A 70,353-nucleotide genomic window follows, 5' to 3' on the forward strand; every position below is an offset into this window, starting at 1 on the left:
GTAAATATCTCTTCGGTCTTTTGATGGCTGGTCTCAGAAGCATTTCTGGTTTTAATCTTTTGCCATGTAAGCGTGCACCAGATGTGAAGCCGGCTTTCATCATTTAGGACCTGATGAATTATTTTGTACTCCAGGACCACTGGGAGATGGGACATGAAAACAGTTTTCTACCCCACCCCCGTGTCATACAACAGAGAATGGCTTGTTCTCCTTTTGACACATCAAGCCATTGGTAACTGTGATGCGGTTTGGGTCAGAAGTTTTCATCCAACTATCCAATTCTGAAATGATCAGACTTGAAGGCTGCAAAGACTCAGGGCCAAAGTCCTCCTGAAGTGAGTTATTCTTTATGATACTCTGACTAAGTCAGGAGACAGGAGCAGGTGGGAGCCTACGAGTGACCCCTGGGCTGGATGAAGAGGACACTGCTTGCCTTCCGTGAGTGAGGGGGCCTGAGCATCAGGACATCACGAGATAGTCCTGGTAAATCCCAGCCACCCTCGGCCCAGCTCCGGGCCATGGCTTGTGAGTGGCTGCAGGAGTTAGAGGCAGTGGCTGCCCTGGGGAGGAGAAGTAGAGAAGACAATGCCCAGAGCTGGCACCCCACACCCTTGCTGCCACCAAGAATCCAACCCTAGAGATAACACTGTAGAACAAAGCACAACCCTCGCTTTGCTTGGCACTGAGCCCCTTCCTCATATACCTTGTTTTCTTGTTTTTCTTCCATCCATTCCTCTCACTTCCACTTTTTCATTAGTTAAAGCACGTAAGCCCCAATAACAGGTAGGCCCTGAATTGTTGGGGCTCAAATACATTGACCACCCAGAAGAGCACTGCTGGCACATCTCTTCTATTTGGTGGCTCCATCATCCCCAAGGGCTTTGTTGTCATAATCATCCAGTTGGCAGAAGGGGAAAGAGAACATGAAGGACAGAAACCCACCCTCTTCAAAGCCCCAGGGCAGAAGCAGCCCACAGCCCCTCCACTCCTATTCCCTCCCTCTGAACTGGGTCACCTGGTCACATGTAACTGCACAGCTGTGCGGGGACCCACGTGGTCAGTCACTGCTACAGAAAGTGGGGATAGATTTTGTTGCTGTCTTAGTCCATTTGGGCTGCCATCACTGAACACCACCGACTAGGTGGCTTATAAACAACAGGCTGGAAGTCCTAGACCACGGTGCCACAGATCCCGTGTCTTGTGAGAACCCACTTCCTGGTTCACAGATACGAACCTCACATAGTGCTGGGTCCTCACAACACAGAAGGGGCAAAGGGGCTCTCTGGGGTCTCTTCTGTGAGGGCCCTTATCCCATTAATGGGGGATCCCCCCTCATGACCTAATCACCTCCCCAAAGCCCCACCTCACATGAGGGGTTAGGTTTCAACCTATGAATTTGATGGGGAGGGACACAAGCATTCAGTCTATAGCAACTGGGTGCTCATAGTCTGACACATCTTTGATTGTGATTAGTCCTTACATCAAAGTTATATATGCAGATACCTTAAAGGTGCAAGGTTTGTTATGAAACAGCAGTCCCTCAACTTCCCTTCCTTCCTTCCCCCTCCCCAGAGACAAATCCCTCTTTCCTCTTTTCCCCGATTATTTCTGTAACTCAAACAGTGCTGGCTAGAGTTTTCTATTGTGTAACAAATTACCACACGTTTAGCAGCTTTAAACATCCATTTATGATCTGGCTGTTCTGTAGGTCAGAAGTCCAGGCATGGTGCAGCTGGCTTCTCTGCTCAGGTTCTGACAAGGCCAAAATCAAGGCATCACCCAGGCCTTATTATTCTCTGGAGCCCAGGGACCTCGTCCAAGCTCACAGGATTGTAGTTGAAGTCTCTCCTTTGCGGTTGTAGGGCTGACGTCCCCAGTTCCAGCGGGCTGTCATCTGGAGGCCCGTCTCAGCCACCCATGGTCCTTGCCATAGAGCCTCTCCTCCATCTTCAAAGCCGGCAGCATAAAATCTCCCCCACCTCAAATCCCTCTCAGGCTTCCAATCTCTCTGACCTCCCTATCTGACCCCTAGACCCAGATAAACAGGCTCATGTGATTGGGTCAGGCCTACCAGATAACCTCCCCATCTTAAGGTCAACTGATTTGGGCCTTAATCACATCTGTAAAATGCCTTCACAGAAACACCTGCATTAGTGTTTGACTACGTGGGAGGAGGTATGTGTAGTTCGGGGACTGGAATGTTGGGGGCGTCTTGAACTCTGTCCACCGCGGCATGATTGCATTGCTACCTCTTGGGCTTTCAGTTTGGGGTGCTGTCGGTTACCTCCCCATATGTAGATGTGGACCTAGCTTCCTTCCCTCTTGCCTCCTCTGCCCATGTGCACTCCGCAAAAGACCCCATTAGAGTGACACAGAACAGTTCATTAGATCAATGCTTCATGTTTGTTATTCTCATGAAAATACCCTCTGTAACTGAGCCAAGTGGTCAACTACAATGGACTCCTTTTGTTTTCTTTGGAGCTCGATTGCCTTCTTTTCTGTTCACTTAGTTTTCTATGCACTTACCATGAATTCAACCCCAAACTCTTTGCCAGTTTCCTCAATATCCTCAGAAGTCACATTTTGTGGAAGTCACAGATTTGGGGGGAACTATTAATGCTTCACTGAATAGCTCAGCTCCTTGTCTTCTGGGGACCTCATGGGTCTGCCCCTGGCTCCCTGTGGGTAGGGCAGTCCTTGGGACTGTTATGAACAGAAGTGAATGTCATTGTTCCAGAGCATGGCTGCCCCGTTGATCTGGATGCTGGGGTGAGGGTGATCATGCCCCAGAGTCATCCCCAGCCAACCATCGATGTATTAGAATTAAACTTTTGGTATTTGAAGCCACAGATCTTTTGGAATCATTTGTTACTATTTGTTACTGTAACATAACTTAGCAGCTCCTGATGGGTAGAGAGTAGTAACCAGGTGTGGGGTGCTGCTGCAACAGAAAATAAGATTCATAGCATTGGCTGAAGGGTTGATGAGTAGGCAGAGAGAAAACTGATGGTGAGGGCTGGAAGGAGAGCCATCATGTATCCAGTGGTAGAATGTTTGTTAATTGTCACCTGGGATAACTTGGAAGAATCAGAGAAAAGAGACTTAATGGTGTTACTTTACCTCAAAGGTCAAGAGGCTCAAAGAACCTGCAATTAAGTTCAGAGAGAAAAGCATGTATCAAAAAGTGGGAAAGTGGCTACTGACAATGTAGCTAAGTGGAATCAAACAGATTAGGTAAGAAGTTAACTACATTTTAATTTAATTAGTTAGTAATATTTAAAATGAGAATACTTTATCTTAAAAAAAAGTCAATGAAGTTCAGCCCTTTGATGTGGGTCAGAATGCTACACCCTCAGCTGTGGGGCTCCAGCTGCCAGGCCCCTAGATGTATCCAAGTGTTGACTACGGATGTCTAAATAGCAGAGGAAAGCTACCACAAAGGACTGTCCAGAACAGTCATGAGACACACCACAAATAAGGAGGACAAGAAGGAAGAAATACAAATTAAAATATGTGCACACATTAGTGAAGCCATGGAGAAATGGCATTTCCAGACCTGTGACTTTGCAATTGATACTGTCCCTCTGTTATCTTTGGTGTTCTCAAGTTCGAAGGCATTTAAAAAACCCTTAAATATGTATCTTATGCTGTATAAATACACCATCAATAGTTACTTTTTTATTGTCATTGTAAAATATTTTACAATTCTTCCCTGGTTATAATATTTTCACCAAAGAGTCATGTAGCCGTGAACATTGAAATTTGAATTTCGTTGTGTTCTTATATGGATTGAAATGGGAAAAACTTACTGTTTCCTCTAGAGCCTATGTATCTTAACAAATCATATCTAAAATGCTTCTCATAGCTGTCCTGTTTTTAAATGAGAGGCATAGACTATATTTATTGTTGTCCCCATGTTTACGTCAATGTCCTATTGAAAATATTCTGAAAGTATAATTATTTAAGAATAAAAAGAGACGTTAACTAAATTTTTGAGAAAAACTAGCAGTGCCAAAGAAACTACATACAAGGACTAATAGAGATTGTGGCTGGGGTTTACGAGTACCCTTAATCTCCACCCTTCTACAGATGGAAATGGGCTGGGAATTGCCAAGCTTCCAAGGAGGGTGTATTCCCAATGCCCACCCCCATCCGTGCAGATAAGGAAGATGATGGTGAAGAAAGAACCCCCAAGGGTGAAGCAAGACTCCAAAGAACAATGCATTGGCCAGGCCTTCCCAGGCAGCAGGATTGGGATGATTCCAGGAATATCCTCACTCCTGGGTGGGGGAAAATTCCTGCCAAGCAGGATTTTAGGTTTGATGTGGACACTGTTTACTGGAACTCTCCCCCTCCTCTGCTTTCGGAATCAGGGTGTTTGTTGTGTTGTTCTGTCCCTTTCTACCACTGTGCATTGGGATTGTGCCTTGGAGCTAGGAGTGGGGTGGGGGTGGGGGGCACAGACAACTTATCTTTAGGTCATAGGTTTCTAGACGAAAAAGAACCGTATGAGCCAGCCACACATGAAGAGACCACCGAGCCTCCTACAGAGGTCCTGGAGCTGGAACTGGACACTGCAGAGTCTCTCTTGCCTCAAATCCCTGTCATCCTTCAGTCTCGGATCTCTCTGTTCCTGGCCTGTAGATCCAGGTTTAAAAGGCTCATGAAAGTAGGGCAGGCCCACTTGGGGAGGGGGAAAGTAGATTTTAGGTGTGGGAAAGAAGGCATGAGTGACAACTCTGGGTCAGTGCTCTCACTGTCCCTCTGCCACCATGACCAGCACGTTCTAAACGAGCTGCTCCATCAAACTGCTTGTCCCCGGGTGCCTTCCTATGGACTCGGGGCATGGCCAAAAATGAACCTTTGAGATCTGCAGGTTGCTTGTTCTGCAGGGTGGCCCAGCCTCTCTTGACTGATACAGGGATTCTATCTATCTTACCTTGTGAAGAGGTGTCCCCAGAGCCTCTGACCTGCTCCATCTTCATCTGGTCACCCTCTGTGCCTCTGCCCTCCCTCCCATGTAGAGTGCTTCCTGGACTACATGCCTCCCTCTTTGTTGATAGAACTCCTCATTTTGGAAGCATTATCTCTGGTAACTTCCTACCATGAGAAAGGATGCATGGAAGGTAAATTTTGTGAGACCCTGTGCATCTAAAACTTTGGTTTGTACTCAGGGTGAAGATGGGAAAATAGTTTTAGATTTCCCAAGGCTTTGCTTCTTGCTTTCTAGATTCTACTTGTGGCTGTGGAGAAGCCCACAGCCATTCTGACTCTTGACAATCCCGATGTGACCTGCTTCTATTGTCAGGACACTTTTTGTCCCCATTATTCTTAACTCCAACAGCAATCTGCTTTAGGGTAGGGCTATTTTTTCCCCAATGTACTGGGCTCCCTGTGGGCCCTTTCAACACACATTCTTCAGTAGTGGAGACTTTTCTTGGATTAATTCATTGATGACTCCACCCACCCCCGTGTTTTTTCTGATCATTCATTCGGGGTTCCTATTATTTGATCAATGGACTTTCTGGGTGGTTCTCTATTTTTTTTCTCTATTTCCCATTTTGGCGTTCTTTTTTATTCTACTTTTTAAAAATTTTTTTATTTATTTTAGAGGGAGAAAGAAAGAACACAAGCGGGGAAGGAGCAGAGGGAGAGGGACAAGCAGATTTCATGCTGAGTGCAGAGCCTGACCCAAGGCCTATCCCAGGACCCTGAGATCATGACCTGGGTGGAAATCAAGAGTCAGATGCTCAATGAACTGCGCCACCCAGGCACCCCTTATTCTCTTTCATAGGGATTCCCTCAACTTTATCTTCCATTTTTCCTTTTGAGGGTTTTTTCCTTTCTGCTATCTTATTTTAAACTTCCAAGAGCTATGTTTGTTCTCTGAATGTTTCTTTATATGTGTCCTGCTTTCATGGGTTGCAATATCTTAATTTCTCTGATGACATTGTTAGTAGTTATGTTGGTGTGGACTTCTCTCTGTATAGTCTGTTTCTTCCAAGTTGCTTTAAAAAAAATCCACTGGGGCTTTAGATTTCATGACACAAGGCTTTCCTGAGATGCCAGGTCATCTTTGGCTGCTTGTGAAGGACTGATCAGAAGCCCTGTACACATGCATGGGGCTCATTAACAGCGACCTTTCCTTTGGGTGATCTGGCTTAGTTGGGCAACCACAGAAGTCAAAAAGTTTAGGTATTTCCCTTGGCCTGGTCTGATGCCCCAGAAAAGACCTTTTGTCTCCTGGCTCCTGCAATCTGAAATGCCAAAAAGGGGACAGGGGTTGGTCTCAGCATCCCGTATCTATAGGTTCATTTAATCTCTGTGTTCCACTATGACACCTCTGCTGTCAATTGGGCTTGGTGTCTCCCAACCCAAGATGCTCCCTTATACCTTCTTTAGATAATAACCATCCAGTCTTTCGTCAGGATGCAGAAGGCTGTGCAGAATTAGGGAGGGGATCTGGGCAACTCATTGCTTCTTAGCCAGGCTTTCCAGCTTATTCTTAGGTTAGCCTCTCATTCACACTCATGTCCAGAGATACCTAGGGCTACCCATTCATGAACCCTCTGGAGATACCAAGCTTTGTTCCTGCCTATCATTTCAGAATTTCATTTTCTCCAGTCTGCTAAGTATTGTAGTCTCAATTGTGTTGTTACTTCCTCCCTTGCTCTCCCCATCCTTGGCAATTTCTGTCTTACAACAAACAAGCTTACTGCTGTTTCAGGAGGCTCCAGAAATTAGAATCAGCCCACCACCTTTACCAGAAACCCCAGCCACCTTTTCAGTCTTGGACCTCTTTACTCTCCCCAGATACATCTCCATCTACTTGTTCTCATATGATCTTCCCTACTCTGCTTTTGCATATTCTGTTCCTTCCATATGACATTTGATCTCCACTCACCCTCGTATATACAATGAGCTACCTCTGTCAGAACCCTATTTAGCAAGAAAAGCATCGACTCACAGCTCTGGGGAAGAAAAATGAACTCTGGATACTGGAACATACTTCTACATGGTAAAGGCTGCGGGGTCTGAGGCTTTCAGTGAACAATCATCAAACGGGTAAGAAATCAGCCAAGAGGCTGAATTTTGCATCTGGAATGACACAGGGCACAGATGAAACCCTTAGGGAGACTGCACTCAGCACTCACGGAGAGGCCTAGTGCTGTGGATGGAGGTGGGGTGTGTGGCAATGCAGAGGACCCTTGACCCAGGCTGGCCTCCCCTCACCCAGGGCAGGTGTCTTGTCCATGGCTGTGGCCCAATGCCTAGAATACTGCATACTTGTAGGAGGATGGCCAGTGTGAGTGCACGTGGTGTGTGTGTGGGGGGGGGGTATCACAGCAGGGGTCATGGAGAAAGCCAAGAGATGTGGTATCTCAAAGACTGGGGCAGAAACCCCCACCCCGGCTGGAGGGGAATAGAGAGGGGATGGGTGCTGGCAAGTAGGTGTAGGGCCAGCTCCATCTTAATGAAGTGACTGATTGTGGCATGTGGTGGGACTACAAGAACATTCTGAATCATTATTTGGTCAGAACACAAATCTCTTAAATGTCATCAACACAATCTGCCCTACAGAATGATTTCTTCCTGCCAGGAGACCCTCTTAGAGGGACCTGACCCAGATGGCCCTTACAGGGCCCACCCAGGGAAGCATTCTTGTAGTCTTCCCAGAGGGCTCCAACTTGATCAGTGAGAAGGAAGTTTAGGATTTCAGTTACAGACACCCAGGGCAGCCAATCATCCATGCCACTTTACTGTTTAGCGTGCAAAGGAGAACGTCTCTCTCAGTTCCTTCTTTGTTACCTAGAAAGACGTTTTTTCTAACCAGGCCTCAAATTAATTTGGTGAGAAATGGCCACTCTTAATCTTGTGTGCAGGATGACCTCCCTCACCCAGCCCTCTTCTCAGATCTGCAGGGTTGGAGCGCCTGGGCTGCCTTCACCGAGCAGGCTCCCTTCGCGGTTGGCAGACACGTGCAAACCATCCATTAAGGCAAACCACCCAGGGGCTGCAGTCCCAGGCCTCAGTCTTCCTGTTCAGGGGCTGGAGGCTAGGGTCCGGAAAGGGGCTTGCGGTGCTTGATTCTGAGGCAGTGGGAAGTTATGTAGTGGCCTCCCCAGCGATGGCCTAGGACTGTAGAAGGATGGTGGAGTCAAGGCGATGATGGTGAGGGCGCCGGTGAGAGTCAGGGGCAAGTTGGCAGGGCCAGGGCAAGGAGTACGCGGACTGGGCGCAGCGGAGTATTTCCTTCGGGAGGCCCAGACAGTGGGTGGGTGAGTGGGTGGGGCGCGGTGGGCGGGGTCCTCGCAGCTGGTGGCGTTTGAAGCCTTCCCCACCGCGGTGGGAGAGGGGCAGCCTAGAGAAGTTGGCAGCAGGCCTCGGGCGGGGAGGAGGAAGGGGCCCCGCGTTCCCTGAACAGCAGCGCAGGCTGCACCAGCACGTAGTTTACTCCGGCAAGCACAGGACGCGGTGGGCACGTCACCCATGTTGCCAGGTTAACCACCAGCCCGGGGCCAGTCCGACTCCCGCTGACAGGCTCACCGGCAGCGCGATCCCCGCCGGGTCCCCGGCTTCCCGGGGCCAGTCGGGGAAGCAGCGGTCCTTCCTGCGGGAGCGGCCCCGCCCCACCCGTGACCTCGCTCCCAGCCGGGCCGCACCGAGGCCCGGAGCTCAGCAGAGGGAGCATGGAGGGGGCGAGTGGCCTGCGCCTCGAGGCGCTGCCACCTAGGAACCCTGCTGCGGCGGGGTGCACGGGGGGTTGTTCCGCCCCTAGGCCAGGCCGGCAGCCCCGCGCCCAGCCGGAGCGGACACTCCTCCTCGCCGTGCAAACGTTGCTCTGGAAGGAAAGAGAGAAGCGGAGGCGAGCCCCGCCGAGGCGCACCCATCCCTGGCGCCCCTCGCAGGCGGAGATGGAGGCACAAAGGGGCGCCCTCCCGAGCGCTCCCTTCCACTCCGGGGTTCGAGGCTGTCACCGTACTGAAGCCCTAGCAGGAAAATGCCCCGCGGGCTCCCCGCTGCTACGGGGGTGGGGTGGGGTGGGGAGCGGTCCCGGCGCAGCCACGCCCCGGCCCGCCGCCCTCGGACGTCCTGCGTCAGCGTGCCCGGCTCCCGGCTCAAATTTCCGCTCCTCCTCCCGCCGGCCAAGAGGGCACGCCCATTGGCGCGCGCAGGCCCCAAGGCCGGGTCGGCCCCCCTGGCCGTCTGGATTGGTCCGACCGCCTACCTACGAACCAACGGCGCCCGCCCCTGTCCTAGGCCACGCCCCCTCCTCAGACGCGGGCGCGCGACCGCTCTATCCTGACGATGCGCGCTCTGGGATCCCCGCCCCCTCCGCGCGCGCAGTTCCCCGTGGCCGCCGCCGCCTGTAACCTGTGCCGCCAGGATGTGGCTGGGGGCTGACGTCGGGGCCAGATGTGGCCCCGGCCCCGCCCACCCCCGGGGCCGGGCCGCCCACACCGAACCGCGGCGCGCACGGCGGCTGTCCCGCCTGCCACAATGCGCGGCGAGGCTGCGGCCGCGACTTGGCGAGGTAGTCCCTAACGTCGCTGCTCGGCATCCTTAGGACAGGCCGCCCCTGACGCTGCGCGGGGACCCCACTGGCCCGCGCCCCCCCATGCGCTCACTTTTTGGTGCCCGGCCGGGCGGGCGCCTCGCGGACGCGGAGCCGCGCGGGTGACGGCAGAGGCGGCTGCGCGCCCAGCCCAGCCCGCGGAGAGGGCGCGCCGCGCCCCCGCCCCCCGCCCGCTCTCGGGAGGCCGTGGGTGCGGATGCGCCGCTGACGACTCGCAGCGACTAGCAGTGCCGCCGGCCCGCCGGCCGGAGCCCGCAGCATGGCAGCCGCCGCCTATGTGGACCACTTCGCCGCCGAGTGCCTCGTGTCCATGTCTAGCCGCGCGGTCGTGCACGGGCCGCGGGAGGGGCCGGAGCCCGGACCCGAGGGCGCGGCCGCCGCTGTCTCCGCCACGCTGCCCCGCGTCGAGGAGCGCCGCGACGGCAAGGACAGTGCCTCGCTCTTCGTGGTGGCGCGGATCTTAGCGGACCTCAACCAGCAAGCGCCGGCACCCGCCCCGGCGGAGCGCAGAGAGGGCGCCGCGGCCCGGAAGGCGAGGACCCCCTGCCGCCTGCCGCCTGCGCCGCCACCCGCCCCCGAGCCCGCCTGCCCCAGCGGCGAAGGTGCGGCGGCCGCGCCCCTCAGCCCCGCGTGGAGCGAGCCCGAGGCCGAGCTCGAGGCAGGGCTGGAGCCGGAGCGGGAGCCAGGGCCCGCGGGGAGCGGCGAACCCGGCCTCAGACAAAGGGGCCGGCGGGGCCGAAGTCGCGCCGACCTCGAGTCCCCGCAGAGAAAGCACAAGTGCCACTACGCGGGCTGCGAGAAAGTTTACGGGAAATCCTCGCACCTCAAGGCGCACCTGAGAACTCACACAGGTCAGTAGGGCCGCCCGGGCGCCCCGAGCGCGCGGACGGGGACAGCGCAAGCCACCGGGCCACGCCCCCGGAGCTGCCGGCGGGGCGCGAGGGGCGGTCGGGCCGGGAACTGTCGGGGCCTCGTCCCTTCCCCCGCCACACGGTCCTGTGGTCGGCCCCGCGCGCAGAGCGAGGCGGGTCCGGGATCTGGGAGCCGGCGCCCGCTGGGCGACCGCGCCCCCGCCGGGCACGCCCCCTCCCTGGGCACTCTCGGGCGGGGCCGCGGGGGCGGATGTCGTCATCTGGGCTGCGGGCGTAGACCCCGCGGGGGCCGGGGGGCGGCGCGGGCAGGTGCGGGCGAGTCGGGTGGGGGCCTCGCGTGCTGCTCCTGGAGATGGGCGGCGGGGGCGCCTGGGGGCCGCGGGGGAGGGGGGGTGTCCTCGTCCTGGCCCCTCCCCTGCCGGCCCCTCCCCCGCCGGCCAAGCGCGCGCTCGGGAGGGGAGGGACCCGCCCGGCCCGGCCCGGGCGAGCGGCGGGCGAAGTTCACGCGGGGACAGGGCTCCCTCCAGCCACTCGGCACATTCTTCGCTCTCCTCTTCCTGTAATTTTTCCAGCGCCCTAAGGTTTAATTTGTCGAAACCGGAGCCAGCAGCGGCCGACGCGGGGGGCGGTCCGGGGCCTCGGCCCGAGGCTCTTTGTGGGAGCCCCGCCCATCCGGCCAGCGGGGGCGCGCCCGACCCGAGGGGGCTCCTCGGCCTGGGGGCGCTTTCTCCAGAAAGGAGCTCGCAGTCCACAGCCCATTCCTCCGCGCCGCCCTGTCCTCGGCCCTGCTCTCACCTGCCGGGTGCCGGATGCGTGCGGGCGGCACCTGCACGGGGGTGTCGGTTTCAGAAGACCATCGCCTGACCCGCGACCCGGGCTGCCCTCGCCTTCCCACGGGCCCGGGACCTCGTCTTTGATTGTTTTTCGTTTTTTTAAACACAAAGGTGGGATGCAACCTTTCTGTCCCAGTTTGGTTTAAAGAACTGTGTATTTTTCCTGGGCTCACGCTAATTCTTCTGTTACACTTAATTCTTCCGCATTTGGAGCAGGTTAAAAACCCGTATAAATACAGTTAGCTTGTTACCAGCGATTTAGACTTCACATTTATAAAACAGTACAGAAACTGGTTAAAAGACTGGCTTAAAAACTGCAGTCCTCAAGACCCTGGAGTGAAAGACCCCCTTCTCCTGGTAAATTTGGAACTGAAATGTCCCGAGGTCTGCAGGTGTCAAGGCGGGCGGATTTCAGACAGACCTTTACCTCGGAGGCTGCCCCCGCGGTTTTGGTCCCTTGCTGTGGGCGCCCCAGATCACGTGGCTGGTGGTGGGGTCGAGGGTGAAGGCGGAGCCATTTCTACTCATTCTGAGTCAGAATTAAGGGTGTGTGGACCGAGATAGAGGGTGGGGTTAGTGTAGGGCTGTTGGTTCAGCTTGGGAACGTTACAGCAAGGGTGGGCGTGGCCATGGAGGAGGGGCCAAACTAAGGTGGGATCCTGGAGCACCCAGATTACGGGGGCGGGGGCATTGCGTGGGGCGTGGCTCGAGGACCGCGTTGGGGGGCGAGGCCCGTACCCGGTAATTTAAGGATTGGAAACTTCGCAGCCTCTTTCACTTTGGCCTTCCAGCGGGCTAGTGGGGTTCCAGAATTGCGGAGGGGCTGGCTGAGGGGTGGGGCTCTGTCCTGGGCGGGGCAGGTTTGGATGGGGGCCTGCGCTGGAGGATAGCTTGTGAGTTAGCTGGGTCCCTCATTCAGGCTCTAGTGTCCCTGAGCAGATCCCTTGGCTAGAGGATGAGCAGAGGCGATGGCAACCCGGGCCTCCCCCAGTGGGGTGGAACCCAGTCTCTCTGGGGTGCTTTGAAACCCTAAGCAGGCAGAAGAAGATGAAACCCACACTGGCTGCAGTGTGCTGGGTCTAAGAGCAGGGAGCGGGCCTTGCTCTCCAGGTGTGCCCTACCTCCAGAGCAGATGTAGACCTCCGAGTCCTCAGGAGTGTACGGGGTTCCTTTGGGGCCCTTGGAAATGTAGATTTCCGGGTCCCAGATACTGACCTTCCACGGAACACACAGTTTTAAGTGGTGCCCCAGGTGAATCTGATTATGAACCAGGAACCTGCCTCTGGAGGGTGTCTGGTTTAGCCTCTGGGGAGCCCATTTCCAGCCTGTGCCCAGGTGTGCAGAACATAATTATCTGGTGTTCATAGAGGAGACAGGGGTAGCCCACAGGCCACAGCGGTGACTGAGAGGCCAGGCTACCCTGGGAAGACCTGAGCAGCAGACCTTGGTTCTGAGATAGCTGTGGTTTGGTTTGTGGGCTTCCAGCAGCTTTCTGGGGGGTCCCTTACAGCAGTGGTTCAGGTCATGCCATGCCTTTTACTTCACTGTGAGCGGCCACCACCACCACCCCACTCACCCATAGCGATTTCATGGTAGGGGGTGAATATCAAAAACACTCTAGCCAAGAGGGCAGTTCATGGCTTGCTCTGTTTAGCCCTGTGGCCAAGGACGGGTTCCCAGACCTCCCTGCAGCTTGGTGATGTCTCCCCTGACCACGTGGAAAATCTGTGGGAAACGAGGCTGTGAGTTTGAGAGCCCTTTGGGAAGTATAAGGCTCAGCCTTGACTCTGTGGAAACCTGGCCTTCCCTGACTCTGCTGTGATCTCTCACCCCCACTCCCTGTCGGACTGAATGCAAAAGAGCTTGCCTGTCCTGGTTAGTTGTGTGCCAGTCTCCTGGGGACTGATTACCCTGTCACATTTAGGTAATTGTTGATGTTATAGCAAACACGTGATGAAACAAAGACGCTAACGTTTTTGCAACTCAACCCACTTTTTTTTTTTTTCTTTTTTTTAAGCCACTTATTTGGCTAGTCAGACCTTCCCAGTCCAGATCTGGGAATTTGCTGTCTTGCCTTGGGGAGTAGCAAGACCAGGAACATATTTTCTTGGAGGCTGAAGGGCTTTGATGTGAACATTCAGGACTTTCAGAAGGAAATGCCTAGGGTCCTCTGAGGGCAGATCTTCCCCCTGAACTGGCCAGGGACTTCACCTGGAGATTCCTACTTGTTGTCTGGAGTGGTGGGGCTTGGCAGGCCCCCAGCAGAATGGTCACTCAGCCTTTCTTGGCAGAGACGCCTTGAATACATTCCTCCCTATTTGTTCCCACAAAGAATTGTTTTCAGAATGCCTCTGTGCCCTGTTTTCCCTGCAGCACCGGGAGCTAAAACATCCAGTTGCTAGCTGCCTGGGCTGGGTCCATTTCAGCAACTCTGGGGGCCTGGCTGGAAAGGGAGGGCACTGTGGTGTGCACAGCTCTTCCCTCCTGCCGACCTCAAGATAGACACATCCCTGGTCATCTGGCCCTCTTTGGGGTGGAGGGTGGAAGTAGAGTAAGATTGCATTCTCTCAGCCATTTCCTGTAATAATTTGGGTGGGGTTAGTTTGAAGTTTATCTTGAGCCACCGAATAAGGGATTTGATCATGAATGAGATTATTGGGGCAGGGTATTTAGGCTCCTTCCTCCAACACAAACTCTGGCTGCAGACCCTGGTTTCCAGCCACACTGCTCTTCTGGAGCCCTCTCAGGTGCCCTCCTGCGCAGTTTCCTCAGACCGGCAGCCTGTTGAGTGCAGAGTGGGCAGCTGGGATTGCCTTCACCAAGGGCAAAGCCAGGCTGGCAGCAAGCCAGCACTTTGTTCAGGATACATCCAGGCTGGCAGTTCCCGTCCCTGCTCCCTTATGGTCCCAGGCTGCCAGTGGGCCTGGTTGTGAAATTCTTCAAACAGTGCAGAAGCGTGTAGACAGAATGTGCTAGCCTTCCCCTCCTCTGGCTAACCACCATCAGCTCATGTTGGTGTGTCCCTTTCCAGACCCTTTTAATGGATTTGCATCATGCATGTGTGTGCATCCACACTGACATTTGAAAAATAAACATGCAGGATCGTAGCCAGTACGTTCTCCCCCCAGCTTCTCTTATGTGCTTGTTTAACGAGGCACCTTCGTTCTTTGTCCTGGCTGTGTGGTACTCCAATGTGTGGCCGTGTAGCTGTGCTATACGTTAATTTGTTGGTCCTTTCACCTGTTGGAAAGATAGCTACGTTGCCTTTCCCGTTTTTTATTGTTTCATGCCTGCAGCAGTGGACCCTGGTGTCGGTCTTGGAGCAGAGAAGCTGGCGTTTCTGTAAGATCGAGCTCTGGCCGTGTTACTGACTGTAGTGTAGACAGCATTTCAATGCACTGTGGAGCTACTATGTTGACTGAAAAGACACATTATGTTTTTAAAGGAAATAGCACATTATGTTTTTAAAGGAAATAGATGGAGGTCTTGGTCTCCCCAGTACTGAGGTTCCTGCAGTGTTTGCTGCCCTTTAAAAAAAAAAAACAAAAACAAAACAAACAAACAAAAAAAACTTCTCCTAGTTCTCCTTTTGCACGTGTGAGATCATCATATTGAGAACATTTAAAACAACACTAAGAAACCACCATTACTCTCTCATGCCTCATGACCTCCCATCATCTTTACTTGGCTTACCCTGTGGCCCAGCCCTGGGTGAGGGCTCAGCCCCTCCAGCAGTTAGGTGTGTGCACCCTGCCCCCCCACCCCACCCCTGTGCCTCCTGGCTTGTTGGCACTGGGCAGGAGGCTGGTGTGATGCCTTTTGAAACTTTCCCTTCCCTAGCTAAAAGAGGGCTGGAGCCCCTCCTGTGTGAACAAGCTGATAGCACCATGCTTCACTTAACCAGAGGTCCTGTGCGTGGGGCTTCAAATGTGGAACACAACAGAGGTGGGGCCCTGCCCCTGCAGAGTAGGTGCTCTGAAGTCCACTCACTGAACCGAGCTCACGGCAGCCCAGACACGGTTCGGGCCTGTTGGCTCTGACCTTACTCTGAACCCAGTTGGTTGTTGGGTTCCTAGACATAGCAAATTGAAAGGGGAAGGGGGAGATGTGTTGATACCTAGCTACAAGCAAGGAAGGAAAGAAACCAAGTTATTAATATGTATGCATCTGTATATGCATGTGTACTTAAATATACCACTCAAGAAACCCAACAAAACCAAAGAGCACTGGAACAAATGTGGGGCTGTTAGTGGAGGGGTGTGTCGTCCTCCCCAGTCGTCCCTGAGGCCTGCATTCTGTCATAACTGGCATTTTATAACAGTGATCTCGAGGTACTAGGACACTGTTAAAGTGTGTCTGGTTTGTGCTTTAAGAAAGCAGTTAAACTACTTCTGAAGTGAAAACTTCTAGAATGAGACACTCAGCTCTCACAGTGGTATCTAATACTTGTAGACTGCTTGCTAGGGGCAGGCATGGTTCTGTTTGCATTTGTCTCCAGTAAGCTGTTTAATCTTCACAAGGACCCTATGAAATAGGCACTATTATTGTTACTAGTCTTCAAATCAGGATGCCAAGGCTCAGATGGGTTGAGAAATCTGCCCAAGGTCACACAGCAAATGAGGGGGGAGCCAAGGTTTGTGCCTGGCCAGCCACACTGCTGAGTTCGGGTATACCTGCTGTGTCTGACTGCGACTCCTGTCTGGACCTGTGTTTTGGGGCGTGACAGGTGGGTGGTGTCTCATGGTATTAGAAGCCTGAGTGTCCCCAGCACACTGCTCCCCCTGTTACAAATTCTTGTTCTGAAATACAGTGAACACTCGTACGTTCTCCTAGACTCATCAGTTAAATATTGTGTCACACTTTTTTTTTATCCTTTTTTCCTTTCCTCCTTTTTTCCTCCAAGTACTGTATTTTGTCCCTTCCCTGTCTCTCCTCTTTCTTTAAATAGTATGTGTTATGTAACATACAGTCCATATTCAGTTTCCCTAATGATTCCCAAAATGTCCCTTATAGGATGCAGGATCCAGTTAATCACACATGGCATTTGGTTGGCCTGTCTCTAGTTTCCTGTAGTCTGGAACAGTCCCTTCTCTTGTGGCCTTTTGTCGCATTGGCATTTTAGGGATCCAGACCAGTTGTCTTGTAGAATATCCCGCAGTCTGGATTTGTCTGGTTGCTTCCCCCTGATTAGGTGCAGCTTAAACAGCTTTGGTCAAAAACATGACACAGGTAACGTTGGGCACTTCCATGCACCACCATGGGCACACGTGATGTCCAGTTATCTGGTTGCTGGATCACGTCCATGGTTAAGGGGGTGTCTGCCAGGTTTCTTCACTATAAAGGGACATTCTTCTCTTGATAATAAGTAAGCAGTAGAGTGACGCTTTGAGACTGGGTTTTTGGAGGGTTGGGGTGCTGCTGGGCCTGTGTGTATAGCCGGGTGCCTGGCTGGTGCAGGGGCAGTGTCTGGTCATCTTTATTCAACTCCCTTCCATCTGGTCCACCTGGTAGGTTTCTGCTGCTTATTCCAACTTCATTGACTGGACAAGTGCTAGAATTTCTGGGTCCTGCCACTGGGAGTCCTTTTAAAGTCAAAGGATAGCTTGGCCAAGTCTTAGGTGCTCCCTTCCCAGACAAACAACACGCCCTAATTTTATTTTGAATGAAAATGTTTCCAGATGGTATTTATAGCCTGTTTTTTTTTTTTTTTTTTAGTTAGCCCACTGGCACCCTGGCTCTGTGGCCATACGTGACCCATCCCCCAGGCCTGGGTAGAGCCTGCAGCCAGTGGATACCCTCAAGGTCATGGTGGGTCTCAGCATGCTTTCCAGAAAAAAACAAATATTGATCTAAGTCCACACACCTGAGTCTGTTTTACTTCCCTTTTGTAGCCCCAAATGGGATTATTTTCTTGAGAAGTCAGCTTCCCATCAAAATGGAATTAAACTTTGGCATGTTCTCTCCAGCTTGGCAGTTTGGAAGCAGCTGCTGTGGTGGGACTGGGAGGGTGTTGGGGGTTTGGCTGCAATGGCCCACAGGGTGGGACCCTGAACCCAGAAGGCCTTGGGCCCTGCTCTAGGTCAATATGATGGAGACTCGAATGCTAACTTTTCACTTTGTTGGCAGTGATTGACACTGGGCACTTGATGTATGACAGAAATCCTCACCCAACCAAAAGCTCTGCTGTTTGGCTACACACACACACACAGACACACACACAGACACACACACAGACACACACACACACACACACACACACACACACACACACACACTGTCCTGTTTATTGTTGCATCCAAACCTGGAACATGTTTATGTGGGACCTGTGATTCTGGTTCATTTATTCAGTTCAATCTTAGTGTCACCCTAAACCCCATCTACCAGCATCTGTGGATCAGCTGTGTGCGAGTCAGGCTTCTTGGAGGCATGGAGTTCCTTCAGCTGAAAGTAGCCGTGGTAAGCAGACAGGGGGGAGCTCTGCCTTGCTGATGCCCTTGCCCCTTTTGGTGCCCTAGCACTGACTCCCCGCCGGTTCCTCTTGGGACCCAGGGCCCGGGCATCGTCACTGTTTGCTGTTGGGTGTTGTGTGCATGGTGGGAGCAACTAGCCAGTCTTTAGTTTTAACTAGCATCATTCTGGACAAACAGAACAGAGGGTACAGGTGGGTTTTTTTTTGGGGGGGGTAGGTTGGGGGGGTCTGTTTATTGTTCTCCTTTTTTGAGGTTCATCACACAAAAACACTTGCTAACCAGGAACTTGGCCACACTCTGTGGCGATTGGCCAGTCTGTCCCAAGGTGACCTGCTTGGAAGAGCGCTGAGGCTTGATGCCTCAGATTAAATGTCCCTGTACTGCTGCCACAGGGGCGTGGCCTTCCCTGCACGGGTGGGTGACCCATGGTACCTGAGCACAGGGCATAACTGGAGCTAGAGCCCAGGGTATATCATGGAAGAGCTTTGCAAGGAATGGGGGCCCAAATTAAAATCACTCACCGGAGAACACATGGCTCAGTGCCTGCATTGGGCTTCTGTCTCAGGAGCCTCTGAAAGTGGAATCCTGGCACATACTGTCTCCTGCAAACACTGGCCAATTGGAGGGAAGCTTGGGAATGGGGGGGAGATGAAGTGGGCTCAGAGGAGCTCAGGAGGCTTCTTGTCCCTCACCCAGGACCACCATAGAGACATGGAAGGACATCAGCAAGGTGATGGCCAGGCAGCTTGGCCTGTGGTCAAGGGCCCACGTTGGGGCTTCCTGACACTCTTGCGTTAAGTAGACCTGAGCTCATTCTCCTTGAGTATGCATAGGATCTATGATTTAGAGAGGAATTTCCACCCCTGTAAACTCCGTTTCTGAGCTTTTTCACTTGTCTTTAACTCTTTTTAATGATATAGATGTTCATACACCAGGGATAAAGGGAACTTGGTTTGGGGCTAGAGGTAGAAGTTAGTTATTGGCAGATCAAGAGTAGAGGTTTCTGCAAGGAAGTATTGGGAAAGAGAGGAAACAGAAGAGGCATATATCAGCTTAGAGCTCCACTCTTTAGGGGAGAGGAGCAGGGCCCAGGCACCTAGGTGTGTCCTTGTTGCCCAGTGATGTTTTGCCTGGGCCATCAGCTGGGCTGGTTGTTCAAAACTGTGTCTGGGATCAGGGGAAGGGTCTGGAAACTGGGTATTGGTACCCTGGGTACACCTCAGACATCTTACCAGTAACAAACTTCAACATACTTTCATGAAAGAGAAATAGTAAGTGTGAGCTAATTACATAGTTGCCATTTTAACAAGTGCTGGACAGCCCAGCTCCTTAGCAGTCTTTCTGTTGTCTTAGTTAGCACTGCAGTGGGCTTCCCTGACTTACGTCCTGTTGTCCGCATTCCCCCGGACCAGCCGACCAGCCGTGTCTGGTTTGTCCACTGGTCATTGGTGGCCCCCAGGTCTCCACCCCTGGTCCTCTCCTAGCAGGTGTGTTGAATGGCCTTGGCAGGGCAGATGGGGGGACTCAGGCCCTGGAGACACCATGCACAGGTCCCCTCTGATTCCTCAGGGAGATTGCCTGCCTCTTCCAGCGGCCTCACACCCTGGATTTCCATCTGTATCTCTGAATGGTGTGGTGGGGGAGGCGGTCCCTCACAGCACTGTGCGAGGACCCACAAGGGACTCAGGCTCCTTGCAGCCCTGTGTTGCTAAGGGCAGTTTCCCAAGGCTTCCTCGTTTTTTCCAGAGTACCCCTTTTTGGCTGCTTGCATGGCATGTCCTGCTTTCTAAAATTACTTTGCTACTTGGCCTTATGCATTAGGGGATTATCACGAGGGTCTGAGGGGCTTTGCAGGATGCTGTCTTTTATGGTGATGAAATGTAGTCTCAGCATTTTATGCGGTGCCCTGTTTGTGCGGGGTCTGTGGTCCGGCCAACAAGCGTCTGCCATCATGGGCATCCTGCTGCCCTGTTGGTGAGCATGGAGGTGGCTGTCCTCAGTTACAGTCAGGCCTTTGGGTCTCGCAGGAGATTCAGCCTTGGCTTCTTCTAGGTTCCCATTTGAAGCTATCCTTCCCTGATGATTGGTGGGTGTTACATGTTAGCATTTTGCTTTGGATGGGTTGCCTCATTTTAAAGTGTACTAACTTTGGCCTTCTAAAAACTTCCACTTACGTTTCCTGTTCCCTGATCTCACTTGTCTCCCTGCATCTGAACTGAGCACTTAAACTCCTTCTCATACCCAGGCCCTCCTGTCCCACATTCAGCACTACACATGGCCTCAGAAGACAGATATTTATGTGTGTGTGTGTGTGTGTGTGTGCGCGTGTGCGCGCGCACGCGCGCGCATCTGCACTGTCAGCCTCCTGCCAAAGCTCAGGAGATTGTTCCTTTGGAAGTAAGCCAGTCACAAGGTGTCTGGCCAGGTGGCACAGGCTTCAGTGGACGGCTTTTTCTCCGTGACCCCCCAGTGGGGCTGTTTCACATTCAGGCCAGGGCCTTGCAAGAGCACAGAAGGAAGGAGCAGTGTGTACTGGGCAGGTCTGGCCTTCAGAGTGGAGTGGGGACCCTGGAGCCAAGTTGGAGGGTGTGCATTCCTGGTCTCTGATGGAGTCCTTCTCAAGCCATTCTGCCCTTGACCTTTCCCGCTGGGGCAGACAGCCTGGTATGGGGGCCTGACTGAGGCCAGGTGAACGGAAGCTCTTTAGCTACCCAGCTAAGTGTGCAGCCCTGAGTGCTCTCACTTCTCATGCTCTCTGCCTCCTCCCTCTACCATCTTCCTCCTCCCCCTCCCTTTCCCTAGTCTTTCTTCCCTCCTCCCCCTTCTCCTGTCCCCTTCCCCTTCCTTTCCTCACTTTCCTTACCCTTCTCCTGCTCCCTTCCCCTTCCTTCCCCTTCCTTTCTGTAGTCTTCCTCTCCCTCCTCCTGTCCCCTTCCCTTCCTCCTCCTCCTCCCTTCCCCTCCTCCTCTTCTCCCTCTGCCATCTTCTCCTGCCCCCTTCTCCTTCCTCCTCCCCCTCCCTTTCCTTAGTCTTACTCTCCCTCCTCCCCCTCCCTTGCCCCTTCCCCTTCCTCCTCCCCCCTCCCTTTCCCTAGTCTTCCTCTCCCTCTTTCCACTTCTCTCCTTTCCCTTCTCCTCCTCCTCTTTCTCCTCCCCCTTCTCCTACCCCTCCCCTCCCCTCTCCCCCTTCCCCTCCTCCACCTGTCCCTTCTTTCCCCTTCCATGTCTTCTCCCTTTCCCTCCCCTTACCCCCGGTTCATCTCTCTCCCCTTCTCCCCCTCCCCCTTCTCCTCATATTCCTTGCACCCCAGGATGTAAGCACATTTTAAATCTGCCTTCAGGGGTTTCCAGCCCAGAGGACTAAGGCAGGAGATGTGCTGGGCAGTAGGGCCCCAGGGGCTTGAGAGCTCCTGAAGACACCTCTCCTTGGTGCTGTCTCTCCGGCTTAGCCTGGGAGACCCCATGGGGTGGATTCCTCCTCACACCCTCTGGGGATGCCCTGGCAGCCCTTCCCAATGTGGTAGCCTGGTGGGCTGTTCCTGGGCAGTCGGCCGCCTCCTACAGAATGGGAGGTAAACACTGGATCACCTTGGCAACTGGCAGAGCTGGGGCTCAAAGTGCTTGTGGAAATAGTTCTCATTGTCTCAAGTTTCTGGGATGGTGTTCTGTTTTGATTTTTTTTTTCTTTAATTAGTTGGAGTGACTAAGATACCAAAATGCCTGACCCGGTTACTATAATTTCTTAATAAACATTTATATTCCGTTTATAGGAGGAATGTTTCTTCTAGTGATTCATTGACGTTTTCTTTTAAACTGTGGTGAGGCAGGGCGGGGGTGGCACAAAGGGCCCCCACTGCAGACAGCTGGCTGGGCCGTAGGCCGGGGAGCACTGGAAGGGGCCCAGGCACAGGGAGCACTGATGTAAACACCACACCAGGATTGTACTGGCTTTGAGGTTGATTAAGGTCCATGGAAAATTTGGGGGAGATGCCTCTTTTATCTTGGGGTGTTCGGATCCCCGTAACTGGAGCTTCTGGAAGCCATCTGACAGACTTATAAGTCTTTCTGAGCCCAAGCAGTGCTCTCTCCATCTGATGGATGCGGGATTCTCCTGGGAGGCCAAGGTGAGAACTAGTTTTACACCTCGGTACAAGGTGATGCTTTGGTGTTTGCTGTTAAACAGTAACTGCCATGTAGGTAGCTTGGGCTGGAGGGGACAGGTAGGGCCTCCTGCCACCCGGCTGGCTGTCTCGGGGAGTGCTGGCTGTCTCGGGAGTGCCCTGCCGTGAAGCAGGGCCCTGGGGGGTGGCGTGTCCTTTCAGGTGCTCTGCAGTTAACACCCAGGCCTGTATCCAGGGTCCCTTCTTCATTGTGGGAACGTAGGGCCCCTTGGTTCCCTTCTCTCTACACCGACAGGCTGAGTTCTTGCTGGGTTGGGCATGGCTGCCCTGTGGCCCCTCCCTCCTGGTTTCACCGCCAACGCCCGGTGTGTACCTGTGTCGAAAGCCTTTCCCTGCAGCAGGGGCTGTTGAGATCACTGTGGCGGAGAGTTCCCCCAACCCAAAACTGAAGGAAATGTCTCTATTTGTTGCATTTATTTTGTGATGATTCTCTGGTGTTACTGGTTCATGCGCTGTACCTTTCAGCTTTTCCAGATTTTTTTCTGTCAAGTGCTGGGCAGCCTCCCTACCTGGGCACTGAGAAGCCTTGTCATCCTTTCTCCCTTCGTAAGGGACACTTTTCAAGGATGTATGCAGAATTTGATTTCTTTTTTTGGTGAAGAATTTACTTTTTTTGTAATGTTGGAGAAAAGACACAAATTAAAGGTATTAGACTGGTATTGAAAAGTGTTAGAAGTCCAAAGCCCTAATCCTTTTGGGAGTTTGTCAAAAACCCAGCGCCGCCGTGCCCTTTGTTAAGTCCTAACTAACAGTCTGGGCATTGGACCTGGAGCTCCACCCTGCTTGCCGGCTCTCCTCCCAGCTGCGGCTGTTCCCTGCTGCTTCCCGGCGCTCCTTCTGGAGCCTCTGGGGGGGGGGGGCGTTTATCAGAGAATGTCCTTTTTGCCTGATATGCTTTGTCATTTAAACAGAGAGACAAAATGGAATGTTGTTGAGGACTCTGGGCTTTGGAGTGAGAACAGATTGAGCTGGCCAGTGCTGTTATGTGGAAAGCAGGTCGGGGCGTGCTGACCTCGGAGGAAAGGAGGCTGGTGTGTGCTCGAGCCCCAGGCGCCCGGTAGGAGGTGCGTGAGTGGTGTGGCATGTGAATGTGTTGTGTGCGGGTGGGGTTTGCATGCGTCTGGGTGGTGTGTGTGTGTCTGTGTGTTTAACCTGCTGGAGCAGAGCTTTACCCCCGGGCGGTGATGCTCACCGCCACCTGAGTGAACGTTTTTGCTGCCTTCTCTTTTGGAGAAAAACAACAACGACCAATAATTTAGAACTCCTTTTTTGAAGCAGGTGCCAGCTAATGCCCCTACCCTCTGGCACCGTGTGTGGGGTGAGCCTCCCCGGCAGTGTGGCCTCAGCCATGTGTCCCAGCCTCCGCTCTCCCTGTCCAGAAAATGCCCATCCCGGGCTGTGGGAGGACGGAGCAGGAGCGGGGCCACAGAAAGCCAGTGCAGCCCTGAGGTTCCTGGAGCATCTTGTTGCTATGGAGACCTGCTGCCTGGGGGAGCTGCGCTCAGCCTAGGAAGTGGCGGCCCCCCTCAGTGAGCATCATTGGTCACCAGGGATCGGAGCCATCCTGGGCCCCAGCCAGCTGTACCTGGCCTGACGTTTTCTAAAGCACAGAAGCCGCTGAACTGGGACCTTGAGGTGAAAGACCCCTCACTGGTGACCAGAGCCGTTCTGGTGGGCAGCCGCAGAGATGGGCAGCGGGCTAGCGGCTTCTCCCTCCGTGGTGACAAGTGCTGTGCCAGCCCTGCTGGGCGACTCCACGTCCATGGAGGGATTTTCTGAGAGTCCAGGTGTGTTCTGGCGAGGCTTCTGGAAGCACGCCCTCTTTGGCGGGAGTTGCCCACCCCTGGGGAGGCTCCGGCGCCCTGACGTGAGGAGTTGGGTAACGGGCCGCCTCGCTCTGCAGCCCGGGAGCAGCAGACATCCTGCTTGCTGGAAGACTTGCTTCACCCCACACTCCTCGCGGCTCCTTGGAGTGGAGGGCGCTCTGCTCTGCTGTCACAGCAGCTCAGGGGCGCGCAGCCAGGGAACCCCACTCAGGACTTATATTTGCTATTTTCATAACTTTCCTGGGCACGCGTTCTGCTGCTTGTTTGCAGGAGCCACTGCTTTCATGAGCTTTGGGCCATCTGTAGATTTTCCCCCCTTTCCTTCCTTTCTTTTTTTGGGGGGACAGCAATTGTATGTTTGCAGATAGGAGAATTGTTTCCTAAAGGGAAGCATAAAAGCGTTCTTGAGGCTGGCTTCTCAGCTGTCGCACCGCAGTTTCATACCCCTTTCCTGCTTGCTTTTCATCTGCGTGCGAGTGTGTTTGGCATCGAGATGCTTCCTGTGTGGTCTGAGATGAATATTTTGAATGAATAGAGGGGCTGAGGGCATCGGCTCTGAGATCACACCTGGGCCCCGGCTCTGAGATCACACCTGGGCCCCAGCGTGGCCTGCCTTGCTGTCTCCTGGCATCTCACTGCTCCAGAGGATATTTGTGAGTGATGGGTGCAGGGGCTCCCCAGCCCCCCATGGACCGGCGCCTCTGCTCAGCCAGGAGAGGCCGCTGGGGGCCGTGCTGTTCCTGTGCCCTGCTCATGTGCTGGGCTGTGCCCCTGCCTGCTCTGAGTGACAGGGCCGTGCTGAACCCCCTGAGCTGAGCACAGCCCTCAGCCCTGCCCAAGACCCTCTGGCTCAGGCATATCAGCTGTAGCTGCAACGGGTGTCCACTCGACATCCCCCGGGGACAAATGGTCTGTGGTGGCCCCGTTTGGCTGTCCTTCAGCATGCAGAGACGGGCACGCCCCCTGTCCTTCCCCCAGGGGTGGGGCGGCAAGAGCCAGAGCTGTCTGTGCGGAAAGGCTGGACAGGCACAGCCTCCAGTAGAGATTCCTGCAGGCTGCTCCTGGCGTGGGGAGGACCAGGAGGCCGGAGGGGTGTCCAGCCTTCTGTGGGGCCCAGAGCAGGGAGGCGCTTCAGCCTCTGGGTGGCCTGAGCGCTCAGGGGCCCTCACAGGGCCATGTGCCCACCTGTGTCTGCTTTATCCTGGGCCACAGGAGTGCAGATGGGGTTTCCTATGTTAGAGGACGATTTCCAGCCACAAGGAAATGACCTGGAAAACTTTTCTGCTTACACTGCCCATTATTGAGAGCAGCCAGCCCTGGGTGCTCAGCGTGCCCTCTGGGTTTTGGATGTTCTGATTCTGGACTGCTATAACTCCACGGCAGACAGAGCCTTACAAAGGCCTGAGGTAGAAAACCCAAGGGCACCTTGGGCTCCCAGGCACAGAATAGGTGTCTCCTGGTTCCTGAATCAGCTTGGGAAGGGCCTTAGGTGTCTGCCTTTTCAGTTTTTCTGGAGGGCAGAGTTGCCCCTCTGGGGCCCCTGCCCAGCTCTGGGGTGCTCCCTGTGGTCATCCTGCTTTACTCTCTCTTCTTTGGAGAGATATCTTGCCGTTACCCCCCACTGCACCTCCTTTTCCTCTTGGTGCATTTTTGTGTCATAGTGTGTCTCCCTTCTCCCAGTGAAACAGGTCACACCAAGCAGAGCAAAAGGCCCATGCCTACTAAATAACTACTTGCGGCACAAATGGCTGGCTCTCAGGGATGACATTGACCTTGGGGGATGCTCCCTGCTATTGTTTGAATATTTGTGTCCCCCACCCCCCAGATTCTTGGGTTGAAACTCTAATGCCCTATGTGTTGATATTTGGAGGTGGGGCTTTGGGGAGGTGATTAGGTCCTGAGCCCTCACAAATGGGATCAGTGCCCTTATAAAAGAGACTCCAGAGAGCTCCCTTGCCCCTTCTTCTTTGTGAGGACACAGTGAGAAGGCACCAGCTAGGAACCAGGAAGAGAGCCCTCCCCAGAGCCCGACCACACTGGAGGCTTGATCTTGGACTTCCTGTCCTAGAACTGTGAGAAATACATTTCTGCTGTTTGTAAGATACCCCGTTGGTGCTATTTGGTTCTAGACTGAACAAACTAAGACACTCCCCAAGCCCTTTGGGCAAACACCCAGCAACGCTTCCCCAACTACCTCAGGATAGTGCCTGGTGCCCGTGCACTCCAGAGCCCTTCACTCCAGCTCCAGAGGGCAGGACTTACTCTCCCAGCCCTGCTCATGCAGATGGGGGCACCCCCAGATCTGTCCTGATAGCAGTCTACACCTGGAGGCCGGCTGGCACCTGGTCTCACCCGTCATTTGCAGCAGGTCTGGGGGTGTCAGCTGAATGGGCTCCTGAGTGTCTTCATCACTGCCCTCACCTGAATTTTCAGGCCATTGCCACTAGAAATGGGCCGTGGCTCAGAATTTTCCATGCGTCCAGTTGCCAGGGTTTCCAGGGAGGGGATTGGGGGCTTTGGGACCAAGGTCAGGAACCAGCAGCAGCCCAGGTATTCACCAGACATGGTTCCTCAGTATCCAAGCTGGTGACCTTAGCCTTGTGGGGTAGACTGCTCTTGCCCCACTGTCATGGGCTGGGTCCACAGTGGGGTGAGGGGGTCACCTCTTTCTCAGGAACCTGGCCTGAGGGGTCTGTTGCCCCCAGTGATAAGGGAGAGCTCTTGGAGGTCTGGGCTGTCATTCCACACCCTTCCCCAGAGCCAAACATGGTGGTCACAGGATTTGTCCTAAGAATGTGGGGAATGAGTCCTGGTCCTTGAGTTTAGAGGGGTTTTTTTTCCCCCTAAAAGCAGTAAAAACTTTCCTTCAACCAAATCCCATGGATTCCAGTGTAGAACAGAGCTGGGGAGGATTGCTGGTAGGGGCTGGAGGGGTTTTGAAACTGTGGTGCCTTTTATCACTGAGCACTCCAGGGCAATCTCCACATACCCTGAAGATAGTCCCGACTGAGGTTGCCTGTGTTGTCCCCGGGCTAGCATAGGTCCTACATCTGAACCGCAGTGACTTGGAGGGGAAGGAAGTGAGATGGGGTTCAGCCCCCAAGGCTACAGGCTAGGTGCAGGCTAACTCTTGGGGCTGGGCCAGGGAGTTGGGCCCTCAAGGTCTGGGACAGGTAACTTCTGGGGTCTGTGGTCAGTGTCCTCTTGCCTTTCAGAGGGGTGCCGCCCTGGCTGCACAGGCTTGAGTCAAGGGTGATTGGGTTAGGGCTCTGTGGAGTCTAACAGGCAGAGGTAGTGATGACACCCTGGCCAGAGCAAGGGACAGAGTGGAGAGCAGACAGGCACATAAGGTCACAAGACAGACAGCAACAGGGTCTTAACCCACCCTGCAGGCTGGCTGAGAAGCACTGGGCTCTCAAGAGTGGGGAGAGAAGGTGACCAGGGGTCAAGGCGCTGGGCTGGCAGGTGTGGGAATGGGGTCGGCCCAGCCAGTGGCACACAGTGAACTGATGTGTAAAGCTGTATTTGTGGGGTGTCAGCGGACAGTGTTGGGGTGGAGGATGTGGGGCATGGGGTTTTGTCACCCATTCCCGAATGCTACAAGGGTCCTGGCTCTGGCTGGTGCTTCTGCCCCTGGAAGGGAAGACTGGTGAGGCCAGTGCTATGTGGTCCCCATCCCCATATGCTGCTCTGGGCCTGGGTTGGGGGGGGGGGTCTGTGTCCCTCACTCCAACCCCCCTTTGCCCTGGGTGCTCCACCCATTCTACTCAGCCAGGTCTTTCCCTCCTTCAGATGCCTTCTCAGAAAGCACTGGGGGTGGGGGCAGATCCAGGCCTGAGTGAGCACTGTGTGCCCAGCAGTGTGTGACAAGGGGACATGCAGAAAGTGAAAGGAAGTGCTTTAGTGAGTGTGAGGAGAGCCAGAGAGGTGAGCTCCTCCTGTGGCTGCCTTTCACCAGTGACTAGCAGCACCCTGATGTCCCCAAATGGGCAGCACCCCACCTGGCTGCTGTGCTGTGCCTGGGGGTGTCATCACAGCGATGCCAGGCTGGGTCTCCCCCCAGCCCGAGGCTGCTGTGCCCAGTTGTGCCAGTGCACTGTCTCTGTGACTGGGGGTGGGAACCTGTCTGTCACAGGACTGACCACGGCAGTGCTGGGCCAGCGCCCAGTTCTGCCCCAGGGTGTCTGCTCAGCCAGCCTGGTGGAAGGTCTTCAAATGCTTTTAGCCATGTGAAATCCTATTCACACCACCCATTTACAATGGGCCAACCTCCTTGGGGTCTCCAGCTGCTCCCCCCGACCCCCGCTCCCACCAGCGCATTGTTCCTGCTGCCCCATGGGTGAAGTTCTCCAGCACTGACAGTAATGACGCTGTGATCAACACGCTCTGATCGCAGTTCTAAAAGAAGAACATGAGGCAGGCATTTCTCAGACGTGCTCAGAGGGAGCTTGTGTGCAGAGGGGGTAGGACCCCTGGGTGCCTGTGTGTGCCCATCATGAGCCTCAGTCCCGTCCCACGCCCCCACTGCCCAGTGCCCCTCATGAGTCTTCAGTCTGTCCCCATGGGAATCAGGCCTGTTCTGCACAGAACACCAGATCTGTGATCTTGACTCTCTTGTTTCTGGGAAGATCACCCATCTGTAGTTCCAGAAAGTTCCCTCTTCCTTTTTCTGAAATTTGGAGCTTTCTCTCCCCACCCCCTGGGTCAGGAGCAGAGCTATTCTCAGTGGGCCCCTCACTTTGCCAGCCTGGGCCTGGGCCATCCCTCCTGGCTGTGGGAAGCCTGTACACCTGGCCCTGCTCTGGCCTTCCCCCAGTCACGGTGTGGCTCTGTCTTATCTCCCACAGGCCTGTGCCTGGTGTTCCCATACCTCTGCCCTGCCAGTGACTCCATGCCACCTTTCCTTTCTCTTCTTTCTCCTCAGGTCCTACCTGGTCTCCTGACTTCTCAGGGTCTTGGGGGCTCCTAGGCTAGGGCCTCCAAGCCTCCTGCTGCCTCCTCCCCAACCATAGCCTCTGCTCTGGGGTGGGCCTCCCACGAGGCAGTGACCTGCTTTGTCAAAGTGGTTCACTTCCGTACTGTCTTTTCTCTTTCAAAGGCATCATCTTCAACTGGAAGAAGAAATGAAAACACCACCTGTGCCTCAAAACCATTCAGTTTCTAGACAAGAACGTGCCAGGCACTCAGGTAGTTGGGCCTGGCTCCTCCTTGCCCTCAGCGGCCAGGTGGCTGAGGTCAGGGAAGTATAGACTGGAATGGTGGGTTGGGTGGGCAGCAGGGGAGAGGGGCATCCTGGGGCGGTCAAGAACAGGAGGGGCTCTCGGTAGGAATCTCACCTCCTCTGGTCATTAGCCTTCAGCTGGGGCTGTGGTGGGGTCAGGTCTGTGTCAGAGCTCCAAACTCTGTAGGTAGGAATATATGCAGGCTTGAGAAACTAGGCTAGTTAGGCAAGGAGTTGGGGTTTAGACACCTTCCCAGCATCAGCAGGTGTCTCCCAGAGCTGTGCTGGCAGCACCAAGGCTTCCAAGGAGAAGGCTTCGAAGCTTAGTCTGGGAACCACCTGAGAGTCCAGGGCCACCAGGCGACTGGTTTCTATGAGACCAAGCTGAACTGATGCGTGGTGTGGGAAGTGTTGTCCCTGGTGCTTGTATGTGTGTGTATGTGGGGGCGGGGGAGGGTCTTTTCAAAGCTCTGAACAAGGCTCATGTCATTGAGGGGATGGTGCGGAGGGGGACCATGGTTCGTGTGGGAGCAGGGAGGAGCTGCCCCATCATTGGGGTGGGGGTGGGGAACCTGACAGAGGCTGGGTACCAAAGGGCAAATCAGAGGGAAGGCTGGGGGTCCTTGTCCGCAGGGAGGAGGCGTGGCCTTGGCAATGAGAGACAAGCCTGGGGCATGAAGACTGAGGGGACTGTGCTGCTCCTGAGAGATGGTGGGGTGGGGAGAGAAGTCCTGTGGCGGCCCTTTACAGCTGAGGTCTGGATTGGGGCAGGGAGCACTAGAAAAGGGGAGAAGAGGGAGGGAGGCCGCAGGGTTGGGAAACCAAGGAGAGAAGAAAGAAGTGGGTGTCATGGTAGCTGGCATGTCCTGCCCTTCTGTGTCCCCTGGCCCCTGGGGTGCCATGGCTGTGTGCATGTCCCCACCATGGGCATCTTGGTGGACAGGCAGGCATCTAGTTGGCTTCTCCCAGACTGCCCATTCCTGGGGCCACCCCTGCCCCACCGCCTGCCCCGAGGCTGGTGCTGGCCCGCACTGAGGAGGAAACCGTATGTTTGAAGCCTGCTGTCTCCTGCTTGGTTTTTCCCACCCCTGGAGCATCTGCCTCGACTTCGGCAGCTTCTTCCTGCTCATCTGGGCACCTGTCATCTATGGCTGAAGGCAGGACCCACCCCAGGTTTTCCTGCTGGCGGAGGAAAGTGGAAAATGCACAGGACTGGCGTGTGAGGCGTGCTGCTTAGCTCTTGTTGGGGATGGCCGCAGGAGCAGGCACATATCGAAGAGAAAGAACAGGCAGCAGAAGCAGACGAGCGGCAGGCAGCCCCTGCTACTCCCTTTAACTTGGTTTTGTGCTGAAGTGACAGTAGGACCCAAGGAACTGGGGGCGTCAGCTCCGCCTGTGTGCTTTCTGGGAAGAAAAATGTCTTGCGTGGCACACGCACACACGGTTTTACTGAAAGGGATACGTTAACTGCAAACAATTCAGAAAATAGAAGTTGAAAGCAAAGATTAAGCGGCACACAGGGTTTTACCTCCCAGAGAGCATGGTTGCTCGGCCCTGTTTTCACCTCCAGCGAACTGCCACTCAGCCCCTCCTGGCGCCCACGATGCGGCCGACAGTGAAGGCAGCACACAGACTGCCTGCCCGGGGCCCTGACAGCTTCGTTTCTGCGAGTCCGGGGCTCGGGCTGCAGGCCAGGCCTCCGTGCTTGGGCTCTGGGGTGCAGCCTAAGCTACTGATGTCGGTGCTGGCATCACCCGGGGCCATTTGTGGAGGCCTGATGTTGTCCTGGGAATCAGGGAGTGCAGATGTGAGTGGGGTGGGATGCTGTATTCCCCGTGGGCCCACTGCCTCCACTTTCAGGGGCTTTTTGATGCCTGAGTTTGGAGAGTCATGGTCTGTGACTGTAATTCCTCTGGGGGAATCCCGAGACCCGTGGAAATGCTGCCCAATGCTTTCCTGACTTGGGCAGGTCCTGGCTTTGGCACTGTTTTCCCAGAGCTGGGGATGGGCCGATAGCAGCAGGGCCACTGGCGGCCTGGCCCATGTGGTAAGCATGTGCCCTGCTGGGCTGTAGTGGGAGGAGCAGCTCTCCTGTGGGTTGAATGGTGAATGGTCCAGGGGCCAGAGATCAAAAGTGCACTTGACTCATGCTGTGCCTGATCCTGGACCTGAGTCTCCCCCCGGCAACTGGGCGCCGGCGGTGTCCCGCCTCCACTCAGCTGCCTCACCTCTGATACTTCCACAGCCTTTTGCTATGTGAGCGTGCAGGTGATGCCTTCTTCGTGGGGCCTAGCAGGTGGTGAGGAGGAACCGGGCTCCCGCTAGGCCCCTGGGGGGTGGGTGTGGACCAGGCCTGTGCCACCGTCTTTGGACCAGGAGGATGGGAGTCTGGAGCGAGGACCAAGGGTCCTCAGGTGCTTGAGGGGGCTGGAGGGCTGGAGGGCTCCAGGGGCAGGTGGGGGGGGGGGCGGTCACAGCTTCCAGCACCCCTCCTGCCAGTGCAAAGTTGGGCGTGAATTAACAAAAAGCAGAGTTCAGATGTCCCTGGAATTCCACATGAAGCTAGACGGTAGAACAAGTGATCAGCCATGTGTCCTTGGCTGAACCAGAAGTACTCGGAGAGTTGCTGAAACTGCCAAGTCCTCTGAGAAGCTCTTGCAGAATTTGTGAACATTTCTGTGGATGCTGTGGCACTTGTCCACCAAGTAAAGCCCTACAGAGAATTCCCCTGACCTCCCAGAACTTGGAGGGTGGTGTGGCATGTGGTCTTTGTCTTTAAGCCAGTATGCAAATTGCAAGCGAGGAAGGGGAAGAGTCTGCCCAAGTCACAGTGGGGGAGTGGGCACACTGGATCCGGGGATCCTGGCTTGGTGGGGGAGGGCTAGAACCAGGTCCCACAAGTCACACAGGCCCACTGTTCAGCTTGTCCTGGGCTCCTCTGTCTGGGTCACAGGTAGATGTCTGGGAACTGCGTCTCATTACAGATCTCAGGGTGAAGTGTGTGAGGTTCCGGGCAGGGACACTCCCCTTAGGTTCTGTTTTCATCCGATGCTTAGGCTTGAGGTGTAGGGAACTGTGTGTCCCCCAGGATGTGGGGTAAAAGAAATGAGGCCCAGGGCTCTGCGCTTTGCACCTGTTTCACCCACACAGTGTGTAGAGAATGCGGTTTGGTGCATAAGGCAGCCTCTGGTCTGACATCAAAGGATCCACAGGGTGACTTTGGTCTGGGTACAACCCCCTTGGCAGGCTTCAGAGGAGGCCCCGTGGCCAGGCTAGAACCCAGGCTGACACCCAGGGCCCAGGGTGCTTTATGGATGAGGAGCCTAGCTTTTCATGGCCTTTCTGTGAGAACGTGGTAGTGATGAGAGAATCAGGACACTGAACAGGGACATTGGTGGACATCCAAGTGGAGAATCCCACAGCATCTGTAGGGACGACGTGCCTTTCCAGATGACCGAAATTGCTGTCCCTGGGCCTGTGGCAGCTTCTGAGTTGGGTCTAGTCAACAGTCAGAGAACGTGTGCTCCCCCCATAGCGCAGACTGCTTCTGGCACTCTGGGAGGGGGTGAGATGTGTGTTCCTGTTTCTCATAAGAACTGGGCTTGCCCAAGGACTGACTTGGGTGCACTGCATTCATTTTCATTTCCTATTGTAAAAGTTGAGCGTGTTTGTGAAAGAGGATTTGGGGGAAAAAAGTAATTAAGAGAAAGATTAACACGAAGGAATATCAATAACTTTAATCCCACCCACCCACCAGTCACCACGGTTAACATTTTTGGCTCTGTATGTTTTAGTATAAAACTCAGGATCGCTTCACAGAAGTCATTTTATGTTCCATACTTTTCCCACTGGAACATTCTGTCATGATCACATCTCTGAGGTGCTGACTGGTTTTTTGACCTGGCCTTTCACGGTCATCTCCGGTATCCTGAACAGGCCATGGGGTCGGGTGGCTGTGATACCTCCAGCGACTTGCTTTTCTGGAATATCCCATGACTGAGGGCCATCCACAGTGGATTCATCTTTATTATTTTCACAGCATGAACTCCTGGGAGCAAGTAGGGGAATGTGCAGTTACGGGCAAATTGCCTTCTAGAAGAGGAAAATGAGCCCAACGTCCACAGCCATGCATGAGAGCAGCCAGTCCAACACCCTGGCAGGGACGGTGTTATGAGAGATCCAGAAGGGTTTCGCAATGAACCGAGGTAGCTGACGTAACAGAAGACTCAGACCCACTCTTTATTCTGGGACCCTCACACTGTCCTGTTGTGTCCCCCACCTCTGGACCCTCATGGCTATAGGGTGTGTGGTGTGGCCTCAGACACCAGGGGTCTTGAGATTTTCTGGTTAGGGAAAGGGGAGTTTTTCTACAGGAGTGCCTGGCCTGGGAAGGTGGCTATGGGAGCTCTTCTCATCTTTAGGGCTCCAGCACGCTGGGGGTTCCCATCCCTCTTCGCAGCCCCAGAGTCCACCCAGGGCCCTCCACATGCCCTGAAGGACAAGGACAAGAAAAGGCAGCCCTGGACTTTGCAGTGCTGCCCCTCGAGCTCTCCTGGTTCCCAGCATCCTCGGCCCTACTCAGTGCATAGACCTGGTGGCCAGGGTTGTGGCCAGCTGGGCTCTGGTTGGAGCTTGCTGGAGATATAAATGCAGCCAAGGCCAATCCCCACAATAGAATGTTATTCTGAGCCTGCCATTGAGGAGAACCTGGTCAGGTGCAAGCCTGCCTGGACGAGGTGTGGCCCGGGAGCAGATCTTGTGGCAGATTTGGTCACTGTTGAGACTAGCACACATGTGCAATGGTGTCACTCGGTATGGCTCCAGCCCCTGGTCTGGGGTGGCCCAGAGGAAAAGCCTCTGGGCACCTGGTGTGTCCTGGAGACAGGAGCCCTGTTCTCAGGACTAGGGCTGAGGCTCTCTGGGCTCTGTAGGCCCCTGTGTGCTTCAGGAAAAGGCTGTATGAAGTCCTGGGCATCACAAGGCCAAGCTGAGTAGCCTTAGCAGTGAAGGAAGGGCATTGGTTCCAGGTCCCAAGCTGTGAGCATCAAGATAGAATCCTAAGACCACTGGGCACTGGGACCTCCAGAGTGGCTACTTGGAGTCCTTGGGGGGAAGCAGCCCCCTGACCATGGAGTGGTGTTGAGGCTGGGCTGTCCTCCCCTTATCTGTCTGCAGCTGGCCCGCCTCGGGCAGTCAGGAATCAAAACTGCGGCCTGCCTCTGACGTGGGGCCCCGGCCCTTGGCTGGCAGACCGGCCCTGCTGCGGTCAGGAGCTCTCCGTGTCTCCTCTAAGTGTGTAGGTAGAAGGTGGGGCAGAGGCACCAGGCAGGGAACCGGCCTCAGTGTTGGCTGTGTGGCCCTGCACGTCACACACCCTCGTTGTGCTTGGTTGGCTGGCCTGTCACTTGGGCTGTTTTACTGGGTTGTGTGAAAAGGCAAGTGGCCACAGAAGCAGAGCAGAGGCTTGTAGCCCTGGTTACATGGCACAATTACTGGGGGTTTTACCGCTGCTGCTGCCGGCCCTCCCAGGAGTGCAATTCAAAACCAGACTAGTGCCTGGGGAACCCTTTGGAGCCTTCTGTAACTCACAACTGTAGGTGTCCTCCTGGCTGTGGAAGACCAGCTCAGAGGGAAACAGCAGGAAGTCCCGTGGGAGGAGGGGCGCCCTGGAAGGGTCTTGAGCCCAGCAGAGTCCCTGCCATCTGGCCTGGCCTACCCCCGGCTGACCCAGTGTCTGCCTTGGTCCCTGCAGGGGTTGGGCTACTTCCAGATTTGTTTTCGTTTTCAATTCCCTTTATTGCTCAAACCACCTCAGGGCCGCAAAAAACAAACCGTTATCCTCAGCTGACCTCAGATTCCTGGCCTCAATTGTTTGCCGTTTGCTAATTTTAGCTTCTGATCATTTCCACCCTTGTCCTCCCCCCCAAAGGGAGACACAGACCAAGAATAGCTGCTGGGAAGGGGGGCTGTGGTGTTTGCGGCCAGAGTTCCCACAGTGATCTGGCAGGGTACGCGGGGCAGCTCGCTGCAGCCGGCCTCCCCCACCCCAGGCGGGTGGGTCTAGGGGGCCCTCGGCAGGCGGGTCACCCCCTTCCCCAGTCCCCTTCTTGTCAAGGACCCAGCACCCGCAGGGTGCGAACATGGAGAAGAGAAGAAGGACTCTGAATCTGTTTCTCCTTTCAAGCAGAAACCAGCTGTTTCTCAGAACAAAAGCACCCCTGCCGCCCTGCCTAGCTCACAGACCCCTGGGGGTCAGGAACTCCCCAGAGCTCCCAGACTCCCCACCAAGTGGACATGCACAGTCTGCAGTCAGACATGGCTCTTGGCCACGGTGAGGCCCGGGAGACACTGTCAGGCTGGAGGGTCCTGGCCAGGCCCAGTCCCCGCCCGGTGCCCTCTGCTCTCCCAGCCGTGGGAGCAAGCACAAGGCCTGTGTAGACAATGACAATGGTGAGTTCGGAGCTCTGGCCAGGCCTGCAGGGCATCAGCCTGCCCATGGGAGGGTGGGCAGAGAGCAGCCTGAGGGACTGGCGGACAGTGGGCCAGCCTTGAGAGAGCCAGAGGAGGGTTAAAATCCAGTGAGCAGGGGGCCTCCAGGCTAGGCCTAAGGCACATGCTTGCACCCCGCATCCGTGCAGTAGGGAGAGCGTCAGGCAGACACTCCGACTGAGAGGCGCACATAATGAATGCCCACATCCCCAACATTCCCTCCAGCCCCCCCCCATTGTTTTCAAGGAAATCCCAGACACCATATCGTTTTATCCATTAATATTTCAGTGCCACACATTTTTAAACGAAAGTCCAGTGTGTCTAGTGCTAGAATAACACTAATTAAATATGGAATAAAGAAAGCCACAGCCTGAAGTCACCCCCAAGGACTCGTTAGACTCGGGGAAGTGGTGCGAGCCACACCCCTTCACGGCAGTGCCTCATTGCAGGCAGAACAATGTACCCGGTGCCGCACAGGTTTTTATCAGAATTGAAAAAAGCAGCAACTAAGACAATCCAAAGTGCTACTAGGGTAACGCAGGTAGGCAAGGGAGGAGGCCCGGCTCCCCAGGAAGGTCTTTCCTCTGGTGCAAGGGGCCAGGGAGGAGCAAAACAGGGTTACACCTACACCGCTTGGGTGCCGGCCGCACCCTCACAGTGGCTGATGGGGAGAGCAAAGCAGTTCTGCATGGAAAGGCTTGGCTGCCACAGATGTTATATCTGTCCCATTTTGTAAATTATTTTTAAAAATGTATTAGAGGGGCTCTTGGGTGGCTCAGTTGGTTAAGCATCTGCCTTCGGCTCAGGTCATGATCTCCGGGTTCTGGGATTGAGCCCCGCTTTGGGCTGCCTGCTCAGCAGGGAGTCCGCTTTTCCCTCTCCTCTGCCCCTCTCCTCTGCTCATGCCCTCCCTCCCTCCCTCTCTCTCTCACTTTCTCTCAAATAAATAAATAAAATCTTTAAAAAAATAAAATAAAAATAAAAATGTATTAATGCACCAAGTAACACATGTAGCCTGAGGACCAAATCTTCCTGCAGATTTTATTATGATAAACAGGTGCCAGGCTGTGCCCCTTCCCTCCCATTCCCTCCGCCAGAGGCAGCTGCTCTTGGCTCCTTCAGCTGCCCCTTTTGGGATTTACCATCCTAGCTCTCGCCTGTGTGCTCCTGGGGGTTCTGCTCTGTGTTTCAGCTTTGAACATCATGTATTGACTTCCCGCAGTGGGAGATGAGAAGTGAGCTCCCTGTCACTGCCCCCCTCCCTGCCGCCCCACTAGGTTAGCGGGGTATTTTGCATTAGGTCAGCATTCGGTGTTTACAGATGACCAGGACTAACTGAATGCTAATTGGCAGTGACCCTTGTGTCACACATTTCTTTTCCGTAGAATTAATAGTTGCTCCTTTTGCTTGGTTTTCTCAGTGCTGTTGTCCTTGACTTGTCCCCATGCCCTGGGCCATGTGGCTCTCACTGGTGTGGAGGTCTCCTCTCCAGACCTCTGGCGGCTTCCTGGACTGGCCATCCCTGTTGTCCTGAGACCCCTCCCCCTCTTTCAGGCCTCGTGTCCTAGAACCCACGCCTCTGCCTTCTGGTGAAAGCGTGGGAGGCCGTGTCTTAAAAACTTACGTGTCTGGAAGTGTCTTGCTCCTGGTCTGATTGAGTTGTGGCAGAAGTGCTGGGCTCAAGGCTCTGTGTCCTGCAGCAGGCCCTTTGGTGTGGCCGTGAGTGCCCTGGGCTTCTGGGACCCGTTCTTGCACATGCTCTGAATGATGGTCCACTTTGTGTGTTCTCAGGGCTCTTGGGGTTCCTTTCATCTGGAGTTGGAACGGTTGGCTGATCCTTCCATTATCTTTACCTTTTCCCTCCTATCATCCAGTTACTCGTCATTTGCTCTGTTTTCTGTGAGACTTTGTCCATTTTCTCTTCCAACCCTGAAATGACGATTTTAACCTCTGCCACATTCCCGTGCTGCGTCTTTACTTTCAGACTCAGGTTGCCGGATTGCCTTTTTGTAAGGAGCATCCTGTCCTTGCTGCATGGATGCCACGTCTTACCTCTGAGGATGACTGACAGCTCTGGAAGTGTTCTTCTCCCCACGTCGCATGGACTCGGCATCCTCTGGGTCACCTTTATCTGCTTGCTGGTTTGGATCTCTCACCTGACAGGCCTGGTCAGAAGCTCTTGGTTTCTGGGGATACTGCACAAAAGCCAGGGCTCGGTGACTTTCCCCCTGCTGGGGGGTGGGGAGCAGTCTAGGGCCAGGTGGAGAGAGGGCTGGGAGTGGCGGTGTGGAGCAGGTGAGCTCTTCCCCTTGCCCCTGATCGGGAGGCTGCTCTGCCGGCCCTGAGCCATGTCTGGGATCTCTGGTCCAGAGCCTCTACCTCCCCTGACCCACCCTACAGTAAATTGTTCTTCAGCAGGTAGGGAAAAGATGGGCAGCTGTGACATATCTGCTGCTGCTTTAATGGTCCGGTGCCCCTTCTTTCAGCCTCATGGTACCCGTACTATCAGGGGCTCCTGAGCCTTTGGGAGGTCACATCCTGCAGGGTAACGTGCTTCTTTGCTTTCTCTGCCATCCCTCTAATTTCCAGCTTCCAAATTACTATTGTTTTCTCCTTTCCCTTTCACTTAGTCCTTTTAAATCCCTTTCCTTTCATTTCAGAGGGATCAGGGGATGGGAAGGTGGTGATCTGCTATGTTTATCCAGAGTTCCTGTTTGGCACATGGGCCAGTGCAGGGAGGTCCAGGGAGAGATGAGAGGGCAAGATGAGGACCTCCCTCTTCAGCAGGAGATTCCCTTCCCACATAGGCTCCTACCTCTGCATGGGCTGAACTGTCCAGCCCCTAGGCTGCCAGTGTCCTCTTTTGGTTATTATCCAATGATGTGATCTAGGAATTACAGCCAGTGCTACAGTGAGCAATAATCTTGAAGCAACTGAAGGCAGCTCACAAGAAGGCAGTTGCCTGGGGAAAGAAGAAGGTCTAAACCTCAGGTTGGTAGGTTTAGATTTCTTTTTCCCTGGTTATAGGTCCCAGAGTTGGATATCCAGGGCTGGTGTCCAGCTTCAGGATGCCTCCAGAGACCAAGGCTCATGGTCTCTTTCTCTTTCATCATTGTTGGCACATGAGTTAGGCTGTGCTTTCCACCCATGATTGCATGACAGCTGCTGGTCCTGCAACCTTGGAACATTCTCCAGTCAGGAAGAATGGCAGTAGGCACATGGCCATCTTTATCATGATGAGGCTTATCCAGTGACTTACCCTGAACTCACTGGCCACTGTCAGTTCACAAAACCAATCCTAGCTGCAAGGGAGTCGGAAAGGAACCATCTTTACTGGTGCATTGCCACTGTAAACTTAAGTCATTTGTCTGGGGAAAGAAGACAGAGGTGTCACTGTCATGGTCACTTGGCGACTCTTGTGCATTTGTCCTCAAGGTGGGTAAACATTGATTAGAGAAAGGCCCAGCTGGCAAAGGTGACCACTGCATGAGCCAGTGCACCCAAAGCATTTGAGACATCTCAGAAATCACGTGCTTTCTCCAGCAATTACTTTCTCCCCCAACAAGTGAGGCTGTATCAGCCATTTGTCCTAGCTAAGAAGTGCTGACTTACTACTTAGAAACAAGCTACACAGTCACACTGTAGTGATCACAAAATGTGAGTGAAATGGGTTTGAACTATAGTTGTCATGCCTTCTCGGGCTCCTCATGGGTTGTGACAGTTTCTTAGACTTTGCTTGTTTTCCATGACCTTGACAGTTTTGAAGGGTGGTGGCCAGATATTTTGTACATTGTCCCTCAGTTTGCATTTGTCTGATGTTTTTCTCGTGATGACACTGGGTTTATAGGCTTTTGGGAGAAAATACCACAGGGGTGAAGTGCCCTTCTCATCAGGTCATATCAGTGGGAGAACGTTGTTACCACATGATTGCCGCAGATACTTACTGTGTCGCCCAGTTGTCCCAGCATTGGCCAGGAACTCGGCCAGGTCATCTCCGGTGTCCCTTTGACCCATCCCCATCATTTTGGGTTTTTGTGCACTTCCTTACTTTCTGGCATTAATAAGTCAGGTTCATCTTGTACTGCTCCTGCTCTAGTCCTAGAATCATCCATTTCTCTAGGGAGCCCTGATTCCTTTTGCTGGAAAATGGTATTTAGAAACCAAGATCTCGGTGCTGGGTGTGCTCCCTGCTCTTGGGGTGTCACCACTTCTAGCCTCTCCCAGTGGACGGACCCAGGAAACATGTCTGTGTCCCAGCCTATTTACACACACACCCTTAATAATTTCTCTGTCTGGCCCTCTGTGTGCACATTGAGCTAAGCATGCATTCACACAGATATCTCAGATTCTGCAGCAGCCCCTAAGGAAGGGCTCATTCCCTCCTCCCTCTGCTGACCTATAACCTCCCTCTCCAACTGTGAGATGCCAGCTCCTGCCATGCACCGTGCGGTCACCTGTTTGTTCCATGCCAGCACACGTGTGAAGCAGTTTCATAATTGTTTATCTCGTGGGAAGCTAGAGCAGTGTTCAAGTACCGTTACTTATGTCTGTAGTCTTTCAGCTTCCGGTCAAAACACCATTTTCCCAAGTTACTTAGGTCAGCTGCTTTCACTCCCCCCCTTCCTAGAGGCCACGTCACACGTTTGTAATATGCTTGGAGTCTGTGGTCACAGTCTACATTCCATCCTGGGATCCCCCAGCCTCCTTTACGTGTTCAAAATTTGTGTATGATAAAGACTGTGATGTGCAGTTCCATGGGTTTTAAAGAAACGCAGTCTTGTATCCACCACCCTGGTACCAGGCAGAACAGTTCCATGGCCCTAAAAATTCTCCTTTGAGGTCAGCCACTTCCTGATTCCCCAACTGTGACAACCCCTGATGTGTTTTCCAGCCTTACAGTTTTGCCTTTGACAGATATCATATAAATGAAGTCATACAATATATAGACTTTTGAATCTAGCTTCTCTGACTTTGCAAAATGCATTTAAGATTCAACCATTTTTGTGTTTGTGAATCAGTAGCTCCTTCGTCATCATCATTGAATAGTATTCCATCGTATGGATACACTGCAATTTCTTTATCCACTTACCTGTAGAAAGTGCTTACTTCTTATTTTTGCTCATTATGAATAAATCTGCTCTAAACATTTGCGGGTGGCTCTTCAGTTCACCTGGTAGATGCCTAGGACTGGGGTTGCTGGGTTGTATGGTGAGTCTGTATTTAACTCTACAAGAAACTGCCAAATTGTCTTATCAAATGACTGTGCCACATTCACACCAGCAATGAACAAGAGTTCCAGGTGCTCCAACAGCTTTTAGTATTGTCGGTTTTTTGGAATGTAGCCATTCTCGTAAATGTATGGTGCCACCTCATTGTTTTACTTTACATTTCCTTAATGATGACATTGAGCACCTTTTCACATAGTTGACTGCCATCCATACATCTTGTCTTGGTTGAGTTCAGATCTTTTGCTCATTTTTAAAATCAGATGTTTGCTTCTTGTTGAGATTTAAGAGTTCTTTATATATTCTGAATATGAGCTTCCTTTACTTTTGATCAGCCTCAAACGAAGAACATTTTTATCAAGTAAGTAAACCTAAATCTTTAACTGTGGTCTCCAAACTCATGTCCTTGTCCTTGTTGTTTGAGAAAACCTCTGAAAAGACCAACTGAAATGTCATCCCTAGGTTGTCAGCAGCTGTCAGAGCTGTGTGCAGTAGATCACATAGTCCCAGAACAGGGTTGGTGACAGCGCTCTGGCTCCCAAAGCAGGGGAGTGGTCGCTTTGAGATTGCAAAGGGGGGTCAGGGAGCTTGATGTGAGTCAGTCTTCAGCCCAGGGAAAGTGCTCCTGGGTTCCCTTTGGAGACAGTTAGCTGTGTGACCATCAGAATAGATGGGAAAGAAATGAACGTGTCTGTGCTTTGGGGCACCTCACATGAGTCCACTCATCACATTGGGTCACCTGGTGGACCGTTGCAGTCCCGGATCTGGAAGTGTTTGCGGCTGGGAGCTGATATACCCTCTCTCCATGTCCCTTCAGGAGAGTGTGTGTGCGTACATGTGCATGCGTGCATGCGTGTGTGAAGGGGTGGGGCACCTCTAGAGCCCTTGTTTCGGGTGGCTTCTGGCTTCTGGCTGGCAGAAATCATTAGTATTTTATTATTGCTGTTTTAAATGGGACCTCGGGAACGGAAATTTTCAAATGTGTTTTGTAACCCTTAGCAAAAGGGGGGGAAACACCTTTGTGAAATTTCTGGCATGTGGTCCTTTGACCTTTCCAGGCACGTGCACCCTTGCATGTCCATTAGTGCTGCTCCCTCTCCAGAGGCCAGAGGTGCTGAGTTCTATGGAAGCAGGCCCAGTTAATGAGCTGGACTTTGGGTGAGCTGTTATTATTTTGTAACAGAGGTTTATAATGTATATATACACAAGTACACACGTTAGATAGATATGTATACATCCAATTTCATGAGAGAACACACTGCACTGTGCAAAAAGCAGCTCTGTTGAAAAGTATAGGAATGCAGGAAGGACAGTCACGCATGAATCCCGTCTTCCGAAGATAATGGCGGTGTTTCCTTCCTGTCCTGACTGTGCATTTCCTGCGTGCCTTGGGACAGTGGAGCTCAGCTGCTCGGTGGTCTGTTTTCTTGGTTGATCTATGCGAATACAACTACTTAGAAGTGGGCCCCTGTCTGTGGCCTATGAGACTTTAGAGAGGGACAGCCAGGCAGCCTCCATGCTGACCCTTCCTTTGTCTGCTTACCCAACACATGAAGCCTGGTTCCAGTGACATTGGGGGTGACACCCAGGAGCACCAAGCCCCCGACACCCCACTAAAGGATTTCCCTGCCCTGGGCAGCTTGTCCCAGCTTTTGCTAGTGTCAGGCTGATGCAGGTAGCCTTGGGTCATAGAGTCCCCTGCAGAGCTGTCACTTGACGAAGGAAGGGGTCACTCTGGGGGACGGTGGGGATTGGAGTGCAGAGTGGCATCTGCTTTTCTTCCTGGCTGATGTCCTCAGGGTCAGCCCCCATAGTGACCTGTTCCAGGCTAGGCATAGGAACAGGGTTGAGCACGAGGCAGGAAGTGAGGAGGAAGGGACCGGCTCAGAGAAATGGTGGACAGGCCCTGTGACAGAGAAAGAGCTGGCCTTTGTGCCCTGAGCCTCAAAGGGCCCTGGAAAAGCAATTCCTTCCTTCAACACAATAATGTGGGTTTCTTCAGGTGGCAACAGGGGCTGATTGTGAGAGCAGCTGAGGGCCACCTCCTCTCTGGCAATGGAACTCAGATTTACGGAGGAGCAGAGCCTCTGGCTTACTCTTCCAGTATCCTGTTCTCTGCAAGTGGTTTTGTGAACAGAGTAGTTTTCCTAGAACACCCCGGGTGTAAATTGCTCCAAGTGGCTGAGGCTGTGGTGGGTCTGGTGACCTGGGCTACTGAAGGAGAGGCCCCAGGAGCTCTCCGGGCTCCTCCCCCAAGTGTCTGAAGTAGTTCCTCAGCACTCTTCAGCTGTTCTAGAAAAGGTAGGTCAGTGACTGGCTTTTTTTTTTTTTTTTGCATAGGCTCCCTCAAAAACCAAAAGCATTTTAGGACTGTAGAAAAATGACTTACTTGTTTTTATTCTGATTTATTTGCTTTATGAAACCAACTCTGACAAATACATTGTTTTGCTATGTTCTCTTTGAAACCTGGTGACATTTTTTTTTCCCTGAGGGAAGTGGGCTGCTGTAGTACCTGGAGCAGGCCCGGGTGTAGGTGCTGGGTCTGGAGGAAGAGCACGTGCTCCCCAGGGGCCACTTCTTAGCTCCATTATTTTGAGTGCTCTGCCTCGGGGTGCTCAGTCCTTCTCAGGCAGGCAGGCAGGGCCTCTTGGAACAGGGCTACCTGGCTCGTCCACACGTTAGGTGCAGCCACATGCCGCGGAAGGTCTGGTGACTGCCTGCCAAGGCCCCCAGCAGGTGGAGTGGCCGTGCTGCTTGACTGGGCTGGCTGTGCTGCTGGGGAGCTCCCCTCCCTGGGAAGCTGGAGGCCGCAGGATGCGGAGGGTGGCAACTTGCCGTGTGTGTGTGCGGGGCTTCAGTGCCTTCATCTGTGAGAGGGGCCCTTGGCCTTGACGGTCCCTCTTGTGCTTTCAGCTCCCAGGACACCAGTGGCTGAGGTCAACTTGGGCAGCTTCCCATAGCAGTTCCTGTTACACAGTGGGGAGAGGCTGTGAGAATGTCCTCCTCCTAAGAGAAATCTAGACAACTTGGAGGGCCAGCCATTCTGGGTGTGTGGCCTTGGGAGGTCCTTTTGACCTTCCACCTTTAGTCCCCATCTCTGAGATAGGTTTCATCTTGACACCCTTCTCTCCCTCCAGGTAGAGTCACCTGAGCTTGCATACGTCAGAAGTAAAAATTGTGTACCCGTAAAGCTCTGTGCTTGCAGAGAGGTCTGCTGCACAGGGCAACTGTGGTCAGGCTGGGTCCCTGCTGGCAAGGCCCACCCAGGAGGCACAGGGGAGAGGATAGGCATGAGGAAATGAAGGCTGGGGGAGGGGAGAGACACAGGAAGAGGAAGTGGGACAGAATGGTTGCCAAAGGCTCTACAGAGAAGGGCCCCTCCCTTGGTTGCCTAGAGAGCCCTGGGTGTGGGCATGGGGCCTTGGGGTGCAGAGCGGGGTGGCTAGTCCTGCACACTGGCTGATGGCAGCAGGAAGGGACCCGTTTGTTCTGCTCTGTGCCCTCTCCCAGGGGCTCTGGCTGACCTTGAAGAGCTTTGTTTCTTTGAGGAGGGGGTGGTGTGGGCAGCCTCAGGTTGGCCAAAGACTTGTCTATGTTTAGGAGCATTTTGGCTTCTCCGTGAGTCCCTTCAGACCTCCCTGTGTGGCCGCCAATGACTTGGTGCCACCCCAGACATCACAGCCCAGCACAGCCTGCCAGAGGCTCTTCTGCTCTGTGGCGGCTTCCCCCACCCCCACACGCCTGGCCCTCTGTCTTGCCTCCTTCCCTTCCTTCCTTTTCCTTTCTTTTGGTCCAAGAAAAAAAACCTTTCCCAGAAGGCTGCATTGGTTCCCTAGTTCCCACCTCCTCACTAGTTCCTTGCAGAGGGGACCGGGGGACCAGTTCTCCTGCCTTGAACTTGTGGCCTGTGTCCTGACAGGTGGACGAACTCACCTGGCAGTAGCTCGCCCATCTGCCGAGGCTGGTTCTCAAGGGTCCCGTCCTGTGAGGATGGACCCGGCGACGTTTATGACAGGCGTGTGGTATTTAGAAGCTTGAAGGGGCCTCTGACATACGCAATTACAGATCTGGGTCTGCTGCTGCCTGACTTCTTCTCCCTTGCCTTTTAAGTCAGACTGGGTCTGTCAAACCATGTATCAGGGAGCACCCTCCAACAAAACCATTTGCGGCGTGACACTGGGACCTGAGCCCCGGAAGTCCTGCCCCAGGAACACCTTCCAGAGAGGTAGATTGGACCTCATTGCTATTTTTGATTTTCTTCTACTCCAAGGAGCTCCCCTGCCCCCTCCCCTGTTCTGAGAAGAATCTATTTTAAGGGGAGCTCTCAGGATCCTCTGAGGCTGAGGAATGTGCTGAAGGGGTATGAGAGGCCACAGGTGGTGTGAATGGGCCTGGCTAGGAAGGCACGGAATATTGTTCCTTTGACTCCTGTTTTAAAATTTGCATTCTTGGTGGCTAGCATTTCCTAGTTTGCTATGGATTCTTGTTTTTTAATTGTTTGAATAGGTAAATACATTTTTGTGTTTTGAAATCCAAGAGGTTGAAGCAGTTTTCAAGGAAAATTCCCAGCCCCCCCCCATCCTCCCAGCTCTCTGTCCCCAGGTAATCTCTGTCGTGACTTTCTTAGGTATCCTCCCAGAGGATCTTTCTGCACGTACATGCAAATGCACCCATGTACGCTCACCATTTATCCTATCCCATGCATTCTGCTCTGAACCTTGCTTTCCTCCCTCAACAGTACCACTTTAGAGATCTCCCCTGGTCACTTCAGAAGGAACCCAGTCCATTTCTTACAGTATTCTGTGATGTGGCTGTTCCATAATTGATTTCATGGGCCCCTGTGGAAGGGCATGAGTTTTTCTGAGGCTTTGGCTGCATTGAATAATCAGGCACCTGTCACATTTTGTAGGTGTGCAGGTATGTCTATAGAATAGGTTCCCAAAAGTTGTTTTGTGGGGGCGAAGTTTGCACACATCTGTCATTGTGATCAGTATCACCAAGTCGCCCTCCATAGAGGTTGGGGCAGTTTGTACTTCCCCTGGCAAACGGCGAGGCTACATGTCCTGCCCCCTTGCCGCCCGACAGGTACAAAGTAGGATTTCAGTGGGGTTTAGTTTGCATTTGCTTCCTGATGGGTGAGGCTGAGCATCTTTTCTGATGTTGGAGAGTCCTTTGCTTTCTTTTTATCTACCGTCTTATAGCCTTTGCCCATATTTCTATGGGGTGTTGGTTTTTCCTTTTCTATACCCTTTTTCTGTATTGGAGAGTAGGCCTTTGTGATATGAGCTGCAAATATTTTTTTTTCCCGTCAGGTTGGCATTTATCTTCTGCCTTTGCTTCTGCCGGCTTTGTCCTTAGAGAAGTATTTTATACTTTTGTAGTCACATTTATCAATCTTTTCATTTATGGCTACTGGACTTTGATTCATAGAAGGAACTTCTATCCTAGCACGGTCCTTACTTTCTTGACAGATGCTGCTTAGTTGTCCTTACACATTTTTTGGTCCCTCTCCCCTCCACCCATCTGAGATGTTAATTTATGCTAAACATGTTTCCCACTGTTTTGGGGTCTAGTTCTGGCATTTCTGCTCCTCTCCACTGGCCAGTTAATAGCTTGTGTGGCAATATGTTGAATATCTGGTGGTCTAGTACCCCCACATCGTTCTTTTTCAGTTTTCCTTGCTGTTTCTGTTTGTTTTTCTGTATGAATTTTAGGGTCAAGTTATCCATTCCAAAACAAAGCAAAGCAACACCAAAAATGCCTACCTTAAAAATACACTTGCATCCATTGTAGAAATGTAGATTTTGTTTTAACTGTGCCCCAAGGCTGTGTGTAGCAGTCTCCTGCCAGCTCTGGGGGTAAGGCGGCGTGTGATCAGCAACCCTTGCGCACCCATAACAACAGCATGAGACCAGAGTGCCTTGGGATGGGGGCAGTCCCAGCAAAAATGAATACTCACTGGTGTGGAGCTTAAACGTGCAACCAGTGTTCCCACCATGGTCATTTGCCAGTGGCTTGCTATGAGAGCCCCCCTCAAGGGGCTCAGGAGCCCAGGAGCAACCCCCTCCCCAACTGGTGATAACAGTGTTGCTCATGTGAGCATGTGTGTGCTCCTGCTCACTCTCACAGTAACTATGAAAAGAAACAGGTAAGATGACAGCCCCTGGAGCTGTCAACAAATGAGTAGGGGTGTAGTGGGGCATGACTACTGTAGAGGGTGCTTCCATGCAGGAAGCACCTCTCAGGCTATAGGCAGAGTCCCAGGGTAAGAGGGGTCCCCGCTGAGTGGCAGCTCTCCCTCCTGCTGGGCCTCACCTCCCTCACTTGTACCATGGTGGGTAAGGGCTTCCAGCTGGGGCAGCCTAGGAGACAGGCGTCTGCATGTCAGCTCCATGTGGGTCTATAAACCATGGGCATTTTCAGTGATCAGCGGAGTAGTCAGTGGCCTCCTAATGAAAGGAAAGTCTGCTTTCCACCACAGGGGACAGGCCTTTCTGCTGACCCCGAGGCTGCCCATGGGCCTGGGTTTCCTTGGAGGCTGGCAGCTGATTGGCTCCAGTGTTTGGCCGTCTGCCAAGCTGCCTGGGAGTGGGAGGGTGAGCAGGAGGGATTCCCTGGAGTGAAAAGCATGGCGGTGTTGAGGCGGGAAGCTGGAAGTGGCCCCGTGCCAGCGGCCACCGATCACAGCTAGCTGTTGATGACTGACAGCCCACTTGCTGGCGGTGAACAGCCAGGACCTGCGCCCTGGGGCCTGGGAGCCTGGGAGAAGCTGCCTCCGTGTCTGTGAAAGCCTCTCCCTGTGCCTCCCTCTGACTCTCCGACCAGCCCTGCCCTTCATCATCACTCCCTAGACACACCCATGTGGGTTCCTTGTGCTCACTGAGGTCTGGTCATGTGATCTTAGGCGCTCCTGTTAAGTTGATGGCTCCATCTGCCCTTCTCTCTGGGGGCCCTCTGTTCAGAGTTGTATCCCTCCCCTTCTTTGTTCCACAGAGGGGAGCTCAGCTAGGCTTCCCAGAGCCCTGGCTGGTAGGGCCAGCAAGAGGCCGAGGGGGCCAATGGGGGGGGCACTTACTGCCCACAGGGAGAAAAGGCTTTAGTCTACAGACATTATTCCGGCCCCAGCTCTGTGTGAAGCACTGGGAGACAATGCCAAAGATCCCCAGGACTGCCCAAGAGGCCCCACAGATACAAAAGAACTGCCGTGTGCAGGTACTGTTGGAGCCAGGAGGGACCCACTCACCTGTAGGAGCTGGCAGTCTGGCCAGAACTGGTTGGAGCAATTGAGATAATTGGGAGCATGCCCTTTGGACGGGGGTCAGAGCCGGAGGGAGTCTCACTGTGGCCAGAGCCTGAGCTCGGGGCAGGAACGGGATCATGCACACTTCCCAAGCTGCACCTGCAGGCTGCCTGGAAGGGGGCAGGGGGCAGGGGGCAGGGCCCAGGGCTGCGCGCCCAGTCAGGGGCTCCGGCAGGAGGAAAGCCCCTGTGCTCCCAGTCTAGCCTCTTGCGGCTTCTGGGAGGAACAAGCTGTCCCAGCCCAGGCCTGTGGCTTGGGCAAGAGGAGCATGTGGGACACAGTGTTCCCTGATAAGATGAGGCAATCGCTCTCACAGCTTCACTGCAGCGCCAGGGAACATTTATGTAACCCCCGCCCTGCGCCCCATGAGCCCTTGGCCTTGGCGCCCCCCGCCACCCAGCTGCCCCCCCTTACTATACACCAGCAGCACCCCGCCCTGTATAGACCAGTTATCCCCTGTCCCGCAGTCCTGGCCCTTGCAGCCTGGCACCCTCAGGCCCCTCCACCCTGAGCGTGGCCTGGCGCCTTCCCCAGCCCCAGGGTCCTCCAGCCCCCCACAGTGACCCCAGCCTTCCCCCAGCTTCCCTCACTCCCTCCCTGTGCACCCTGTACCCCACAAAACCTGACCTCTACCCCCTTCCTCTTACTCTGCCTCCCCCTCCCAAGGCCCTCTCACCATTCAGTCCCACGGCCCAAATCCTGGCCCCCTGCAGCCCTCCCTTCTTTGGAAAGTGAGGGCAGGGGTCCTGGAGTGAGCCCTTGCCAGGCTTAGGCTTCAGGCAGAATGCTGCAGGAGCTCTGAGCTCCCTTCAGGGTTCTGGAATCCTCGATTAGGTTTCCTGTCCTGCGAAGGCCAGTGTCACTTCTGAGCTAGACTGCGCACTCTCCTTATGATGGCCCTGTGGTACTGTTGCTGTCTCCCCGTCTCATGCCCAAGAGGAAGCAGATGCAGAATTTGAGCCCAGCAGGAGGGAAGCTAGGGTTCACTTAGTACAGAGGGCCAACTCCCTGTAGGGCCTGGACCTGCTGGGCCCCCACTCCAGTCTGAGTATACTCCCTATATACTCACTCAGCCCAGTCATACCACCTTGGGGTCAATCTCTAGCAGAGCAGTTTTCAAAGGGAGGCCCAGGGATACCTGTAGGCACCTGAGACCCTTCTAGGAGTCCATGTGGCCAAAATTATTTTCAAAATAATTACATTATTTGTCCTTTATTCTCTCAAAAGAATACAATGGAATATTCCAAAAGCTAAATGATGTGTGATGATGTCATCCCTCTCTCAGCTACTGGAATGTGTGCTTGAGTTTGATTTTTTTTTTGTTTTAATTTCTAATATGAACAATATCAATAATTATAACCCACATAAACAGACACTCTTTGGGTGTCTCTCTGCAAGTATGAGAAACACCGTCGTGGGTGACTCTGTGCCCCTCTACAGGCTGCCTTTCCCCCACCTGTTCTCGATTCTCCTGGCTGTTCCTCATTAGTCTTCTGGGTCCTGCTTGAGTGTCACCAGCCCAGCCAGACCCTGGTGCTGCTCCTTACCAGCATGAATCATAACTTCTGAGTGTTTTATTCATCTGTTTGTGGGCCAGTTTGTTGCCATCTGCCCTCCTGGAATGGGCTGACAGAGGTAAAAAGGATGGAACAGGGAGGACCCTGTCTGCATCAGGACACTGTCCCCAGAGCCAGATCTCGGGTCTGTGTTCAATAAAAGTGCTGAGCTGCTGGTGCCCAGACAGACCAAGAACCGTGTGCTGGCCTAGGGGTGATGCTGCGCTTTCCCTACCTTCTGCTACCCCAGGCCACCTGGTACCAGCATCCCATCATGTTGGATGCTTCAGTTCTCTGTGGCCCTGACATCACTGTAGCCCGTCTATAATTATACCTGCCTCACATGCCTCCCAGAGCTGCAAGCATAAGGACCCTGAAAAGGACAACCCCCCAGTGAGGGCCCAGGGCTTCTTCAGGATGAGCCTGAATTTGGGTTGGTCCTCCCCTACTCCCACCACAGGCCTAAATTTGAGAAGACACAGGTGACAAAAATAATGGATAGGAGCAAAAATAATAGCTTAACATTTCAAGGTAAGCATTTGGCATGTGCCAGGCACAGTGCCTCAATCTGGTTGTGTGTGACCTCGTGGAATCACCATGTGTACCCCACTATGAGGATGGGGTAGTATAGTCATTTCCTGTGGCTACCATAACAGATTACCATAAACTGGGTGGCTTAAAAGAACAGAAATGCACTTTCTCACTGTTTTAAAGGGCAGAAGGCTAAGATCAAGGTGTTGGCAGCTCACTCCCCTGGTCACCTCTATTCCTTCTGAAGGCTCTGCTGGCAGGGGGTGGGGGAATCCATTTTATGCTTCTCTCCTAGCTTCTGGGGGGTGCCCTACAATGCTTGGTGTTCCTTGGCTTGTAGATGCATCACTCCAGTCTCTTCTTCTGTCATCGCTTGGCCTTCTCTTCTATGTCCTTTCCCCTTCTCTTCTTTTCTAAGGACACTTGTGATCTCATTTCAAGGTCCTTACCTTAATTATATCTACAAAGATCCTTTTTCCAAATAAGGAAAGGGATTCGAGGAGTCCTTGGTTCAAAGGATTAGGGCCTGGACATCTTTTTTTTGGGGGGGGGCACTCTTTACCCCACCAGAGAGGCGCTTATCTGAGGTCATACCATCAATACACTGTGAAGACAGTGTCACAATTGGCACACCAAGCTCTCAGCACCCAGTCACACAGAAATGAAACCATTGTACTTAATGCTGGACCTTTCCAAACATTTAATGACCAATATGCATTGTGAAGTTCCTAGACTTAGCATGCAACATTTCTCAAACTGTTTTGTTGACAAGATTTTCCCCCCAGAACCGATTAACAATATATTCAGTTCTAAAAAGACATGTAACGCAGAAGAGCTTACAATGACAACAACAACAACAAAAATCCTGTTCCCAGTGCAGCCTCACTCCCCAGAGACCAACACTGCTCTGATTTTAGTTGTCTTGGTGGTTGCTGACATAAATAAACCAACTGATTTTTTTTTTTACTGTTCTATGATGTATCAGATTTAGATATGATCTATTATCTCCCTGCCATGAAAATTAAGGATTTGCCTCATTCCTACCCCTCCACTCACCTCCTCCTGAATTGATGGATATGTTATTATTTTAATTTTTTGTTGCTTATCCTTATAACTGTAACCTCATTTAGACATTTCCTTTGTGCATGTGTGTGTTTCTAAATTTCTTGTAAATCCACATTCTCTATTGGGGATATGAGTCAGTTGTATGGACTTTGTCTATAACATTGATTCTAAACACTGACAACTAACTGGTGCTAGGGTTCACATGACCATGACTGTGAAAAGATTACTTCCATATGCCAGGGCCTGTACAAGGATTTCATTCCCTCCTACTGCCTCATGGGGTTGTTGTGAAAGATAAATAGTATAACATACAAAAAGTCCCTAGACCAGTGTTTGGCTCTGAGCTCTTCCGTGATTGCTCATAGTCTTGTAGCATTTTAGTTTGCTTCAAATTTAGATCCCAGTTTTCTTGCATGTCTTCTATTTTTCCTGGAGTTTCTAATTGCCTCTCTTTTTTTCTTTTAACCAAAGAATAGTATGTGCCTTCACTGTGTTCTAAAGTTTATTCAGCCTCTTGATCAAATTCTCTGATGCATGGAACTCATTTTCTTCTTGGAGCTATCCCCCTGTGAATCCTGCCTTAGTGGTCCCCAGGTCTCTACCTCACTCTCCTGAATGCCTCTTCATTTTTCACTCACTTCTCTGGCTTCTCGGGGTTTTTTTCCCCTCATTTTTGCTGGAGTTTGTGAGGTAAACTTGGAAGAGCCTATTTCTTTGTCATCTAGAATCCAATGTGATTAATGAGAAGTCTAGTGTATGTCCCAGCCTTATTCCCTTATGGATAACTTGGTGTTTGTTTCTCACCTCTTTCTAATAAGTTTTGTGGTCTTTTTTTACTCAGTGTTCTGACATTGCAGAGTTTCTTATAGCAGGAGCGTTTACTTGCAGCCCTGCCCACATCTGTGCTAGCTAGTCTTATTTGATTCTGACAGATACCGTTTTCTTGTTTCTTTGGTAGTTTGCTCTCCTCCCCTTTTATCTGTTAACAAACAAATTAGTTAAATATTGCACCCCCAGGATTGATTACCTGTAACTCTGAACTATCATTTGTAACTGTTAGAAAGGTTTGGGAAATGATGGTTTGCTCTCCTGCTTGATTTAGAATCCCATCCCCCCAACAGATACCCTTTCCCCCTCCAAAAACCCCATAAAATCAATAAGAACATATACAACACATAGCTGTTAGTTTCAGCATTACCAGGAGAAAGAGAACACAGCAGCATTCACATATTTCTAGAGCCTTTTTTGATGTTGTTCCATTTTTCTGGGATATTTCCTTGAGTTTATTTCCAGCTTTTCTGTGGAATTTTTGGGCAACAATACTCTCAATTTCTAAACACTATTTTTTGTTCTCTGAACTTCCTTTTGATGGTATCGTGTTTGCTTTATGCATGAATTTTATCTGAAATTTCTCTCAGAATACTAATTAGAATTTTTAGGTTGACATTCTCTTCTGTCTCCTGGCTTCACTCTTTTTCCTCTGGAGTAAGCTTTGTTTTGTTGCTCTTGGACTTTTCCCTTTCATGCTGCTGGTTTTCCTTGGCCATCTGGCCATCCTTGGGTGTTTGTTTATATTTAAGGTTGACGGGCTCATTTGGGGTGGGTGGTGTGGATTTCCTCCTCCAGGCACAGGTGGGCCAGCTTCAAGGATGGCTATTGGCTTTAGGGCCAGAGTCGGGGAGGGAGGGGAAGGTAAAGGGTTGGAAGGGAGGCTGTGTGGCCACCCCAGGTGCCTGCCATAAGGGCTGCGTTCTGGGGTGCCAGGAGCTCCTGCTGGTTCTCTCTAAGCAGCTGATGTCTTTTTTTTTTTTTTTTTTTTTTGTGTGTGTGTGTGGTTCAGAGTTTGCCTGGGTAAATGCTGACCTGTTCCTTGCTCTGAGCAAGGAATAGGAGGGAGGGAGGGGGTGAGGTCCTGACTGCAGCCTGCATTTGTCACCTCCCTCTCATGGAGTGTTTTGAGTAGCCACCCTTGTCAGTCTCCGTGCTTGAGTCTGCAAGAGCCTGTTGGAGTCTCCTGTTTGCTGGCTGTTGCCTTTTGGCCACATTGGAACTTCTGTAAGAGAAGGGGCAACAAGAGAAGGAAATTACCTGGTCTGGGCTCCTCATGTTATAGATGATGAAACTGAGGAGGGTGTCAGGAGGGTGGTAGGGCACTTGCATTCGGGAGTTGTCTTTTGGCCCTGCGAGGTGTAGGGCTCTGAGGTGTGGCTCCCCTAGGGCCGGTGTGGGGCAGCTGGACTTGCGCAGGCCTGCCAGTCCTTCCTGGCCCTAGCCCCTTTACTCCTGGTTCCCAATCTTTGATCCTGAAGATGGGCCTGAGCTCCCCACAGGCCAGGGCCAGGGGGCCTGCACAGGCTGGTGGGTGCCATCACCAGGGGCCCTAGGCCCTGCAGCCACATTACCTGAGATGCTGCCATCTCATCCTGGGAGATGTCTGCTGCCTTCCTTGGGTACCAGCAGGTGGGCACTGGCAGGGCACACCTTTGCCCTGATGGGTTTGTCATAGAGGCGGGCGGGGAGGCAGCTAGGGGTGGGGAGGAGCGGGCTGCGTGGAGGGCAGGGCCAGGAGCGGGACTGACGCTCTGCCCTGTCGCCCGCAGGTGAGAGGCCCTTCGCCTGCAGCTGGCAGGACTGCAACAAGAAGTTCGCGCGCTCCGACGAGCTGGCCCGGCACTACCGCACGCACACGGGCGAGAAGAAGTTCAGCTGCCCCATCTGCGAAAAGCGCTTCATGCGCAGCGACCACCTGACGAAGCACGCGCGCCGCCACGCCAACTTCCACCCGGGCATGCTGCAGCGGCGCAGCGGGGGCTCGCGGACCGGCTCCCTCAGCGACTACAGCCGCTCGGACGCCAGCAGCCCCACCATCAGCCCGGCCAGCTCGCCCTGAGCCCGGTGCTGCCCGCCCGCAGCAGCACAGCCCCGCCCGCCCCTCCGCGGGCGCCCCGCCCCAACCCAACCCGCCCCGCCCCGCCCCGCCCCGGGGCTGGCCGAGGACCCTCCGCCCCCACTACAGCCATGAGCAGATATGCTCGCCCTTCCTCTCGTGATGCCGCGTCTTTTCCTTTTGTAATAAGAAAGAAGAGAGAACTTTATGAAGTCAGTAACAACAACACAACAAACGATTTCTTCACCTCAGGTGTCAAAGTAAATTTGTAAAAAAAACAAAAAATTTTCAAAAAACACCATCCACAAATTGCACAATAGACATACCCACAAAGGTGAGATTCAGTGGTATTGACCCCCCCCCCTTTCTCAGGGATGGACATGTTCCACGAGGTCAGTGAGGACACCCCTTTCCTGCCGCCTTACTCTGTACATAGATTTGCACTCTGGAGTTTCTGTTAGGTTCTGGAACACACTGGGGACAAAGGAGACGAAACAGTGCAGGTGGGCTTAGCATCCAGCCTGTGGGTCAGTTGATCGGTCAGTTCTGAGCGGACACGGTCACTGACATTTGCTTCCAGGCCAGATTCCCAAGCAGGGGGCCTCCCAGCCGCCAGCCTCTTCCCCAGCAGCCCCGCCGGGCTCAGGACATAGATGATTCAGAGGGATGCCTTAAGCTGTACGGGGCAAAAGAAGCACTCCACCTGGGAAGACCACGGAGGCGCCCGCCTCGGGCGTGGCCCTGCCCATCTCCCTCCGCCCGCCTCCAGGAGCCTTTCTCTGGGCCTCTCAGAGCACTGGAAGCAGAGACCCGAGCCCTGCTTGATCAGCCCACTGCACCATCTGAAGTCCGATGCGACAGGGCCCGGGCCACGTTTGCCCAGGCCTCGGCCTGCCTGAGATATGTGCCCCGCATAGGGACACCTGATCGTCTGTGTCCTGCGGAAGGCACCTGGGGACCTCTCACTCTATCATGTTTTCTGACTGGAAAACAGAGCCTGGGAATCCCCGTCTTCTTCAAAGATGTCTGAAAGTGTCTTTGGTGCCTCCAGTTCCCATGTTCTCCTGGACCGGCCCTGCTGTCAAGACACCTTTATTTGAAACCGTGGGGAAGGTTGTTGGGCCACCTTGCCAGAGGCCCAGTGTGTATGGCCATGCACGTGGCAGCGCTCGGTGCTTCACAGAGACAGTTCTGTAGCAAGAGACCGGAACATTGTGACTTGGAACTTTTTGGGAGTGGTAAAGCAGATGTTATGGGAAGTGCTGTCGGAGAATGTGCATTCTGTTTCCTCCCCAGGGAACACCAGACAGAAAGTTGTGGGAAATACTTTGCTCAGACCCACCGTGTTCCCAGCTTGGAATTAGCAAACCTCCAGCTTCTCCATGAGCTTTGCACCCCCTGGACTTCTCCCTTTCCCTCCCATCTCTCCCCTCCTGCCTGGGAGGGCCCAGCCCACACCTGCCCTTGGCGCATTAGGGCTTCAGGGGCTCCATCGCCAGCGTTCTCCTGCCAGGAGAGGAAGAGCAGAGAGCTGAGCAGTTTCTCCTGGAGCCCCGGCCTGGGCTGGGCTAGGCTTTGAGCCCTGGCAGGGCAGTCGGGCTGGGCTCCAGCGTGCTGCTCTTCTGCAGACATTTGGAGGTTCCACCTCAGTGCTGCTGCCCAGGCACCTCCCTTCCCTTCTTCCTGAGAGTGGGGGCATGTAAATACAAGCCCCCAGGACAGTGCGTGCGTGTGTGTGTGCGCGTGTGTGTATGTGTGTGTGTGTGTGTTGGGGTGGGGGTGTGGGTTTGGGGTGGATTTGGGGTATCTTGCAGAGACCTCTGCTCATTTTGCTGAGGAGGAATGACCCTTGGGACCTCAGAGGGCTGTAGATGGGCTTCCTGGGCCCAGAGTGCCTTGGTTGTGGCCATTCTGCTTCTACCCCCACCATATCATGGCATGGGGTGCAGCACAGAGAAGCCCCAGAGACCCAGGCCTGGCTGGTGCTCACAGCCCTTGGCCGCAGCTTTGGGCCAGCACCCTCTGTCCATAGTGACCACAAGGGCAGCAGTCTGCTGTCTGCTCACTTGGGTACCCCTTTCTAACTCTAGTATGTGTCATCTGGGGTCGGCCAGTGGCATGGTGGTGGCTTCTGAGTAGCATGTTAGGTACCAAGTTGGGCAGTAGCATTGTTCTTGTTATGGGTGGAAGCCAAGCAGGGCCAGGGGGTCAAGTGCAGAGTTGATTGCCCTGGCTGCCGTGCCCCATTTGGGCAGCATGACAGCCCTGCTTGCATTTGGTCTGGGGGAGAGGGTGGAAGATCCTATAGAGACCTGGACAGAAGAGCGCCCTGAGTGCTTGGGGTGAAAGATCTTCATGCCCAGTTCCAAAGCGAGGCCCCTCCCAAAGTTGTTTCTGTGTGAGGCATAGAAAGCCACACTCTGAATACATTTCATGTCTCAGGAACTCACATTCCAGGTTCAGGAATTTTATTCCAAAGTCCTTTGGTGTGCTCACCGTCCACGGGTCCCCGAAGGCAGGGAGAGGGAGCTGTGTGTCTCTGGGAGGCCACACAGTGCTATCCCCTTGAGGAGCCAGGAGTCTCCTTGTGATCTGCCCACTGGCATCTCAGAAGGAGGTTTTCTAACCCCACATCTGTCTGCACATAGGAAGGGGAGTAAGGACTCTAAACCCAGTCATCTTGGAATAAAAGAAGAGCTGGTTTGTTTTAGAGGCGGGGTGGGGGGTGGGGGAGGGAAAGCGGGTGTTTGCTGTTTCCAAAGAGAGCACTTAATTTAATTTTTCCTCTAAATGACCCAGGGCTGTTCCGTCTGATAGATGGAAGGGTAACATTGCCTTAAAACAGAAATATGCAGGCATTGGCTATTTTTGGCAAATGAGTGTGTCTTCATTCCCAAAGCGGTTCTGGTCTAATGGCAGGGTGCGGTCCTTCCGCTATGGGCCTGGCCTGGGAGATGGGGCACTGCTCTGCTGACTTAGGGCACCTGGAGGGAATTCCCACCTGGCATCCCTGGGCACTTGGCCTGGGGCTCCGGTCGGACCATCCTGACTCATCTGGGGCTAAAATTCATCTCACTTGAAGGGTGGGAAAAATCCATGAACCTCAGGTGAGGTTTAAATGGGCTCTCACTGGCATCTCATCATCATGAAATGAGTGCTCGTGGAAAGGGGCAGTGGGCCTTGGAAAGCCACTCCCTGGGGCGCCCACTGGAAGTAGTTACATGGGGCAGACCCTCCTGAAACAGCCTGCATTTTCTTCTAAGATGTAGAATGTCTTCCCAGCCTGGGTCTATTTCAGGGTCTTTCATTTTTCTGGTTTATGGCCATGCTTGCTGGCTTCAGTGTGATTGAAGAACCCATAGGACTCCTAGACATAATAGTGAAAACTCAAACCTTTATTTTGTAGCAGACTTGTTCTCACAGGCCAAGGGGGCAGAGATCTCAAAATGAGGGTTGCCTGAACAAAGAATTTCCTCCAAAAAGTCCTAAAAGTGACCCTGGACTCAAACCATCAGGGGGCTGGTGTTTAGCTCACATCCCAAATAAGAAAGCCCCTGTTTGTGTCAGCCGTGTTAGGACACCAGTTTTTGGCTCCCCGTATGCCCACGGAATCCTACAGCCTTCCAGAAAGAAACAGATGAACACAGCCGTTTCCACAAAGGGCCCGGGGGCCCTCTTCTGTAGGGTGCTATGTAGGAACAGGCAGCGATGCCCTTGATGGGAATGTAGTCCTGGAGGTGCCCTACCTGCATCCCACCAAACCCCCACGTACGGCACTTGAGGTGCAGGACACCACCCACCCTTTATTCTGAGGCCATGCAACCGGGCAGGTGCAGGATTCGCCACGGTGCAGCCTCCAGGTGCAAACATCAGTGAGACTGGGGTCCCCAGATCTCACCGTGCCCTGGGTCACAGCTCAGACCAGTGGGGAGTGACTCGGAGATAGGAACAGACAGGCCACAGGTGGCCCCCAGCCCACCTGTTGGGAGATGAAGAGAGGGCCGGTGGCTTTCTCTGGTCCCAAGTGAAGTGCGGCAGAACTGGGGTCTCCAGTCGAGCTCTCTGCTGCCCGGCCCAGAGTCTGCAAAAGACCCAGCCTCCTTTTGCCAGAAGCAGGTGCTAAGGTGGACGGCACAGGGTCATAGCACTCCCCAGGGACTTACACCCGTGGTCTCAGCGAGCAGGAGTGCTACCTAACAAGAAAGCATGATCTGAGCAATAGCATCCCTTGTCATTTGACTCCTGGTTTGGGGTGTTTACAAGGCTACCTGATTATTTTGACTTCTGACAGATATCACTGATTTTTTTTTTTTAAAGACATTTTTAAAAAACTGTTCAGTCAAAAACAGTGCTGGAAGGTTTAAAGGGTCTGATGTAGCGGTCACATCAAAAACAGTAAGAGATGTTTTGTCGGTCACCCACATCTTTTGCTACCCAAAGATTCCTTATGTGATTCTGGTGACCATATTTTCCAAAGGTAAAATCAAGGATGTGGGCTGACACCTTCTGAACACAGGGTTGCCCTGGGAGGAGCCAGCTCCTATGACTTATATTCCCGATTCTGAGGCTCAGTTTCAAAGGGTTGTCCAAGACACATTCCAGAGAATTTTGTACCAGAATTTGGATGCGCAATCCAGCTTACTACTGATAAATGCCTGAACATCATTTTGGGTGAGGCCTTCCCCCACCCACTGTCCTGTCCCTCACTGGTGTGAAGATTGGATTTGTGGGAGCTTTGAGCCCTGGATCCATGAGGGCAGAGGGGCCATACTTGGTTTCTTCTGACCCCCGTAGCAATGTCAGACTTGGAGTGCGGCCGGCTGGCCCTGTCCAGCCTCTCCCCTTCTCATGCAGCTTTAAAACCTTACTACTTTTATTTAAAGATGAACAGGATGGGAGGGGAGTGGGCCACATGAGCAGCTTTCTCCCAGGGCTCAGGGGCATTTTCTTAGTGACGTGTTGACAGGATGCTGTACATGCTCATTTAGAAACCCAAGTATGTGAGCTGAATGCCTGCAAGACGACCACAGGTCTGGCCAAGGGTTCTCCCTCCCACCCAGAGCACAAGCACTGGGTGTACCAGCCGGATCCCTTCCCAGCGCGGCTCAGACGCCACTTGGGGAGTGGTGTGGCGGCCATTCCTGGGTCAGGGTGCCTGTGTGTGGGTGGGTGGCTTCGCTCCCGAGTCCCACCCCTGGAGAGCCCGTGTGCCTAGTGCCGAGGATCCCAAGAGCTCAACGGCGTCAGCACGAGCTATGCATTGTGGGGCGTGGGGCTTGCTGTGTTCCCACATAACCGGGAATACCTTGTGTGGGTGTGTTGGGTGCATGAGTCAGCCACCCCCAGACCCACACAAATGACCCCTTCCCCATCCAAAGCCATTGATGGAGCATCTCTGGAATTGTTTGCCAAAATCCCAAGGCAGAATCCAAGGGTCCAAGACCATTTCCATGGAGCACACATTTTCCTTTTCTGTAGGAACTTTTTTTTTCTTTTCTTTTTAACCAGCACCACACCATGCTTCTGAAGGCCACGTTTCATCTTTCCTGGATCACTACAGTGAAGTATTACAGTTGTACAGTTCCCAATCTGGCCTTGGCTTGCTCGGATAAAACTTTGTATGTATTTTGTATGGCATAGATTCTATATTGTAATGATGTCCTATGCAAAAAGAAAAAATAACTAAATTGTAAATTTTATTGTTTTAACGTGTATGCATGTTTAGTGACGTTTACATTTTGAAATAAAATTTATGATTCATTATTTTATTTGCCAGAGCTGTTTCCTTGGAGAGGCCCAGGGTGGAGGCGGGGGGCAGCCAAAGTGGACCAACTCCAGCAGCTATATATAATTGGCTGAGGGGGCAGAAACCAGCCTAGAACTTGGTAGGCCTTTTACAGAATAGAAGGTTTTGCAGAGAGTGGGTGCCCCCTGCCTATCCCCTCCCACCTGCTCAGCAGATTTCAGCTTGTCACGTTCCCGCCCCTCAGCTCTTCTCCCTTCCCACCCCGTACCACCCAAAAGCTCAACCTGACAGTTCCATCCCCAAGAGTATCAAGGAGAAAGGCGGGCCCTCAGGGAGGCAGTGAATATGGATTTCTGAGCGGGACATAGTGATTGTCCCTAGAACTCCCTGTAAACACCTGAACTTCCTCTCCCCAGGCAGCAGCCCCATTTCTCCACCCCAGTCGCCCTCAGACGTTCTGACAGCCCATCAGACCACACTGTCACTCAGCCAGATCCTGCCTGCTCCCCTTGTCTCTCTGCCCAGAGTCCACAGAATGACCTGTTGCAGCCACTGAAGTCCCCGAGGGTGGCTGGGGGCACTGACCCCAAAACTGTCTGCCACAAATGCCAGCCTGGAGCCATGGGGACAGGTCTTGGGGTGGGGGCTGGGGCCTGGCATGGTATGTGTTGACGCCAGAGCTCATTTAAGTCTCCTGGGATCATTAGGCACCCTGGCTGCTCCCCCAGACAGCATTTCCGCAGCAGGCAGTGTAAAGCCTGTAGCTAGTGGAAGAGATGGGTGACAGGGTCTGGCCCGAAGCTGGTGCCCACAGAACATTCTGTGGGGAGAAGCCCACAGCCAGGTGCAGAGCCAGGACTGCGTCCAGGACGGTGCGTGCTTCTCACATTATCCCCTATTGTTTAGAGAGCACATGAAGACATGGAGAAATGAATGTAAGAGTAATAAGAGCGACAAACGTTGGAGTGGGTCAGAGGTGATTTTTCCTAAACCGACATCTACACTGGCGGGCGTTTCCTGATGAAATCTTTTCTGTATCATAGATGAGGAGGAGGGGCCATGAAGTGAAGGCACGAGAACACACCCTGAACCGTCAGGAAAACGAGCACCCATTTTCAAACCAAAGTCTCTTGGTGCTGAGACGTGTGGAGCCCCGTCTGAGTTGGAGCATTTTCCCAGGACAGCCGTTGTTCTGCCTTCTCAGAGACCATTTCTTTCTGCTCAGGAACTCCCTGATCGCAGCAAGCCGGATGGAGCCACTTCCATAAATAGTTGTGTGTTGAGAGGATCCCAAATGCTTTAGAAATACTGACGGGGGCGGGGGGGGGGGGAGTGGGTGTGGGGGTGCAGCCATCTATCGTGACATCGCTGCTGAGGTTTGCGAGAAGTTTTGGGTTCCTGCTGGGGTTCCTTTCTAGAAGATGGGGGCCTGGCATTCAGGGAGACTCCATCTCAGGGCCGAGGAGTGTCCTGCGACCTTGAGAGGCACCCAGGAGTGTAGAAGGAAGAAAATGCTCAAGCAGTAAGTTTTGCTGGAGTTTAAAAAACATGAGTATTAGTGCGTGTGGCATACACATAACACATAAGCAGTGTGTGGGGGGAGGGTCTGTGGTAATAGGATATCACAACTGAGCAGGGACTGGGTGTTACAGCGTGGTCAGCCCCCAGACGCTCCTTGCCTAACACCCCCCACATTTTTTATCAGGACCTTGCATTACGGAGTCCAACTTGGGGCAGTTAGGTGAAGTATGCCCTGTCGGGAAGGGTTTGCACAGAGATAGGAATGTAGTAGTTAATTTATTGGATAACAGAGGATTCAAAATGGTGTCAACAGGCCAGTAGGATGACAGCAAGCCCCTGGCCATAGCTGACCAGACGAAGCGTGCCTGTACCAGATGAGGCCGACCCATTTTACTGCATCGAGTCTGGAGGAGACCCAGCCCATCGCTGGCTGCTGCTGACCCACAGCAGGTCACCGGGGGACACAGGGAGTGCTGGCTTTGAGCGGGTGGGGGGTGGCATGTGGTTGAGAGAGTGTCAGAGGGCAGGCTGGCCAGGGCTCACAGACGGCAGGAGCTTCCCATCATTTGGCAGCGGTCTGCAAGCAGTGAGCACCCCTTTGCTGGAGGTATTCAAGCAGAGGCTGAAATGCTACCTGCCACAAATGCCCCAGAGGGATTCTGGCTGGGAGCCTGGTTAATAGGCAAAACTAAGGGCACAGTATTTTCCAGGGGGACCCACTGGGACACAATCCTCTGAAACAATCTCTTTATGGCCTTGTCAGTCATGTTGGGGGTGTGGCTGGTGTTTGATGGGTTGGGCTTAATGACGGGTTAGACTGTGTAGTTCATTTTGGGGACATGGGTGGCTCAGTAGCCCTAATCAAACCTCATGCATCCCATGGTAAAATTCCTGCCATTAGGGGTGCCTGGGTGGCTCAGTCGGTTAAGTGCCTACCTTCGGCTCAGGCCATGATCCCAGCGTCCTGGGATCGAGCTCCCCTAGGGGTTCCTTGCTCAGCATTGAGTCTGTTTCTCCCTCTCCCTCTGCCCCTCTTCCTGCTTGTGCTCACGCTCTTTCTTCCTTTCTCTCTCCAAATTAATAAAATCTTTTCAAAAAATAAAAATAAAATGAGTAATCTGACCATTAAAAAAGAAGAAGAAGAAGTGATTGGTCCTCTTAAGAATCGCAGCCCCGCTGACCTGCGGAGGCAGGCAGGGCCCTCACTCAGAGCGAAGGTGCGACTCTGCACCGCACACAAGCACCCCAGCGCTGGGTTCCAAGCATGCCGCCCAGCAGCCCTGGAGAGGTCCTTCTCTGAGCCTCGCCTTCCGCCTTCCGCACTGGGGAAACAGGCTTGGCCGGGGGCCACGCACGCTTGTTGTGAAGTTCGCACGGAGCTACCAGATGTCAGGCGCCAAGTCAGCGGGAACTGTGTCTGTGCCCAGACACCCGGCTCCCCCGGGTCTGGCCTCTGCTCCCGCTCGCAGCCGCCAAGATGACCCAGTCACAAGCAGTTGGGAGGCTCAGTCCTCCCATCAGGGCCCTCCACGCAGCCAAGCCGATCCCTTTCCCCACGGAAGGCTCCTACGCAGTTGTGACAGCCCGCTCCCCGCACCCGAGGCGGATGGCTGTCCGTGAGCCTCATTCACCCACGAGGCTCGGCGGTGGTGAGTCTGCTTCTCTGCCCCTGTCCCCGTCCTAGTGTCTTCTGCTCCCAGCCTCCCCACGGGCAGGGAGGCGTTTGTTAATTCCCCAGGTGCACTGGATGAGTAGCAGCAACAAATACCACCCTGATTTGCATAATTAATAGGCTTCCTCCTCAGAGGCGTCATCAGCACGCAGAGCCACCGCACAAGGTCTGCTCATTGATCCGTCATTGCTTTCAGAAAATGGTTGCTGACGGCTGGCTCTGATGCAAGGAAGCTGCGCGCTGTCTTTGGTCTGTCTCCTGCCCTTTCTAACTACGAGCACATTCTGGAAGGTTAGCGGAGACAGATCCGAGGGCGGCCCCATCCAGGCCTCTGCGGCTCTCTCCCACCCCTGGTTCAGGGAATTTCTTACATGAACTTTTCACCTTGGACAGGAAGACCAGCTGCTAATGCTTGAACCTCTAGTGTAATGGAAACACAAACCCCACATGGGGGAGAGTGGGTGCCTCTGGTGTGGAGGGACACAAGGCCAAGGGCAGCCCTGAGCGGCTCCGCGGGGGTGGGGGCGGTTGGAGGGGTGGTCAAAACTCGCGCTTCCCGGGGCGCCTGGGTGGCGCAGTTGGTTCAGCTCCAGATTCCTGATTTCAGCTCAGGACGTGATCTCAGGGTTGTGGGATCGAGCCCCGTGTCGGGCTCAGCACTGGGTGTGGCGCCTGCTTAGGATTCTCTCTCCCTCTCCCTCTGCCCTTCCCTCCTCTGCTCTCTCTCCCTCTCTTAAAAAAAAAACACACAAAGAAACAAAAGCCACCTCACACCTCCATTACATATATTCTTGTGAATGCAGAAAATATTAAATAATAAAACACTTAAAATTGTCTGTTAAAAAACCCAAAACGTTTAAAATAGTGTGAATAGGGATGGGTGTAACATCCACGGTTTCCAGTATCCAATATATTAAGTAAAAAAGACGGGTAATAAAACAGTTTGAGAAGCATAATCACATGTTATTTAAAAATTTTTCTCTATAGCTATATGATTGTGCTTATGTATATATGCATAAAAGAATTCCTGGTAGAAGACAAAACCCAAGCAGTTTTATCTGTAAGTAGTGGAAATTACATATTATTTTTATTTACTTATTTTTGTTTATTTTTTAAGTTTTCAAAACTACCCAGGTATAACTTTTAATTAAAAACCACGATAGCACTTTTGTGAGGCTAAGAGCTTTTCTAGTGAAGCTGGGAACCCACCTCCCACCCCCAGCCCCTCAGGAGATGTGCACTGGCGTCCATGACTGTGCCCTTAGGGAGAGCAAAACCCAGACACACCCCAAAGGCACCTAAACACGCAGCAGCACCGTGAGGAGGGACATGCCCAGGGGCTGCCTGCCCATTGGAGCAAAGGTGCAATGCAGAACCGAGCGCATCAGCCTTAGACCATCCCGAAACAGTGCTGCATAAAGAAAGCAAGCTGCAAACAGGAAGCCCTGCCATAGAGCTACACGCTTGTGAGCTGGAAAACACGGGGCAATGCAGTGCGTTCCTCACGCATCCATCCCCCTGAGCCAAGTGTGCGGAAGTTGGGGCACGGAGCTCAGAGGCCTTCACCTGCTAGGTGGTGGGAGCTGTGGGGGTTGTTTATTCTTTCTCTGTATTTGCTCTAGCTGTGAAATGTTCGACAATCTTACATGATCCAGGGATTTGGTTCCTGCATCTGGGCTCGTCCAGGCAGCCTGCGGGCCATCCTTGCCGTGTGCAGCCCGAAGTGTACTGTGATGGCTTCAGGCTGTCCCCTGCATTGGGCAAAGCCTGGCACCAGGAGCATGGCCGCTGGCTGGGACATAAGCTGTGCATCACAAGAAATAAAAATAGACCTGCTCCAGCTGAGGGAAGTCAGGGGGAGGGGTGGGCAAGCTCCTTGCCGGGAAGCCTCTGAAAGGAGCGGAGTGTTCACTGATCCGAGACTATGGAGCGATGCTGGCACTGAGCATGGTGAAGGGTCCCAGTTACCTGCTCTGGTACCTGGAGGCCCATCTAGGGGCGGGGGGGGGGGGGGGACTCGTTTTTCCTCACTCCGCCTGGCACTGTACCCTGAGGTGAAGTCTTGAAACTTTTCCTTTTCCTTCCTGTATACAGGTAGAGTAAGGAAGGCATGCTCTGTATACATTTGGTGAAGGATGTAAAACTAACTGAGAAAGTGCCAGTGAAATGCTTTACAAAGTAAAACAGCAAAATATGTTTACTTTGCTTTATGGAGTGTTGAGTCATGGTGTTCAAGGACTTTGGAAGCAATTCAATCATTGGTTTCATTTTTAACATTTGCGAATTTTAATCAAAGCAATACATGCGAACAAGGTTAAAAAAACAAATACCAGAAAACCTAGTGATAAAATAATCTCTCTCCTCCTGCTCCCCACCCCCACCCCAAAGTTCCACCACCCCAGGCCTAACCCTTTTCTTTTTATCATTTCTCTTTCTAAATATCTTGTTAAAAGTTATTCCCTTAAGCCTCATTGAAATGCTTGTCTGTTCTCCTATTTTGCGATTTGCGAGCATTTGATAAAATATACTGGCTTCCTGATACGGAAGAGGATTGATTAATTCATCTATCCACCCTGTGCTTTCATGACGAGGAATGTTTGAGCTCTGGAGGTTCCCTTTGAAGCTTTACAAACTGCTGTTCCTCTCGTGGATGCCACCCCACCTTTGGCCCATGTCTCTACTTCCCTTTCTGGAAAGTGAGGGTCCCACAGCCCTTGCCATCCACCACCCACCCCCCTCCCTCCAGCTGCCCCTCAGTCATGTACTCTTGCAAACTTTGTGCAGTAAATGTGGATTCAAGTGGCACAGTAGCAGGTGCCTCTACCCGCCAGGGCCGTAAGCATTTTGGTGACACACCTGTCACTCACTGCACAGCCAGGCCCTGGGCTAAGGGACATTTCCTTCTCTGTGAGCCTACAGAAAGATATTCTTAGCATCCAGGGCAAATTGGGTGAACACATTTTATTCCACCAGTAGCTTAAAATCATATCTCATTTTAGTTTGCTTTATATCTGAAACTTAATTTTATTATATACATTTTTTTTGTCTCTGTAGCTTTTAATCCCCTTTCTTCCTTTTTGGTAACAAACTAACAAGGTGCCTCTGCCATAGCCTCAATTTTACCACTGTTGTGTTTCCAAGGCTTCTCCCCAGCGCTGTCCCTGCTCCTGCCCGGTCTGGCTGCTTGCGCCTTGGCTCCGCACAGCTGTTACCCTGGGACTCCCTCTGCTGCCCCTGGGAGGGTCACTCTGAAGCGCCAATGTCATGTCTCTCTATTTCTTCATTTTCTTTCTCACTGTGCTGCAATATATCCTCAAGTTAACTGTCCAAGAAAGGATGTGTGTGAAGCATATATATGTATTTTTGCACCCTTGAAGGTGTGAAGATATCTTTATTCTGTCTCATACTTTGAGTGATAATTTGGCCAAGTATAGAAAACTAGGTTCAAAATTACCTCCTGAGTGTCTTATGTCCGTTGCTACTCATGGGAAGTCTGAGCCACTGTGAATCTCACTTTTTTTGCAGCAAATATTTTACTTTTACTGCCTTTGAAATCTTTCGAGCTTTTCTTACTCCCTGTTGTTCTGCACTTTCAAGCAGGTATTTCTAAGGGCAGGTCACTTTTCCTTCATCCCTCACCCCATGTGTCTCTTTAGAACTGGAGATGTTTTCTTCACTGTTTTATTGCTAATTTTCCTCCCTTCATGGTCTCTCCTTTTTTGTTTCATATTAGTGGAAGATAGACTTACAGAGTCAACCTTCTGTATCTCTTATCTCTACTTTCACTTCTTCTGTCCTGGATTATCCTCCTATTACCTTCCCTCATCTCCTGGTCTGCTCCCTGAGCTGGAACAGGCTTCTTTTTTTTTTTTTTTTTTTTTTAAGATTTTATTTATTTATTTGACAGAGAGAGCCAGCCAGCGAGAGAGGGAACACAAGCAGGGGGATTGGGAGAGGCGCCCCTGGAACAGGCTTCTTTACTCAAATCTCACACATCCTCTAAGACGCAGGCCACACTCCTGTCCTTTTCCAGTCTGCCCTGGCATCCCTGTCCCCAGGTAGTGCCCATGGCCCCTCAGCGGGAAGCACCCTGTCCTGACCCTTACTAGGCTGCCCAAGAAGGAAAAGTTGCCAGTCTCCACTGCATAAGCCTTCTCTACCAAGTGGAGGGCTGTGGGGCTGTGGGGTGGGTCTGTGGGTGGGCCTGTGGGGGACGGTGGGCGGAGCTGTGGGTGAGGCTGTGGGCAGGGCTGTGCAGCCTGTGGGGCTGTGGGCGGGGCTGCGAGGGCTGTGGGAGGAGCTGTGGGTGAAGCTGTGGGCAGGGCTGTGGGCGGAGCTGCGGGGCTCTGGGCAGGGCTCTGGGGGAGGCTGTGGGGTGAGGCTGTGGGACACTGCACTGTCCAGGGCTTCAGGGGCTCCTAGAAACATTCAGGGAGAGGGAATAAGAGGAGTGGGAAGGGCGGGGGGTGGGGAGAGGGGCCAGGCGGGGCAGCCCTCCTTGCTTCCCAAGGCTCCGAATAAATTCCTGAAATTCAAGAACTGCTTCCACTGAGAGGGTTTTCTATAGAAGCCAGGAAGGCTCGGGATTCCTGTGTGGACTGACAGGTGTGAAACAGCACGTGTGACAGCAGGGCTAGGTGCAGGGGGCTTCTTCGCGGAGGCTGGTGTGCTCATATCCGGTCTCTCCCTCTAAACCAGACCCGCCGTCGCTGTGCACCCCTCCCAGGCTCTGTATCCCTTCAGAGCTCCACTCAGCTCCACCAGAGACGACATGCCCGTATTCTGTCCCAGGCTCCCGCCACACCGTGGGCCCTCCCACAGCCGACGTTCACGCAGGCACCCACCGCGTCTACACCTACGTCTGAATCCTCCGGCTGCATCCAGTGTCCCCGGGAGTGCCCCAGTCCCCCCTCTTCCAGACCAGGGCCAGGCGTTGCCCTTCGCGTCACAGGAAGCCCGTTTCGGCTTCCGAGCTCAGTTCCCGCCCAAGGATTTTTTTGTAATTTTAAGGTGCTTTTTACTCGCATGAGCTCATTTAATGCTGCTGCGGATCCCCAGAGAGAGGGAGAGGAGACTCCATATCCTCATTTACACAAGGCCCACTGAGGCTCTGCAGGCCACGTGGGGGCTGTGGCCACAGCCAGTCAGGAGCTGAGCCTGGAGCCCTCTCCAGGTCTTGCCTGGCTGCGTCCACGAGGCCAGTAGCCCCAGCCTTCACTCCTGCCCCCATTCTGTACCCAGAATCCCCTGGTTTCTCTTGTCCAAGACCACATGTAAACCTTTGTCCTCCACCTACTGGAGAGGTCTGCAGGGGTGTCCCAGTGGCTCTGTCTCTTCTGCCCCCTCATGCCTGTCCTTTGGGGCCACTGCTGCTCTGCTTCATCCCATGGGGCTCTTTCCTCCATGTTCTGGAGTCCTTGAGGCCATAGTGTCCGGAGGACCCCCAAGGATATCTTGAGGAGGACCCATATAAGGGCCAGAAAGCAGAGTGGCTTGGGCAGGTGTCATTTTGGAAATTCGGTGAAGAGTCTACTCATGTTATTTTAACAGTGTGGGCTCTGCACGGACCCCACACATGGGTTAGGTGGGAACTGGGCCAAGAGCTCCATCTGGGGATGCACATGCATTTCATCTATTGCCCCTCTCACCACCCTCCCACCCCGCGAAGCTTCCGGAAGGTCTCTGCAGCAGACATAGGCTTAAGAGACATAACTCTGGAGACATGCCCAGGGCCCGGCTAGGCCCTGCTGCATATGGAGGTGGATAGATGCAGATTCTGTTGGCCCCATCATCAACGTAAATCCTTCTCTGCTTGGCGGCACCTCCATGCTGCCACTTGGGCTCCAGACCCCATCGTCTCTTGCCTGGACCAAGACAGCAGCCACCACCAACAGGCCACATACAACTTACATCGCCACCCAGACCTTGCAGGAGTTTTACAAGTCTAGAGGCAGATGGATGGATCCTTTTCTGATCAGAACCTGAATATGGCTTCGGTTCCCACTCACACGGAGCCAGACCCTACTGACTTGGTTCCTGCCTCTCCCAGAACTCTGCCTCGCTTCTACCTTCCTGCCAGCCCCCACCCTGCTGGAATCACATGGGCTTCCTTGCAGAGTCCGGGGTATAGCAAGTGAACCTTTGACGTTTCGGACCCAGACATCAAGGTGTGCGCCTTGCGCTGTGCAGGTCTCTGCACAAATGCTCTTCATGAGAGGTGCACCCCTGCCCCGTCACTCTCGGCCCCTCCCAGAATCACTCCAGTGGTGGGATGTGCCTCCTAGGCTGTCACCACAGGCCCTTCCATGCGCCCTCTGTTCCTCCATCTGAAGACCCCTGCTCGCACCCCTACTCGTACCCCCCACTTTACGGTACTCAACCCCGCTGTGCTCTGCGGTGAGGCTGCAGCTGTTTCTCTCAAAGAGGAAAGAGGGGGCACCGAGCCAGGCGGCAGGCAGAGCTTCCCAGCCAGACATTGGTTTGCTTGGCCTTGAAGGTGAGGGTAATCATAATAAGAGCTCCCACTTAAATCATGGTCATTATGTCCCAGACACTGTTCCACGTCTTTGACCAGTATCAACTTGCCTGACTCCCACCACAGCCGGCTTACAGGTGAGAAGCCGGAGGCGGCAAAGAGCAGCTCCACAGCCCGTGGGCGAGGGCGGCAGCGCCCCCCCCACCCCGACTGGGAGGGACCTGCGCAACACCCACCCACCAACCAGTGCTTACCGCACTTGGCTCCCGGAATCCCCGCCCCCTCCTCCCCCGCCCCGTGAATCATCAGGACAGAGATGGAGGAGCAGGCAGGTATGGGTGTTCCAGGTGGTGTCTGTATATCCACACACATACACATACGTACACATATGTATACACTTCACTTACTTTTGCAAAAAGAAGTCCTGTGGACGTAGGCAGAGAAGATAGGAGAACAAGATTTCTTTGGGCACACATTTTTTGCTATAACAGCTTTATTGAGATATAATTTGTATATCATACATTTCACCCATTTCATGGATACAATTCAATGGATTTTGGTATATTTGGAGGGGCAACCATCCCCAGAGTCAATTTTAGAATATTTTCATCACCTTGAAACATACCCTTTACTTTCACTGCGCTGTTCTCCTTCCTGCCCCGCCCCCCGCAAGCCACCACTAGTCTACTTTCTGTGTCTATAGATTTGCCAATTCTGAATATTTCATGTAAATGGAACCATACAATACATGGCCTTTTGTGTCTGGTTTCTTTCAAATCACATAATCTTTTCAAAGCTCATCCATAGTATAGGGTCTATCAGTACTTCATTCCTTTTCATGGCTGATTAATAATCCATTGAACGGATATACTGCTTTTTTTAATCCATTCATCATTTGATGGACATT

The 70,353-nt window shown here is 53.1% G+C and overlaps 1 protein-coding gene across 1 annotated transcript; it reads left to right on the plus strand.

The window, feature by feature from the left end:
• Nucleotides 1-9,337: 9,337 nt before the first annotated feature.
• On the plus strand, nt 9,338-59,795 carry KLF13 (KLF transcription factor 13). The gene is made up of 2 exons (XM_045795351.2): nt 9,338-10,428; nt 53,746-59,795. The coding sequence occupies exons 1-2, from the start codon at nt 9,837-9,839 to the stop codon at nt 54,033-54,035; spliced, it is 882 nt and encodes a 293-aa protein (XP_045651307.1). The 5' UTR covers nt 9,338-9,836; the 3' UTR covers nt 54,036-59,795.
• Nucleotides 59,796-70,353: the final 10,558 nt, after the last annotated feature.

This window comes from Ursus americanus, chromosome 28 (assembly GCF_024610735.1).
Source record: "Ursus americanus isolate L20-20 chromosome 28, mUrsAme1.1.p, whole genome shotgun sequence".
In the NCBI taxonomy this organism is placed as follows: domain Eukaryota; kingdom Metazoa; phylum Chordata; class Mammalia; order Carnivora; family Ursidae; genus Ursus; species Ursus americanus.

Excerpts from the sequence above, each read along its gene's own strand:
- KLF13 (XM_045795351.2), top strand. The coding sequence starts at position 9,837 with ATGGCAGCCGCCGCCTATGTGGACCACTTCGCCGCCGAGTGCCTCGTG. Across the intron at positions 10,429-53,745 it reads GCACCTGAGAACTCACACAG|GTGAGAGGCCCTTCGCCTGC; the intron begins GTCAGTAGGGCC and ends TGTCGCCCGCAG.